The 72,089-nt window shown below is 42.7% G+C and overlaps 4 protein-coding genes across 5 annotated transcripts in view; all 4 read right to left on the reverse strand.

Moving 5' to 3' along the window:
• twist1a (twist family bHLH transcription factor 1a) overlaps positions 1-602 on the reverse strand; it is a 1,232-nt gene extending 630 nt beyond the window's left edge. Inside the window, exon 1 of the mRNA XM_015955871.3 lies at positions 1-602. This exon is cut by the window's left edge and continues 187 nt beyond it. Within this exon, the coding sequence (XP_015811357.3) occupies positions 1-398 (398 nt within the window). The 5' untranslated portion in view covers positions 399-602.
• Positions 603-1,818: 1,216 nt separating this feature from the next.
• Positions 1,819-2,619, reverse strand: LOC107383659 (protein Fer3). The gene has a single exon (XM_015956417.3). The coding sequence runs from the start codon at positions 2,514-2,516 to the stop codon at positions 2,061-2,063; it is 456 nt and encodes a 151-aa protein (XP_015811903.1). The 5' UTR covers positions 2,517-2,619; the 3' UTR covers positions 1,819-2,060.
• Positions 2,620-20,830: 18,211 nt separating this feature from the next.
• Positions 20,831-29,781, reverse strand: polr1f (RNA polymerase I subunit F). The gene is made up of 4 exons (XM_015955873.3): positions 29,453-29,781; positions 29,038-29,179; positions 28,758-28,966; positions 20,831-21,842 (listed from the first exon to the last, which is right to left on the reverse strand). The coding sequence occupies exons 1-4, from the start codon at positions 29,734-29,736 to the stop codon at positions 21,269-21,271; spliced, it is 1,209 nt and encodes a 402-aa protein (XP_015811359.3). The 5' UTR covers positions 29,737-29,781; the 3' UTR covers positions 20,831-21,268.
• A 4,711-nt stretch (positions 29,782-34,492) lies between these two features.
• Positions 34,493-45,029, reverse strand: LOC107383325 (transmembrane protein 196). 2 transcript variants are annotated; one of them, XM_015955874.3, is made up of 5 exons: positions 44,721-45,029; positions 42,171-42,227; positions 38,062-38,197; positions 34,875-34,993; positions 34,493-34,793 (listed from the first exon to the last, which is right to left on the reverse strand). In XM_015955874.3, the coding sequence occupies exons 1-5, from the start codon at positions 44,883-44,885 to the stop codon at positions 34,722-34,724; spliced, it is 549 nt and encodes a 182-aa protein (XP_015811360.1). In that variant the 5' UTR covers positions 44,886-45,029; the 3' UTR covers positions 34,493-34,721. The 2 variants fall into 2 exon arrangements, with proteins under 2 accessions (XP_015811360.1, XP_054600786.1); XM_054744811.2 differs by having other exon boundaries at positions 44,717-44,775.
• Between the last annotated feature and the right edge of the window lie 27,060 nt (positions 45,030-72,089).

The raw sequence follows: 72,089 nt of genomic DNA on the forward strand, positions 1-72,089 counted from the left end.
GCCGCCAGCTTCAGCGTCTGAATCTTGCTGAGCTTGTCAGACGGAAGGGTGGGGATGATTTTGCGTAGCGACGTGAACGCTTCGTTCAGGGACTGCGTCCGCTGCCGCTCACGGATGTTAGCCATGACGCGTTGCGTCTGCAGGTCTTCGAAGGAGAGAGCGGGACTGCTGCTGGCCTCGCTGCCTCCGCTTCCGGCGCTGCCTCCTCCTCCTCCGTTGGAGCTCTTTCTGCATTTCTTCTTGCCTGGACTGGGGCTTTCCAAATCCCCCTCCTCCTCGTCGTCCGTGCTCCTCCGCGCTGCCCTCTTTTTCCTCGCGCCTCTCCGTGGCAGCTGACGGTCGCTCTCCTCGTCACTGTTCCCAGCGCTGTCCATCGGGGTGGAGTCGTTTTGCCTCATTGTCTTTAGAAAAATCCGTCTTTCTTTGCAGTGACCAAAATCCACACAGGTGGTCACAACATCAACAGACAGGCAGTGAGGAGTGCGGCCTGCTCTGGGTGAGGGGATGGATTGGGAAATCTGTTGCGCATCAGAGAGGGAGAGGTGTCTGCCAGGCAGGGAGGACCCGAACTCTTATAGTAGGGCGCGCGCAGGAGGATTTTGGGAAGGATTCTGTGATTGGGTGAGGAGGGGTGTAACATAACACTACAAGAGAAGGAGACTCGGGAAAACTTTTGAAAACATGCAAGTTCGAGTGGATGCGGCTGGGCTGGTGTTATTAAAGCATGTAGTCTTGTGCAAAAGTGGGGTCTTTTCCGTCTTCCCATGAATTCTGGCTCAAAATTTCGTAATGTGACTTTTGGAACGCAAACCAAGCAAATGAACGTTGTTTTCCATGTTCCTTTCTTCTGCTTTATAGCTCTCAAGTTAATTAAAAAGTTTCATGCTGGTTCATAAACATCAATTTGGCTTTGCCTGTTTATGTGTTTTGTGAAGGGAGTCATCACTTGTCAAGTCTGATTTCATCGTGTATTTACTGAAAGGAACCCAACTGCAACCAAAGTTTGCAGGTTTGAGAGCTTAAAGTGGGATTTGTTAAAAACATCTGACCTACGGAAACCCACGAGGTTCTCCCTGCAGGAGGTTTAAACAGGCCCATGTGTTTATTTTCCCGTCAGTTGAGGTATGCACTTAAATGTGTGTGACTCCCCGCAGGGATCTCGGCTCCGCGGCTCAGGTTTAAAGGACGATCCATGCCATCCCACGGAGCTGCGAGGGCGGATCCGCGCGCACAGCGGGCACAGAGCGAGGGCTCGCCCAGGGCGCACAGACGCACTAAGCAAATGCTGGATAAAGGTGGTCTGAGAGGAGAGAAATAAAACAAATATAACCGTAAAGGTTTGTGTGTCATAAATTTATAATGCACCTTCGGACAACGCTTAAAGGTGTTTGTGGTGTGCACGTGCTGTATTTACTTTACATGAACCAGAACTTCTTCTCAAGCTTAAACCCTGTAAGCAATCAACCAGGATACGTATCGAATTTCTTCTTTAATTTACACCTCAGTGCCAAAGATGAAGTCGCAGATTCACACTGAGATATTTGAATTAGCGATGCAAATCCGCGCCATGCATTAGCTGTTATCGTTATTTAAGCTTTTCTTTTCCCTTTTTTCCCACTTTTAGCTAAACTAAAGCATCAAAGATTTTAAAGCCTTGCCGGCTGCACGTCTGCAGCAGGCCAGGTGAGACAGGTGGACACGTGTAGCTGTCCAAGGTGCTGAAGCAACCTGAGCGCGCATCCAGTTTGGACTGAATTCATAAATATGAAGAAGCAAGTCTCTGTAGTTGCTTTACAAAAACTGATAGGAGCACAATAGTGAATTCTGCCTAAATGTTTCTTTTATTTTAGTAAACATTTGACATAATAAATGAGATATTTTTAGTATTGTTAAGTTGTTCGCTGTTTCATTAATAATAACAACGAAATTGTTGATGTCAATAGGAAAATGAACCAAAAATAAAGAGAACCGCCACACCCACATTACCGTTTGGCTATTCCCTTTCTTATCATTTGAATTTTACAGCAGATATGCAGATGAAATATTTCCCCTGAAGCATGTCAGGTGTTCTCCAGCAGGTCCTTCATGAAGGAGATGTAGATTATGGCCAGGCGCAGCGTCTCGATCCGGGACAGCCGCTTCTCATAAGCGAATGTGGGAACTTTCCTCCTGAGTTCATCAAACGCCTCGTTCAGACTGAACATCCGCTTCCTCTCACGCACGTTGGCCGCCTGTCGCTGAACGCCGGTTATGATCCTCCTCCGTTTGGATTTGGTGTGGCTCCCACGGCTGTGTAACCTCGGCGAGGCCATCATCAGGCTATCAGCGCGCGCTCTATCCGCCAGCTCTCTGCTCCAGGATGTGTCCTTTATGCGCGTCTGTGAGTTTGGACAAGATGGAGCATTTTCCACCTGCTCCTTTGGTCCTGCTGCATACTTTGGAGGAAACTCAATCAGGTTAATCTCACCAGCAACGTGTATTAACATGGAGTCCTGCAGGTGGTTTGGCACAGCCATGGTCGGTTTTCATCTGAAAATGCGCAGAGAGGTCACTTTTATAGCTCTGCTCAGCCAGGAATTCCTCCAGATCCGGTCAGCCGCCACAGGGAGAGATCCTCTTTGGCTCAGGCCCAAGCGGCTCTCTTGCTGTTGTAATAAGTCACCAACAGTACCGCACAGCGCGACACCATTCAAGCTTCAAATCAAACCTGTTCCTCCGTCATTGGTCAGGTGCTGGACTTAGAGTCTCAAAAGGGCCGGGAACGAGCCGGAGCCTCCGGCCTATTGATGCGCTGTCCTCTAGGAGGACCTAATGAGCTCCAGAGGAGCCGAGGCTCTTGACAGAAGGTCACAGTCTTGTTTGCGTTCTCCCATTCGGCCTCAGAGGCTAAATAATGACACTTTTAACACTTAAAGTGGCCGAGAGAAGACTAAACAGAACATTCTCCAACAGTCACCACAAGCTTTTCTGTTGCAAATCAAAGCAAATATCTCTCCATTACCATGGTGATGTGGACAATGTCCACACTGCAGAGGCTGCTGAGAAAGCTGGTGGTCATTACATTACAGCGTTAGGTTTAATAATGGTGTACAGGTCGTTTTGGACAGGGGATATTGTTATTGTTGAAGTCGGTTATAATTATAGAAGTTTATAATAAGATAATATTCTAATGTTCAATTTTTAGGTCTAGTTCAAAAATACATCTAATAACTTAAAAAAACTCCTCATGAATTACCACCAAAAATGTTTTTCATTTCTAATTTTTAGGAGGCAGAGAAAGTTAAAGTTTAAGTTTTGTATCCACGTCCATAAATAAACCGTAATTACACAAACACAGCTGAAAATATTCGTTTTAATAACCACAACGATCAAAATGTTTTTCAGAAAAACGACAGTATAATTAATAATAATAACAATCATAATAATAACTACATGACTTGCATTGGTTGCAGAAATGCTGTTTGTATGCTGATTGCTGAAAACACTGCGAACTGAATTGCAGCTGAAAATCTGCTAAATTGTCTAAATCAGTAGAATTTATTAAAAAAAAAGGAAAATAATTGTGACAAAATAGTAAAAGAAAATGGTGTGTGTACATGTGCACGTGCAGAGGGGTGATCCTAAACAGCAGAAAGCACAATCTTCTGAACTTAGATTAAAAACTGGACAGTTTAAATTGCTTATATTTTAGCAGAAATACGTTTTAATGACTAGTTAGTAAAATTGTGCATCTGCCTTTTAAGTAATTCTCTGTAGAAAAAAAATCAATGCACCTGTTTCAGGAACTAGAAAATTGCCACATCAGAAGAGAACTTCACACGACAGGACTTGGCCATGTATTTCCTGATATTTGAACATCTTGCCACTGATTGGCTAGCAGCAACGCAATCTGACAGACTTCTTGGATGATCTGTTTGTGCAGTTTGCATTGCAATGATGATGTTTTGTCTCCACAAATACCCCAAGCCTGAAAGTGTTATGGAGTTGCTAATGCTAATGGTTAGCTTCTACTAGTCGAGACAGTCTCTGCTGTTTCCTGGACGCTAAACCAACAACAGCCTTCCCCGTGTGCCAAGATTGGTGAGTCCATAAATGTTAAGTAATAAGTTAACATTCATGGGCTCATCTTGGCTCACAAGAGGAAGGTTGTTATTGTTTTTATGTCCGGGCAAAAGCAGAGAAATTCTCAACTATAAGAAGCTAACTGTTAGCATAGCAACTCCACCACACAGCAGAACTCCTTCAGGCTTGTGTTATTTGTGGAGATGAAACCCAAAAAAATTCCCATTAGTCATCACAAGCTGGTGAAGTGCATCCCTGCATTTGACCCATCCTCAAGGGAAGTGGTGAGCTGCAGCAGTGGCTGTGCTCGGGAACTATTTGTTGGTTTAATCCCCCAATCCAACCCCTTAAAGCTGAAGGTCAAGTGGAGACACACTGGGTCCTTTTTGTTAAGTTCTTTGGAATGACCCAACCAGGATTTGAACCCCGATCTCCCAGAGAGCAGACACTCATACCACTAGGCCATTGAGAAGTTATGTTGCAGAGCAAACAGAGTCAGTGGGAGAGTCGTGTTGCTGTTAGCCAATCAGAGGAGAGATGTCAGAGTGTCAGGAAATAACACTCCAAATCCCGTCGTCTCAAGCTCAGCTGTGCTGTGGCTCACTTCTGGGTCCTGAACGAGGATCACCAGAGCTTTTTTTCCCCACAAAGATCAACTCACAAGGCATTCATTTATACTAGACCACTGTAGATGTATTGAGAAAAAAGAGTGAACTGGGTCTTAAAACATTTCACAGTGTCTTGTTTGGAGACTCACAGTTATATTCAGGCATCTAAGCCTTGTTAGACTGAGGGCTCAGATTTTTGTCTTTTTATCTTAACAGGAATGTACCTGTGAGTTCAGCAGAGAAGAATGACCGGTGATTTTCTGCACAACTGTATGGCAGCACACCAGCATAAAACAGGGATAAGCTACGTTGTCGTAAACAGCTCTGATCCAGATAAGACCCACTGGGCTGTCCAGCAGATTTACAAACATCTCCTGAGTCTGATGTCAGTTGTGAGGGAAGAGTGCCTCCTTTAAATACTCCACGATCAGAGTGTCTTCTCCATCTTTATCTCTGTCTCACTTTCGTTTATCCTGGCAGGCAGAAGGAGGTGACAGCACATTCCTCTGGTTGTCATGGAGATGCTGAGAAAGCACAGCTGGGCGGTAGAATATGAGGTAATCTCACCCTGGGACTGCTTAGTAAATATTGCTCTTAAGTAAAAAGTAGAAACCCCCAAAAGGCTCACAAACACGAGTTTCACACACACATACACACTAACACACATGCGCGCGCACACACGCACGCACACACACACACACACGCACACACACACATGCACACACGCACACACACACACACATACACACACACACACACACACACACATACACACTAACACACACACACACACACACACACACAAACATACACACACAAACGTACGCACACACACGCACGCACGCACACACACACACACACACACACACACACACACACACACACACACACACACACGCACGCACACACACACACCCACACACACACACACACACACACACACACACACACACACACACACACACACACACACACACACACACACACACACACACACACACACACACACACACACACACACCACTCATTTCCTCCTCTGGACTACCTTATAGGTTAAAACAAATGATGGATTCTCATGTGACTGAAGTGTTTAAGCAGGTAAACAGTAGAGTGTTAAACAGCCGATGTGAACATGAATCACTTGTCTGAGGATTTAATCTGAATTTGAGCAAACTTTTGTTTAGAATAGAATATACTTTATTGATCCCACAGTGGGGAAATACACTTGTTACAGCAGCACCAACACTTAAGGGAATACTTTTAAGATAAATAATAATAAAGGTACATGCATTTATACACATTGGCAGTAGTCTAGTGTTGTAACCTTTGATCACCAAAAACCACGAATAAAAAAGAAAAAACTCAGGTTCCAACACTATGCAGCATACTGCAGAGACACAGACATGCAGTGTAAGTCTGGTATTGCACGAGTGTTGAACACATAATGAATATTGCATTGGTGTTATTGTGTACCAGGAAATTGCCAATAACACTTAAACTGAGGAGTTATACACTCTTACTGCAGCGGGGATGAAAGATCTGCCAAAATAAGATTCTGAAAGCTTGTATCTATTTGAGTCTGCTGTAAAGGTGCTAATGCAGCTCAACATGCAGGTTATTAAATATCATATTGTGCATAACCCTTTGGGCCAGCAGCTGTTGTATATTTAGACCCCAGACATAGGTACTGGACGTAGTGCCGTCCAGTTCTCCCTTTATGCATCAATTCCCCAAAATGCCATTTTGACAGTGCCACACATCTCGTCACACCCAGACAATCCAAAAATGGGAAAAGAGGTAAAGCTGTGGGTGGGAGCAGATGAACCAATGTAGCTACTAGCATGAAACCTGCATGTTAACCCCTGAAGTTAAGAGACGAAGCTTCGGGGCGGCCGACCCACGCGGCCGCCCGGCCTCCATGCGAGGCTGTTGTTGTGCTGGTTGCTTGTGGAGCTCTAATGTGCACTTTGTGATTGTATGTCTTTGTTGTGTGCTACATAAATACCAGTTACTTACTACTTACTGATATGGACAGTTGAAATACAAGCAGAGCCTCAGATCGCTGGGATCGGAGTCACGCTCCCTAGTCGCTTACCTGAGGTCATGCTCTGCCACATTCAGAGATCAGTGGGAGATTAGCTACACGCTAACCCAAAGCTAACAGAGGTTTTCGGGCATTTTTAGTGATAAAGACGCAGTTGAACGACTTCAAAGTGAAGCAACATCAACTCAAAGAGCTGTGGTTTTTCTGTAATCTTCCTCTGAGAGCTCCAAAGACAACCAGCACAACTACAGCCTTGCATGGAAGCCAGGTGGCGGCGCGTCTCCGCCCGCTTGGAAGACGGCAGCGTGTGGCTGCTTGTGTGTAGCAGTTATTCCCGGCCGAGAGACAAGAGAGGCCGGGTAACTGCCTCGCTGGGCTGCCTCCACAAGGATAAAGTGGCAGATTGATGGGCCATTCCCATCTGTACCGGGTCTGCCCGGGCCGGGTAGCGTAGGTTGTTTACATATATGGGTGGCCTGGTATTTTTCCGGGCCAACCAAGACTCATTCTCAGCCCTCCTCTCGAGGGGGTCTGCTTCAGGCCGACCAGGGCCAACACACCCACTGCTGACAGCAAATTCACACCTTCCATTAGAGCAAGCCTCTGATTGGTGGGTAGAATCAGCCCACATGGGCTTAAGACAAGGATGTGTGGAATCAACCGGGCCAGGCTGGGGCCGACTGGGGCTACCCGGCCCGGGCGGACCCGGTACAGATGGGAATGGCCCATTACAGATCTCTGATCGCAGGGCCGGTGCTGTTAAAGGGAGAGGCACGTTACCGTAACTCTGCAAACCTCCATTCTGCAATGGTGACCTCAAAGATCTTTAACCACGGTGGACCAGCAAAGCCCCAAAGCCCCAGCTTACCTAGCTTGAGTTTTGGCATCCAGCCAGCCCCACTAACATGTCATATTTCAACCCATATTGACCAAGCAGAGTCATGTTAAATGCATAGCATTTCCCCCCATTCAACCAGTGAAATAAAGCTGACTTCTTGGATGATCTGTTAGTGCAGTCAACACCACAGCTTGCCCTTTTTGTCCAAATAAATCCTTTATTAAGATCCAAACAATAACATACAGAGGACACAACTAAGTTCAGAGAGTCGAAATGGCCGAACATGTATTAACGTGAAGCCCAGTCTGAGGCTCCCTGGAGCTAGCTGCTAGCGCTAGCTCTGATGCGCATGCTACCTGTCAATCTAATCTAATTATTCATAATTTCAAGCATTAAATTCCACATAAATGGAAAAGTTACAAATAACTTCACCCCCTCAGTCGTCATTAATTTAAACTAGATCTAATAAACCTAAAATGTTGTTTTGCACCAGGCTGTAAACATATTTATTCCTGTTGTTAAATTAGCATTTTTAACATGGGATTCAATGAGGTGTCAGCCCCTAGTGGATGAGAGTGGAACTGCAACTTTTGGCCACTTCTGTGTTGGGAACATTTTTAGATTTGTTAGGGCGCTCCCTTGCTTTAGACACTTCCACTCACGTCATAAATGATGTTGGTGTACCTTTTCATGGAATTATGATATTTCACCCAACCAAATATCAGATATCAAGGCAGCCACAGTTCGTGCCTTGGCGCTGTCCAACCAATCAGTGTTGGTCTGTGAGGTGCCAAATATTAGCAGGTCTGCAAAACTGGAAAACTGGCTTCTTGTAGCTTGGGCTCTTCCTGCGTTTGCAGCCCAATCTCTAAAAATAATAATGGTAGGTTTATGAAACTCTCACATCACAAGGTCGACTAGTTCTGCTGTTAGCCTCAAGGGCAACCTGCTGGCTCTATTATCAACCGCAAGTTGCTTTGGACAAAAGTGTCTGCTAAATACATAAACATAAACAAATAATGTAAATGTGTTAATGTAATAGGTAAATGTGTGTTGTATACAGTAAACTGAATGAAAGCTGCCATATTTGAACATGCGCCCTGAACAAGTAAAATAAATTATGTGAATTTATAGGTAAAATCTATAGTGTTTTATATAATATGCATAATATTGGTAAAAGTAATAAAAATAATTATAATAATTAATATAATTAGCAGTTTTAAACTAAGAATTCAATGAAAAACGGAGGGTGCTATTCAGCGTTGCGATCAGTAATGATGATGAAGAGGAAGAAGATATGAGTCTGATCCTACAACATTATAAAATATTGTAATATCCTACATTTGATGAGAAATGTTTTCTACTGCTCGGTAACTTTCAAAATGTATTCTACAGGAATCAGTTTTTATGAATTATGTACTAAATTGTAAAATAAGTGTAATTTACTCTGTAATATTCTACAGTGATAAAGTGTTTTAAACTGTGCTGGAGTTTTCTAAAGTGTCTTTATTCTAAATTAATGTTTATTTCCCTTTCTGTTTTTTATTTTGGGATTTCTTTTACCAGGAAATGACCAGCCTCCATATTCTATCACTTTGTTTTCTCAGATTTTCTGCATGAAAATAAACATATTTGAAAATTGTAAAAGCAGAAAAAAGGTCGGTTATATACCACAATAATACCCTGGGGTGAAATTTTAAGTTTTAAACTGTTTCAACGAGTGCCCTATAAAAGGATAAATCATGAAATGCCATAGAATATCAGTAAATCCATGAATAGCACCGACATGTGGAAACGACACATTCTTGGACTTGAGGAAATGACATATTTTTAACTTTTATTAACAGAAGTCATTGCTGAAGAGCTGTTCTCACTGTGTAAATCTTCCTCTCTGCACGCCTCCTCCTCTGCCTCTGCTGTCGGAGCTGAGCCCACTGCTTCTGCAGTAAATCACACTCATCTTTGGTTCTGCTTCTCTCTCTTTTCTCTTTAACGCAACTCTTTCTGTCAACTACACATTTTATTGCCTTTTTTGAGCACATCTATCCTTGCTACTGCTTCTATATTTTGCTCAAATCACAAAAGTGAAACTACTTAGCTTCTTCTTTGGGCTGAAATAAGAACGCTGACTCTAACCCAACTTCTCTGACGCCAATTTCGATCTAAACTTTCAGGATGGAGGGAGTCAGAGGGAGTTAAGAAGATATGTTTAACTCCTGACCTATCAGGCTCTCCTTCATTGTGTCACTCCTTTAGCTCCCCCCACCCTGAAGCTGACTCACAGCTCACTTGTCGCAGACTTTGCTGCGTCGCCCCCTCTGATTGGTTCAACTCCTTCCACTGGTTATGAGGTGTTTACACAGCTGGTGGGCAATGTGAATGATAGGGTCCATGAGACAGGCAAACTCCAATACCACATCACACACACACACACACACACACACACACACACACACACACACACACACACACACACACACACACACACACACACACACACACACACACACACACACATTGGTTTTTAGGATATAATATATTTTAAACATTATATTTATAACTCAGATTTCTCAGACAAAAACGGCTTGTTTTTATAATTATAATAAAAAAAAGCTGACAATTTTTTGTTCTTTGTTTAAACAGAAAAGCAGTTCAGCAGTTTCTCCAAAGGGGCTTAAGAACTAACAAGCTGTAAGACACAGAAGCAAAATCATCCAGGACTGCAATCAGAGCCAAACTACAACACTCTAATTTCCTTTACACCTTCTCTTCACCCTCTCCTTGTTGCTCTCTTAGGGGGGCATTGGGCTGCCAGGTTAAGCCTAGTCTGGCTCGGTTGTGGTTAAGACATAACTTGTTACCACCTCTGCTACCTGGTCTCTATACCTGGCCTCGCTCTTTGACTCTCAATGTGGACGGACCAACGCCATTTAGGGACCTCTGAGTGACATGCGGTAGCCCAACAAATATAACATGGAACAAAAAACAAATTTTATGTATTTTAAGAATATCACCCTCGGAACACTATCCTGTACAATACTATAGCAACAATGGAAGAATAAAATGGCCATACTAGATCAATGTGGATCACAACTCTTGAAACAGTGTGGTAGTCAATAAAGAGAAAAGAGCTGCAGATGACGTGCGTCGGCCCGTGCATTGCCTTTGGCTCCCCATTTCAACTGCTCAGTCGTTGGATGAGGCAGGGGGGTCATCGAGATAGCTAATTCACACCTAAAAATATGAATGGGGGGGGGGGGGGGGGGGGCAACCCTTTAGGGGAAGAGAGAGAGGAAACACACCCTTAACCTTAAAGTGAAAGAGGGAAAACCCCTAACCCTACAGAGAAAAAGAGAGAGTGGAAACACACCCTTAATTCTAACCCTAACCCAAGCCCCCATTATTCAGGTCTGAAAGTGAAGCCAACATGGAAGCAACAAAAATTGCAGTTCCACCCTCATCCACTAGGGGCTGGTGTCAGAAGCAAGCAAATCCTCATTGACTCCCATGTTAAAATTACCAATTTCACAGCAGAAATAAACATGTTTACAGCCTGGTACCAAAACATGTTTTTGGTTTAAATGATCTAGTTTACACTCATGACAACTCTGAGGGGGTGAATTTTTTTGTCACTCTTCTGTTTAAGTGTATTAAATGCCTAAAATTCTGAATAATTAATGAGCATCAGACCCATGTGACCGCAGAGCTAGCTCTGGGGAAAGGCCTCTCCGCAATTTTTAGCCTCTCAATTTAGACCATTAGTTGTAGCGTTTGTGCATTCTTTTTGGATATTTTTTGTGCAATTGTTGGACAAAATGACTTTCTATGGCATTAATTGCACTAATAGTGCGTCCAAGGAATCTCCACATAATTTTTTTTGGTAAGTAAAATTATATTTATGTATTTTAGGTCACTGTCGCTCTTGCACTAGCTGAGCTGATTTTAACATGTACTGTTTAACCATGAAATAGAAATTTAATAGGGTAAAACCCAGTGGATTTAACATAATGCTGCACTTTTGAAAATGGGTTGAAATATAACATGTTGGTGGAGCTGGGTTACGACTATCGGTATGGTCTCATCCCACTCAGCGGCAGCGCGGCGCCTGTCTGCTGCGCGGGCTTGCAGAGCTCTCGGATGGAAACCAATGTTTTTCCACCCGGTTCTCCCCAGCAGCATCTCTGCACATCTCTGATCGCAGGGGCGTCTGTCTGGTGCGCGGCTGCTGGCTTGTGGAGTTCTTGGGAGACCTCTGTGTTTTATCTGGTTTTACCCAGCGGTCAGCCCAGCGTATCTCTGACTCAGAAGCTCTGGTGTTGTGCACAGTTACCTTCGGTTGTAGCTACGTAGCTACCTTCGTTAGCTTAGCTCACACCTCCGCGTTAGCTTTGGGTTAGCTTGTAGCTACATCGCTTCAGTTCGAGGAGTGTCGTCATTTGATCCCAGCCTTACAGCCCCACCCTCAGCTCCACCTCTTTTCCCTTTTGTGAAATTGTCTGGTCTTGATGGAACCTGTGACACCGTCAAAATGGCGGTGGTGGCCATCTGCCACTATGGCTTAAACACTTATTATTGGAGCCTATATACACGAATTGTCCAGTATATATGTCAATGCCCTAACCCTACAGGGAGAGAGAGGGAATCCTAACCCTAAAGGGAGAGAGAGAGGGAATCCTAACCCTAAAGGGAGAGAGAGAGAGAGGAGACACACCCTTAACTGTAACCCTAACCCTAAAGTGAAAGAGGGAAAACCCTAACGGTTAGGGTTCTTTTGTTCATCTTCCTCATCATAATGGCAAATTAGATGACAACAGGTGCTCACATCGGTTTGTGCTGCTGAACATGTCTGAACAGCTGGACCACATTGTTGTGTGTCGGGGAGGAAAAATAAAAACTACAGCAGCCTTGAGCTTGTCGCTGCTTGCTGAAGTTATATCAGCTCTGTCTGGAAGTTAGTTGGAAAACTTTCTCTTTCAGTTGTGAACACATTACTGAGTGGTTAAAATCTCTGTTTCTGGCCTTCAACGTTGGAAAATAGCTGAGTAAACTCGGTGTTGAGTGAGAGGAGTGTTTAGTTTGTCCGAAACAGCAGAGCTGCAGACACCGGCAGTGGACGCTGGAGAAAACACAAAGGAGGGGGCGCTTTGGCTCTGCTAATGTCGCAAAGCATCATGGGAGTTGTAGACTTTGTGGTAAAATTGGCCAGTGGGTCAGTTTGAATATATTTTTGATATTTATCTCGCAGGCCACATAAAAATGCTCCACGGGCCTTGTGTCTGACACATGTGTCCTAAAGGGAGAGAGAGAGGAATCAACCCTAACCCCTTCACTAACGGCTCAAGAACAGAATCTGGGGCCTCATTTATCAAGTTTGCTTACGCACAAAACGGGGTCAGAAAACTGCGTAAGCAACTTTCCACGCAAACTTTGGGATTTATGAAAAAAAAACTGCGGGAAAATGTGCGCAACTTTAAGTTGACTAAGGACCTTGCTTACGCACATTTTGGACATGGAGAGCACCTGCGATAAAATTATGAAATACTGCAGCATTATCACTTGTACTGCTTCGTTTTCACACAGAACAACACCCCCCACACTCACGCGTGCGCGCGCACACACACACACACACACACACACACACACACACACACACACAGCCTGAAGCGCAAAATACGGAATGCAGAATATCAGCAGGGGAACAGATTGAGACAGAATGTCATGCGTCTGTGACAGTGTGTGTGTCCTGTCACTGTGACTCGATTGATCATCCGCCCTGGCTACTTGTACAGGGGAGATCTCCGTTTGGCTGACTGGTTAGCGCGCGTGACTTTCACCCGGGAGTCTGGGGATTGATTGGACCATTTTTTTTATATCCGCCACAGATCTCTCTGAGGAATTCACAACATTGACAGCTTCAGCAACGCTGTGCCACTCCGTGGATTTTCTCTTATTTGTTTTGAAAAAGCACTTCCTTTCATTTCTCCACCTCACCCACAAGTACCTCAATTTCTGCTTCTGTGAAATGGCGCTTTCTTGATCTGCCTTGATCTACGGTCGCCATGTCATTGGCAGAGCGCTGCAACAGCCGGCTTATGTATATGCATGAGATCCACAAGGCACTTTGCATTGACTATTTATGGCAGTAATGGGCGTGGTGAGGGTGGGATGTCACTAAAATGCAGATGAGAAACATTCTCGTTAGTCTCTGATTTATGAAGCAGAGATTGCGTGCAGCTGTGCGTGCTCCGTGTTTGATAGATCACAAACCTACTTGGCGTAAGTACTTTTTTTTTGCTGAACTTAAGTACGGTTTTAGTACGGATTCTACGCAATGTTTGATAAATGAGACCCCTGGTGATTAAGGAAAAAAAGCATTCATAATACAAGAAACTAAATTTGTTCTGTTCATGTTTTATATGTATTTACATGTATTATAAAGTAAAATAGTAAATAAGCTTCCATTGAATCATAATGGGGAGTTCCTTCATCTTCATGGGAAAGACATTCTGAGTGATTTTCCTGATGTCAGCTAAACCTCATCGACCACCCTGACTTCCCTTCATCTCTCTCAGTACCCTCAGCTCTGCTCCACATAAAGTCATCATAAAATATAATAATAAAATATTTAAGTTGTGTCCTGGGTTTTGTTCTGTGAAGCTATGAGACTAAATGTGAGATCACTTTTTCCAGTTCCAGAAGCCTTTTTTCTCTCTTCCCTCTGTGTATTTATTTTTCTGTGGTTTTGGGAAGTTGTAGCAGCAATTTTATTGACATCCTGTGTGTGTTCTTCTTCTTACCCTCTTGCTGGTCCCCGCCTCTGCTTTTTCTCCTGATTTATACACAAAAAGCACCAGGAATAATTAATAAACTTTTTTTACATTATTTCTTTTGCTGAACAATAAATAAGCTCTTGTAGCAGTTAGGTATGCTCCTCTGGTCTAGCTTTTTCAATATTAGCCTTGTCTTTGATGCTGCTAAGATAAAATAATGAAGATTAAAACAACAACTTTTCATGTTTTATCTTTTGTCTGTAAGGCTTCCTCGTTGTTTAAGACGTAGGAGTTACGGTCTAGATGGCTATGAGCCTCCTGTCACCCTCCTGACTATACACAACCCTATTACTCTCACTGGGCTGGGCACTGTGTACGTCCACACACACACACACACACACACACACACACACACACACACACACACTCGCACGCACGCGCGCACACACACACACGCACGCACACACACAACACATGCACACACACACACGCACGCACGCACACACACACAAGCATGCATGCACACACACACACGCACGTGCATGCACGCACACACACAGAAAGGAAGATATACACATCTTGCTAATAAAATAATCTGATTACTTATTTTACAAATACTTTATCATATGAATACAGACGGCTACAACAGGAGAAAATCTAAAACGCTATAAAATCATAACTGAAAAGAAAATTTGTGCTCTGAGGTTGAGTGGAGTCCTTGTGAGTTGTCAGTGTATTACCTGCTGTACAGCAGACCCAGTTTAAAGGACTGGGGGGTGAACATCTAACTGGGAATCAAACAAATGGGACTCAGGGTAGAACAAACAAACAAAATGAGCTCAGCTCACTGGCCTAGTGGTAGTGTGTCTGCCCTGAGACTGGGAGATCGACCATTGGAAGAAAAAAAAAAAGGGGGCGCAACACCTACCTGCTTGACACTCATCATTAAGGGGTTGGATTGGGGGGTTAAACCACCAAAGGGTTCCCGAGGGCAGCTGTGTCTGCAGCTCACCGCTCCCGCCGGGGATGGGTCAAATGTGGAGAACAAATTTCACACACATCAGTGTACGTGACATCTGATGGAACTTTGACTTCAATGAAACATTCCAAGAAAGCCCATGACTTATAACTTAGAGCTTGTAGTTAATATACGTATTAATACAACGATTAAATTAGCAGAAAATTCAAGATGTTGATAAAGATCAAAACCATGACTGGTGAAACTTTCCAAGCAGATGCTTTGATGTGGATTTCAAAGTAACAATATGTATTTCCCCTTGGCGATGTTGGCCATTAGGGTCAAAACTCCCTGCGAGCACAACCTCCAGCAACAAGACAAGCACCTCACACTCCTTTTATCACCGACAATGAGTGAGGAGGTAAATGTGTAAAACAACGTTTATGAATGGTAAGTTTTATAACCGTTTGTTACAAACTAATAAATGCATTTTATCCTCATGGGCTCCCATAGAAGGAAACATGGTGTCTACTCTGACGTCGCCCAGAGAATTAAACCCACCCCCATATATATTAGACTCAAGTTTTACTTATATATGTTATGAAGTTTTTCAGGAACTGGACATCCTTTGATTCATTTTCAACATTTCGATGGATATTTCCAGAGATTAACAATAAAAACTAGACATTGTCTTTAAAAGACGGTTCTGTTGGTTTTGCAGAACATGTTTCTACCGTCAGCCGTTCTACCATCCTGTTGCATGTTCGTACTTGTTTTTCTCTAACATTTAGCTGTAATTGGTCACTTGATGCCTTAAAACACCACTATTGTGTGCAAAAATTTAAAAGGAGTTAATGCTATTAGCTTGAGTTTTCGTCTACCCCAGGTAAGACACTTATTACGTATGCGTACCATACCCCATTTAAAACCTGAACTGTCCCTTTAAAAAGTGTTTTCATTGAAATGTATAAGATTTGTAACAAAGTTGAAGTACGGCTAAACGTATTTACTTAAATTAAACATGACTACCCCTAACCGTAAGCTTTAATCCTAACCCACTTCATTTCATTAAGTTGTTTTTAATAGACATCCAATTTTGACCTCTTTAAGCATTGCTAACAAGTTCCATAACATCCTACACACAGTCGATAGCTGGTTGTCATCACCTGACCTGCACACACCCATAAAGAAGTCAGAGGATCAAACCTCAAGGTGATTATTTATTGACAGCAACACAATCTGCTCATCTCATTTAAAAACACTGACTAATCAGGTCAGAGAGGTATTACCGGATGAATGAGAAGGAAACACACTGAACACACCCCTCTGAGTAAAGTATGTCAGTAAAGAAGACCTTTATCTGCCATCGTCATGGTTACAGGGGACTCAGATGTGGGAACTTAGGAGACCAATGATGGGAATCCACCTCAGCAACCAAATTCAGCGTTTACACTCAAGGTTAAAGCGAGTGTGCTTTGGGACATGTTGGTTCCTTGGGAACAATTCTGATCCTTCATCCTTGAGTCCGTCTACTCGAGTCAGCGTGAAAATCACAAACTCAAAGCAGAAGTGCAGAAAGGCTCTCAGAAATGCCTCTGAGAGATTTCATAGATGTCCGCTGGGCTGTGAGGGATGAACTTCGATCCATGAGGGGATTTAACCATGGTTGTGCGTCTCTGACTGGTGGAACACCTCAGGTTTTATGACCTGCTGCCATTTGGGGCTTCGGGACCGAGCAGAGTGACGGCCACAAAACTAATTAGGCTTGACCATCGGGGGTGGGGGGTAAGGAAGGAGGGGATTTGTGGATTGTGAATGGGTCTGCACAAGTGAATGAGTTAGTGGAGCGGTTGATGTGTGCCATGGGCCGCTGGACGTGTGAGTTCTGAACTTGGAGGATTGCGTCAGGTTTGCTCTCCATTAAAGACTCCACACACACTTTCATGTTGGGGCCGCAGAGCCTGGAAACTCTGACACAGCCAATACCCCCCCCCCCCCCCCCCACACACACACACACACACACACACAGACACACACACTGCTCCTAGACTCAGACTCAACCAAACACTCCTTTATCGTCTTATTCCTCTGACCCTCCCTCTCCTCCTCTTCATCAGAGGATCATGAAGATGAATGGTTGTGCGTAGATATGAGGGTCCAGTTGTGGGAGGGTGGGGGTGGCGTATTTGGTGTCAGAAGTGGAATGTGTGTGAACTGCAGACCGCTTCCTATAAATCAGGCAGACAAGTGGGAGGAGGAGGCAAAGAAGAGGAGAGGGAAAGCAGGGCAGCAAGGGAGTGATAGGAAGTATGACAAGATGAATGGGAGATGAGTGAGGGAGGAGATACAGGTGCAAGAGAGGCGCTGTTGAGGGTTACGATTGGCCAAGTGAGAGTAATGACACATGGGGGACGTCACCAATGTTCAAACGGTAGAAAACTGTCTCTTAAATCCTAGAAAAACAACCTTTGATTGTTTGAGGTAGGGCTGGGAGATACCGCCTAAAATCAGTGTCATGATACGTTGAGGATTTCACCTTGACAACGAAAGATGGACGATAACTACATGAACGCGCAGAAACAAAAGTTTGGGCTGCCACATGTTTTACGTATGTTTTATGTTTTCAAGTGACTCAAGGTGGTACAGCATTTTAAGGGACACGAATGTCACCCACCTGCACATATTTTCATTTTTTAATTAATGAACATATACAACCAACAATGCGGCATTATACTGTAATTAACAATAATTGTAATATAATTTACAATAGAAATTACCATCATATTTCTGCTTGACTAACAGAATGAGCATGATAGATTTTTGTCAAATGTGTTGCTGTGCCTTATAGAAAAAACACCTTATGGTACCATAACCTGAGCCTTAGTTATCAGTTTATGTATATAAATGCCAAATCACGACCAGGGACGTCTCAATGTACTTCACGAAGTAAACATTCTAATACAGGTCAGTTCATTAAGCCAATCAGTAAAGTTTCCTATATAAGGAACCCAGCAGGTTGCATCAAGTCACTGACTAGTGTCAGAGTCTTTACAGCAATCCTCATACTAAGCAAGCATGTAGCGACAACAGGTAAACTAGTAGTAGCACATTCCATGTTAAAGAAAGTAGAATGTTATCAGGAGAGGGAGCATGTTAAGTGGTTAGCGGCAGTGTGCTAGCCGATGGCCCCCACCTTGGGGGCACCACAGCTAAGCACATGGATGTAGCAGACAACCACTTGTCTTGAAGCGTGTTTCCAATTAGAACAGTCCATATGCTCATCTATTGGCTCTGCTACTTGCTAACATGTGATTGTCCGTTCTTGACACCTGTGTACTTGACAGTTCTGCATACCTGACATTGCCTACAAGAGCCTCTAGGCGGTAGTTTTATCCATATTGTTGTATACTTACTGTAAAGAGCTCCCCAGTCCTCATGTTGGTTGTGTGAAATAACCGGGGCACAGATTATGAACTCAGCTGAAAAGTACATGAAGTACCAGAGAATATGGGCTGATATAAATGATCGCAAACAAATTACTTTGTTTTGGTGGAGCGATTTTGAGAATATAAGAGCGGCCGTGCGCAGGACGCAGCTGGAGTAATTGAGCCATTACCTCTCTGCTCATAGAATGCCAGCAAAGCTGAGTCCATAAATGACGTAATATATGTTTATTTATTTGGCAGACGCTTTTATCCAAAGCGACTTACAATTTATAACCTATAGGGCGTGTTGTGATCTGTGGGAGAAACCGGAGTACCTGGAGGAAATCCACGCATGCATGGGGAGAACACGCAACTCCACGCAGAAAGGCCGCAGCCAAGCAGAGTTTCGAACCTGCAACCTTCGTGCTGCGAGGCAACAGTGCTAACCACTGCGCCACCATGCAGCCTTTATATGTGGATACTGGATCTTTTTTCAGGCTTCCCCAAATTTGAATTTTTAGGAAACCCACATCTTGATTATGGGTTTAAAAATGCATTGTAGTTACCGCGTTACTGACAATTTTACCAAGTAAATATTACCATTTTCTTTGCCTGTAATGCCTTACATTACCACATTACAGCAAAAATGCATTACAGTAATTAATGACTTTTGTACCGCGTTACTCCCAACACTAACTCTGGATAGACTAGCCTTTTAGATGCAGGCATGTTGAAGGCAGAGCAAGGGAGAGCCATCTTTACCGACTACCTCCCTCTACTCCCCCACTTCTCCAGATGGGCTAACATCAGATTTTAACCATAGGCCCTATCAAATAAAAATGTTTTAAGCCTAGTCTTAAAAGTAGACAAGGTGTCTGCCTCACAGACTAAAGCTGGGAGTTGGTTCCACAGGGGAGGAGCCTGATCGCTAAAAGATCTGCCCCTCATCCTATTTTTAGATATTCTAGGAACCACCAGTAAGCCTGCAGTCTGAGAGCGACGTGCTCTCTTAGGGACCACTGATGTATGATTGAGCTTGAATATTAATTAGTTATGGTAAATGGCCTTTATTTGTGTAGCACCTTTGATGGTTCTGCAACTCCCCAAGGTGCTTCACAAAACAATCAGTCATCCACCCATTCACACCCAGCTGCCCTGGTGGTGTGGCGCACCGACAGAAGCGAGCCTGCCAAGCACAACCGACACCAGTCCCCCCGACCACCACCAGCAGTCAGGGTGGGTTAAGTGTCTTTCCCAAGGACTCAACAGCAGAATTCTCCTTAGTGTGTTGACTATTCTTCTGAAAGCCACTGGTGTTCCTCTGCTGATTGCTTTATTAAGTGTCAGAACAACTAATGACATGTTTATTTTTCTTGTTAATAATCCAGTTCTCTGTTGATTAACGGAGTCTAGATATTCATAACAACCTCTACTGAGTGCAGATCACTGCCTTTTCCTATTTAAAACGAATCAAGAGCTTCAGATCAGTTTTATTCATGTAAAACACTAAAGTTTTTACCATCTCATATTTATTACCTGTAACATGTATATTTATTTATTCTCATATTGAAAATAAAACCCCCCAAAAACATCCATTCCAGCTTTAATTTCTGTTTCTGCTAGAGGTCTCCTTTGGTATATTCTTGATGTGAATACACATACGAATAGCAATGTTTATTTTATAATCGAATTTCTGTTGAAAATAATTCAAATGTCTCAACAGAAAGCACAGATAGGTGGTAAAAAGCTCCTGACGGTGATATCTGAAGATAAGCAGTTAATTGAAGCTTCTTATCTTTCCTTTTTAAGGCAGCTTCAGATAATCTCCAACTCTTAGCACCCAACAGCTAATTAGACTTCCCACTGAAAGGCTGGAGGACGTGTGTGTGTGTGATAGGGTAAAGAAAACACACAGGTCCTTAGTGCTGTCGCTCGGCACCTCATCACTCAACACTCACAGATTAGCACTGAACAGTTTTGGAGGGTAAAAATTCTCCACACAAATCCAACTGGTGAAAGTTTCAGGCCGTACACCTCCAGCTTCAGCCCTCACCCCTAATAAAACTCCTCAGACACACCCGAGTTTAATTATAAAAGCACTCGCTAGAAAAACAAACACCCGTGGTCTGGGAATTGAATATTTATTTCACATTTCTGTGGTTTTTGGTTAAAACAGGGAGTGAGTACTCACTAAAGGTTCACCTAAAGTTTAATAAAAGGAATCTGAGCTGATTTTTCTGGGCCGTGTGGCTTTTGTCCTCCAAAACATTAGAAATATGCAGCAGCAGGGCACAGTTTTGTCTCCTAAAGAGAATAAAGACTCTGTCGGTCCAGTCAGACGGTCTGGTCTGTGTAATGATGATGCTGACGGTTTTATCTGAGGTGGTTTTGCGCCACCATCAGGCAGCCAGCTGGAATCACACCACACCTGAATCAGCTCAGAAAACATTCAATCTTCTTTTGTGACCGTTAAGGCACACGGGGATTTCCCTCCGGAGCTGTCTGCAGGCCCGGTCTGCTACTCGACAACAACACTGAGCCGTCTTTGTTCTGCTTCTTAGGCTCAATCTTTCCTTCTCTTCTTAGATTTTACTGGTGTTTGATCTTCGCTGTCATGCTTCCTTTTCTTACCCGTCTTCTCATCTCTACTGAAGTTCTCCACATGACGGATCTCCATCTCCTCCTCCTCTTCTTTAAAATGCTTCTCCTTTTTCTTCTTCTTCTTCTCGCCAGCGCTCGTCTCGTCCCTTGTTCCGTTCAGCTCTGGTGTTGCGTTACAGTCCAGCTGGCTGGGAGGAATTCCTATTTCTCTCTCTGTCGTCTCCTCTTCTTCTTTAAGATGCTTCTCTTTTTTCTTTTTCTTCTTTTTCTTACCACCGTTTTTCTCATCTGTTGTTATGTTCAGCTCTGGTGCAGTGTTGCTGTCCAACAGCTGACTGTCAGGAATTCCTATTTCTCCTTCTGTCTCCTCCTCTTTGATTTCATCTTTCTTCTTCTTCTTCTTCTTCTTTTTCCTGGGCGTGTCATCAGAGGACCCTTGGGTCGGCTCGGTGGAAGGTTCTGCATCCTGTGGTTCTGGCTTGTCCGTGGGAACTCTGGACTCTGAACTCTCACTAATAGCTAGCAGCTCCTGGACTCTGAAACACACAAAAACACAAGACTGAACAGATGGGTCAAAGGTTAGAGTCACAGAAATCTTTTCTACTGTGTCCTGTTGTAACGGCATCATTTTCTGCTACTAAACAAAACACATTAAATTTGTTTTGCTACAATTTTAAAATGTCACAGAGCAGCGAAGCATTTAGAGATCAACAGTTTTAACATAATAGAGATTTTGAAGGGGTCTGCCACCTGGGGCATGGCCCTGTAGGGTGTGAATGGCTCCCCCAAGGGGTGGCCAGAGGTGGCCATAACCACCCTTAGAAAATTCCTGTCTCTAAGGGCGAGCCCAGCCACTCTTCGGAGAAAACTCATTTCGGCCGCTTGTATCCGTGATCTCGTTCTTTCGGTCACTACCCAAAGCTCGTGACCATAGGTGAGGGTAGGAACGTAGACCGACTGGTAAATCGAGAGCTTCGCCTTCTGACTCAGCTCTCTCTTCACCACGACAGACCGGTACAACGCCCGCATCACTGCAGCTGCAGCACCAATCCACCTATCCATCTCACGCTCCAGTTTTCCCTCACTTGTGAACAAAACCCCGAGATACTTAAACTCCTCCACTTGGGGCAGGACCTCATACCTGACCCGAAGAAGGCATTCTACCCTTTTCCAAATCAAGACCATGGTCTCAGATTTAGAGGAGCCGATTCTCATCCCAGCTGCTTCACACTCGGCTGCGAACCGCTCCAGCGAATGCTGAAGATCACTTTCTGATGAAGACAACAGGACCACATCATCTGCAAAAAGCAGAGACCTGATCCTCAGGCCACCAAAACGGATGCCCCCAACACCTTGGCTGAGCCTAGAAATCCTGTCCATAAAGGTTATGAACAGAATCGGTGACAAAGGGCAGCCTTGGCGGAGTCCAACTCTCACTGGGAACGAGCCCGACTCACTGCCGGCAATGCGGACCAAGCTCTGACACCGGTCATACAGGGACCTAACAGCCCGTATCATCGAGCTGCGGCCTAAGGTATCCTGGTGCCAAGAGCACATATGGACACCTTTATGTCTGAGCATGGTGTTCATTATGGACAATCCATGACTGGCACAGAAGTCCAATAACAAAACACCACTCGAATTCAGATCGGGGGGCCATTCCTCCCAACCACACCTCTCCAGGTCTCACTGTCGTTGCCCACGTGAGCGTTAAAGTCCCCCAGCACAACGAGGGAGTCACTGGAAGGAGCGCTTTCCAGCACCCCCTCCAAGGTCTCCAAAAAGGGTGGTTAATCTGAACTGTAGTTTGGTGCATAAGCACAGACCACAGTCAGAACCCGTCCCCCCACACGTAGGCTGAGGGAGGCTACCCTCTCATTCACTGGGGTAAACCCCAACGTTAAGGCACCAAGATGGGGGGCAACTAGTATGCCCACCCCTGCTCGGCACCTCTCAGTGGGAGCTACTCCAGAGTGGTAGAAAGTCCAACCCCTCGCAAGGAAACTGGTTCCAGAGCAAGAGCCGTGCGTTGAGGTGAGTCCGACTATATCTAGTCAGAACCTCTCAACCTCACACACCAACTCAGGCTCCTTCCCCACCAGAGGTGACATTCCATGTGCCAAGAGCCAGCTTCTGTAGCCGAGGATCAGACCGCCAAGGTCCCCGCCCTCGACTACCACCCGTCACACACTGCACCCGACCCATTTGGCCCCTCCCACGAGTGGTGAGCCCATGGGAAGGGTGACGCACGTTTCATCTTCGGGCTGTGTCCAGCTGGGCTCCATGGGTGAAAGCCCATGGCAGGCGCTCGCCAACGTGCCCCACCTCCAGGCCTGGCTCCAGAGGGGGGCCCCGGTGACCCACATCCGGGCAAGGGAACACGGTTTAAATAAAGGTTAAAAGTAATGTATTTTTCTGAAATGTTAGTGAAATGTAAGTTAAATGTTTTGGATACATTTTTAAAAATAAAAACAAATAAAGGAACAATGCAACACATCGCCACAGGCTAAACTCTCCCAGAGTCACCACATGGACCAACTTGGTATGCCACTCCAAATATTTCTTTGGCTCCATCTGGCTACCCCATCAACATTTTCTGGAGGCACGCCTGTAGGGTGCAACTGAATGGTGTGACGTCACACTGCAGCGCCATTATGAATGAGATCACACAGAACAAAAACACATGAGTTTGTTTGTGGCCTTGTGTATTTAACAGTCTTAACACACTGGACTGGAGCTCGTTTATAATGAGTGTCTATGAAGCGAGTTATGGGTTTGCCCGTCTTGGACACACTGGGAGAGCCGTAGGTCATAGCAAAAATCAGTCACACTGAATGAAAAAGACAAAACAACCTGTGTTTTGATACATAATTCATGCCTGTACTCCAGAAAACGTGGGAGTTGCAACCACTTGTTTGAAATTTTTCATCTTTAACCATGTTCTTCTCACACTCTGAGGTCATGTGACCTGGAGGGATGAGAAGGAAAAACATCAAATTATAAACGCTAAATAAATGTTCCTACAGCCAAACCTTTCAGAGTACATTCATACATTTTTCTTCATTTGCAGGGATTTATGTCAGCTTTTAGCCGGCGTAACTCTTATTTAGCTACGACCTATAGCTCTCTCAGGACTCGGCCTAAAATGGCACAGAGCAGACCAAGCATTCTTATTTCCAGTATAACTGCTCGAAAGATCTAAAAATTTACTGAAAACCTAAACTCAGATTTTACAAAAACCGTACAAGATATCCAAAAGCTGTTTCAATTCGAGCCTCGCGTCTCGTGATTCTTTTACACTTTGACTGACGTTTCTAAGCCAAAGCGTTTTCATAAGCTTTCAAACAAACACAAGTTGATTAGGGATTCTCCGTTGTTTTCCAGCAAGTTTTTTTCACGTAGATTTTTACTAATCATGTCCACATGGTAATAGGGTTGCAACAGTTATTGATTTTGGTGGTACAATCTAGGGCTGCTCAATTAATGAATTTTAATCCCAATTACGATCTGAGTTTTGAACGATTATAAAAACTAAACAAGCCGATTATTTGCTCCTCCCGCTTGCGCTGCCCTGAGTTGCAAATGAAGCGCTCCTCCCACAGTGTTGCCAACTTAGCGACTTTGACACAATTTCGAACAGCTTTTCAGACCCCCTTCTTGACTTTTTAAATCTTAAAAGCACCTAGCGAACACCTCAGAATCATCTCTGGTAACCCTTAGCTACTTTCTGGATAACTGTCATTGACATTTCCTGCAGGTTAGCTAAACACCCCGCCTGCGCTCCGGACCGTTCTTCAGGACATTAGGAAAGGGAATGATGTAGTGATGTGTCAGTCGCTAAAGAAAAGGCTCTCAGAGCCGGCTCCCTGTTGGAGTAACCAGAGTGAGTGACACACACACACATACCTGCGGGCTCCTGAGCCGATAAAAATGGCTAAATGTGCCCGTGCGGCACGCTAAACACACGTGCAGCTTGCCCCTGATTGCTGTGAGACCGGGTTGGGGGGTGGGGGGTGCAGCTTTGGTTGGGACAATTATTACGTTAACTGATGGACCTGTAAATAAATAGTTTATAAATAAGGTAGAAATAAGTTTCCTCACGCTGATAACTAATAAATCTCTCTGAGGACACGGTGCTAGTGCACTCTCCTACAGCACCTTGACACGACTAAATACATATTATGCAACATTTTGTGAACATCAATTTATTTGCATTTATTTGTTATAAATGCCACTGCATAATTCTTGCTGTCAGTATTTGCAAGATATTGGTATTTGGGTCTGTACTGGTTAGACTTAAATGAGTTAAACCAAGGTCTATAGCCCTTGGGTCATAGACTATGAGCTATAGGTATATTGGTCTTTTTATACTGGGAATCAGGAGTTATTTTAGTGATCATCTTGTTTCTTATTTATTTTTGTCCTGATTGTGCCCTGAGCAATTTTATGACAGAATAAAAACAAATAAAATCAACATAAATTGAAAAATCGTCCTAAATAATCGAGATCTCAATTTCAGTCACCATAATCGTGATTATTATTTTTGCCATAATCGAGCAGCCCTTGTACAATTATAGTCTGAGAAATAATCGCAGTTTCACGATTACGATTATTTTACATAATTGCTTTCACATCTGTATTAACACGTATAACTCACACACACATTCTATAATGTATCGATAAAAGGCATGATTACATTCTATAAAGGTTTTGAATCCCTGAAAGATCTGTTGTTTCTTTTCAGAGATTTGTCTTAGAAAAATTCACTCTGATGTTTTACCTCCACAGATAAAAGAAGGAAAGAAAACAATCATTTATATAGCGCCTCACAAGATAAAAATGACATAAGCCTGGAGGAGTTCTGCTGCGTGGTGGATTTTCTAATAGGGTTGCAACTAACGACTATTTTAACAGTCGACTAGCCACAGACTACTGAAACGATTAGTCGACTAATCGGATAATTATTACACTTTTCTTAAATTTAGCACGAGACTCGCTGATCTTTGACCGCGGTGGACCAGCAAAGCCTGATATCCTCGGCTTACCTAGTTATAATTTCAATACAAAGCAGGTCGGAGGTGCCTTCATGTTTAAATTGCTCTACCTCGTTTTTCTTGCTAAAAACGCCCAGAAATCTCTGTTAGCTTTGGGTTAGCATGTAGCTAATGACCTGCTGATCTCTGACCGTGGAGAATGAGCTGATCTAAAAGGCCAGGGCTCCTGATCGCAGCGGTTTGGCTCTGCTTGTAGTTTAAAAGTCCCAGTCCATATTAGATCTCCAAAGCCGACCAGCACGACTACAGCCTCACACACAAGTCGGTCGGCTGTGAGAGTGGGCTACCCCACGGTCCCCGGAGCCCTTCTTAACTTCTTGGGTTAGCTAGTAGCCATATTGGTCACAATCCCTGTTGGGAACCTCCCATTTTTGGCTTCAACCTGCTCCCTGGTGGAGCAACAGGTGGGCTATGTTCATATTTTTATATGACGATGATTTCTGTCCATTTAAAATAACAAATAAAAACGTGAAGTTACATTTGGATGGCTGACTTCGTGTATCCTACCATTATTGATAATTTAATGTTCATGAATAATCTGTTTAATTGGTGAGGTCATTAGCAGACATATGAAGAAGTTTTACTTTTTAAAACTCCTAACCCCATTTCACATGTGGGACTATCGGATTCTGTTTCCTTAACAAGAGCAAGACAAAAAGACAAAAGCCTGGGAACTGATGTAACTTCAGTTTTCTGTTTTAAATGTAAATGAAAACAATAACGTGACTTTGACACTGAACCCAGGTGGAAACAGGAACTGATAACATATAAGAAACTAGGGCTGGGCGATATACCGATATTTTTAAAATATCGGTATAATTTTTAAACAAGATATAAGATGACTTTATACCTTTATAACTGGTCAAACTGCTATGCTAGTGACATGTTGCTCCGTCTCTAAGGGGTTATTACATGTATTCTCTCAAGTTTGCTCAATCTGAGAGCCTCTGGGTAAATGTGCTGGTCTAAACTTAGCATGTGGCGTTCTGGTTTTTAATTATTTGGGGACGTTCAACGCCAACGGAGTTCTGTTTTCCGTCCTGCTTGTGTGGAGAGACGAGTCAAACCCCTCCCTCCCCTGTGTAATGAGGAAACATCTACGGAAAGCCGGAGTGGGCAAATTACTTCAAACATATAGTAAGGGTTTGAATAGTAAACTATAGGGTTAACGTTTTATTTTGAAGGCGAGCTCAACGGGTGAGAAATGTTGCTCCGGGTTTTCCGCTGTGGTTTGTTATGCTAATAAATACTCCCGTTACGAGCAATTCTGTTGAAAAAGTTAAGAGTTTGTAAGGCGTGGGTTACGGCGACAGTAGCTCAAATATATTACTCATAAAAGAGCAACCAGAGACTCTGAGTCATTACAGTATAATCGCTGATATGAGTCAACACTGATAGATTCCAGCCATGTTTGCCCTGATAACTAATAACTCTATGGTGCATGACCCATGTGACCTTCAGTAGATGCAATTGCATCATCTACCTGAATCCTCTTGCAAAGGCTTACGTCTCGGCCTGGCCGCTCCGGTCATCACAGGATCGTCGGCTAGCAGTGCCTACACCACGCTCAGGACAATCCAGGCTCTTCTCATGCATCGTTCCACAAATGTGGAATGACCTTCCAAGCACTACCAGAACAGCGGCTTCTTTTTCAATTTTCAAGAAACTCCTGAAGACCCTGCTCTTCAGAGAGCATCTTCTTAACTAGCACCTTTCCTGCACCCGTCCCTCCCTCTAACGTCCACTCCTTTGTTCCCTCCTCTCCATGACTGATGTCAATGTTGTTGTTGTTATTGTTGTTGTTAGCCTCAAGGGCTACATGCCGATTATCACTTGTAAGTCGCTTTGGACAAAAGCGTCTGCTAAATACATAAACATCATCATAAATTTAGCCTAACATGATAGATTTTTGTTATGGACAAGAAATAAACGATATGGGCCACCTCTAGATGAAATCTAAATCATTTTACATTACTAATAAATATATAATAAAAAAGTCCCTGTGGGACATTTGATACACCTCTAGCTCTCAACTGTGTACGTGTGTGAGTGTGTGTGTGTGTGTGTGTGTGTGTGTGTGTGTGTGTGTGTGTGTGTGAGTGTGTGTGTTAGCAGACAGTTGTACCAGTGTTTCTAAAGCTCAGACTGGTTGAGAATAGGCACTAAGGTTAAAGTTGGACAAGAATCAATACATTTTTATGCATTTAATCTACTGATGTATGTTTATAATTTCTCAAGACAGCTTGAAGTGAGTTAACTTGGAAATACTTTACAGGAGGAAAAATATTGAGATATACATCGTATATCGGAATTCAGCTAAAAGATAGAGGAATAAGTTTGGGTCCATATCGCCCAGCCCTAAAACAAACCATCAACTCAGCATCAGCACCTACTCACCTGGTCCGGCCCAGCTGTCCCCTGATCAGCAGAACTCCTGCAGCATCAGCATCGAGCGCGGTCACCTTAAACTCCAGCTCTGTCCCGACTTTAGGACCAGCGTCCCTCCAGGTCTCTATGGACACCAGAGTTGGCCTGGGAATGCTGGCATTGAAACAACTGTGCACGAGGCAGCCAACATGGCTCACTCCCAGTTTATTCACTTTACCCTGTAGAAAACAAACCAACGACAGCAATTGGTGCTACTGAGATGACTTCTGATTAATTCTGTCCATCTTACCAGGAGTTTCTGTCCCCTTTTGGGCTGAAATACAATGAAGCTGGCTTCTATGTCCATGTGGATGTAGCCGCTGTCATTGTAGATGTCCCCATTTCTTCCCAAAATCCTAATGTTGTCATAGGCTAACAGCACTCCATTCAAACTGGAAGACACAAAACCAACAGCTTTAACTGGAACGGGAATACCAGCAGTTTTCCAAGCATACTATGACACAATCCTGACTCCATCTTTGACTTGAGCTCAAATAAACCTCCTGATGTTGAAGATATGTTACGCTGCTGATTCCAGTTGTTTAAAAAAAGATCAAATAGTTCATTTAAAACACAAAGAATACACCTTTAGCTGTCAGCTGACTGCCATAAAATGCAAGCACAGTGATTAAATCAGGCAATCCCGCCTGTGCTCGTCTTTCTACCTCTGGGAAAACTTCAGCAGCTCTCCGTCCAGCTCCTCCTGGATGCCAGTCTTCTTCTTGTTCAAGTACTGCGGCGCCAGAGCGACGTGTCTCCGGTGGGAGTTCAGCACCAGACACGAGTACGGCACCGGCAGGAGCTCCGACGCGGCCGCGAAGGAGGGGACCACGCAGCCCGCATCTCTGTCCGGAGCAGAGGACGGCTTCACCGGGGCGCCAGCAGCGCTCATATTGTTGGACAAGTCCACATGTTTTGGATCCTCCACAGCATGCTCGAAGTTCGCCATGCTGCCAGAGGACCGGAAGACAAACAACCGAGACTGTCGTGTTGAAGTTAGCGACTAAACCTTTATGCTGCCCCCTGCTGGCTCGGAGGTTCACTGGAGCAGCGCTCTTTGGGAGACCGTGAGCTAATAAGTACAAAAGATGTATTATATAGAAGATATTCAATTTTGTGATGATAAATGCAATAATAAGTTTCTAAGATCTTCATTAAGGAATCTTTTTGATCCAAACTTACTTAGACGTAATTACATATTAAAAGATTTCCAAAGGGAAGAAATTGAAAAAATAAGAAGTGATATCACCTTCCCTATCGCTCCTAAAGGGAAAGAAGTCCAATTTTAATTTTTGACCAAAATTTACCCAACCAATAGACTCCTTGGGGATAGATTCAATATAGAAGCTGGTAATTGTGTATTTTGTGAAACAGAAGAGGAGGACTTAGGCCATCTATTTTTTGTGCAATTTTATACAAATATTTTGGTTAGATTTTCATGCCTGGCTTTGTTCTAGTGGGATTCAAATTGCCCCATTTACCTTAAATATGATAATGTTTGGAGTGTTTTTGAAAGAAAAGAAAGTTAGTTATGGTGTTAATGTGTTATTAATTTTGTGTAAACAATTTATACATAAATGTCGATTTTTTAAGACCAAACCAACACTAGCCTATTGGAAAAACAACTTAAAAGTATTAGTTAAATCTTTGAATTTAGTTAAAAAGAAAAAGGCTGGTTTGTTATTTCCTTTGTAGAAGATTTTGAGTTAGTAAGTTAATAACCTGTTAATTATGTGACCCCATCTTTAGATTTTCCTTTTTTTCCATATACATGAAAATGTTGAATATGCATGTAATGATTATCTTTTGAATATATAATGTAAGGTGCATTTTGTTTGTATGTTATCTTCTCTAATAAATAAATAAATAAAGTACAAAAGATGTATTTACGCTGGTGCTCTCCACGTGTTAACAGTGCTATACTTACAGTGTTGCCATGTGTTGGATTCACAAGCTGATCTCTCTGTATTTCATCAATAATGTAAAAGAAAGTAAAACTAAAATAGTGACATTCCTGTTTTGAAACCCAGACTCAACAAAACATATTTTGTTTTTAACTAATCAGATGATGAGATATAAATCTGCTTTATGTGAATGATTGACATATTTTAAATGGATCAGTACATAACAGCTAAGTCAGTCCCTGTCCCTGAGCCCTGCCCAGAGCCTAAGCAGCAATGCCATTTTTTCATAGTGTTCAGCTATTTTGTCATAAATGAACAAATACTTCCAAAAACTACAGAATGTTCTGATTTCAGGTGAGGCATTGTAGCTGACCCACCTGTGAGAGAAAAACTGTAAGGCTTGTCTTCGGCACTCAGACATCAGTTCTGATTGTTTTTCAGCCGGACAGGACACGGCGAAGAACTGTCTCAGAGATCAACGTTTAATCTCCGGACTAAAGTTAAAAAACTATTTAGTCTAACTTTAATTAGAGTCCACAGCAGGTTTAGCACCTTTCAGTTTGGCAGGTTTACATGGTTCAGTGAGGAGTTTTAAATCAAAGTAACTCATCTTTATGTTTAGTTTGTTTAGAGGGTAACAGCATTATTAGAGCTAAATAATAACATAAGCATTATCACTGATCTGATGCACTAAACCCATGCACTCTCATTATATAAGCTTTAGATCATGCACAGATACATCTGGAAAGGGCATTGATTCTGCATCCTCTTCACATTAAAACCATTAGGGTGACCTGGGGTGTCAGCTAGTGTAACACACACACACACACACACACACACACACACACACACACACACACACACACACACACACACACACACACACACACACACACACACACAGTTCTAATGTTACTCTTTTCTGACAGCGCAGCACCACAGGAGGTGCCATGATCAGCTTTCCTCCCTGTATCCCTGATGGGGTCGACTGCAGATCCTGATGCTCTCAGGGGTGCTGTGGCCCCCCTCTCCTGTCCGTTGTCATGGTGATAACCAGTGAAGTGGTTTCCTGAACAGCAAGAGTGCCTAGCAGTTTCTGCTGTGATGGGAAACAGCTAACACACACACACACACACACACACACACACACACACACACACACACACACACACACACACACACACACACACACACACACACACACACACACACACACACACACACTTTCACATGCTGATGGTTGATGTGGACTGTCAGGAGGTGTTGGCAGGTGAAGGGTCTGTTCAAGAACACAATGACAGAGACAGAAAATCAGAGTTCAAACCAGAAACCCACCGGTTACAGGACAAGCCTCCACCTCCTGAGCCACTGTCACCCTGTGCATCTCCTCACCTTGTCTCCAAAGCTGAGGCTAACTACCGTTGAGAGGTAAATGTAGTGCTTTAAGCTTAATATATTACCTTTACTCATGACCAATAAGCTGTGATACTCTACGTAAATATAGAATATCAACCTGCTTGGTCTTTGAGTGTTTAATCAGCAGATTCTAGGATTCTTTGCTTGTTCGGGGATCAAACACACTTCGTCTTACTTCAAGGAGAGGGTCAAGTTTATAAAAAGTAAGCAATTTATTTTCTAAACAATTAAAAACATGACAACTAGGAAACACTTAGGTGATGAATACATCCGAGTGGATGGAATGTGAGGCGTGATGAAGTATGAATGTGATGTTATCAGAACCTTCATATCTGGAGAAGCGAGTTCTGAGTGGAAGTGAATTTGGTTTGCTCTAAACTAATTGATGGTTTCCAAAACCACATCAGACACAATCTTGTGAGTCCACGTACCCGTTCTGGAGACCCCCGATTGGATCCGAGATATCAGGGAGTCTTGTGACCCCAGTGCCTCGAGGTTAGTAGGATAATCGAGAGGCGACCAAGTCAGTCCTGAGATGTCTCCGGGTTGCACAGTTGTTTGCGTCTTAGGAATAACTCTTAAGGAATTGGAGCTGTCTCACCTTGGTTCTGAAGGAACCGGTTGCGGCGTCAGCTGTAGATGCGATGGTTAGCGTTTCCCTCCGATGGCCAGTCGAAGTTATGCTCACAACTTGAATGCTTGAACGCTGAATTGGAAAGCTGGAGTGCTGAATCACTCAGCAACTGATTCAGTTTTTAATATTCTCATATTATGATTTGTGTGGCCAATCGGAGTTGGACATGTTAAGAGGAGTTTACCACCAAACCTCAGACATCATCTGATTTGTAGGTAAGAAAATACCGATGTGTCTGCAATTACATTAACCTTGGGTCATGAGGAGCTATGCAGTGTAGAGAATGATTCACTTGTTAAATCCAACATTCCTGATCGTCATATATAAACCTTTCAATGTAATAATATATTCATTTCACAGATTAATCAAAACACTTCATTGAGAATTCATATAACATTTGTTCATCAACCAAATTATTATGTAATGATTATTGAACTTATGAGTTGTAAAAGTTCTTCTGTCTTGTGCTGTGAATAAAAACCAGTCTTAGATAAGAGTGAGCCTGGAAGGACATTGAAGCAACAGCCTCTTCTGTAGATTAAAGCTCCAGTTGCAGACTTATGTCTCCAAATGACTGATACTGAAGAGCTGACCTGTAGATTGAAAAACAGACCATTTCCGGAGGTTGCGCTACCCCACTACTCTGGAGGAAGCTCATCACATGTCCTAGATCAGGTTTTATTTTGGCATTTATGAGTGTTGAAAAGTTGATAGACCAGTAAATCTGGAGCACCAGCTCAGCTCCATCTTTACCCTGATAAGTCTACTCTGCACTCTTATGACTCTTCTCAAAGACCCAATCTGTTTGGTCCATCTCTGGCTCTTTCCTACTGTTACTTGTCAAGAAGACACTGAAACCTTCCAGTTTGAGGCAGAGACTCACTTCCCAACACACAACCTGTTGCTAGTCGGGAATCAGGGCTTCAGATCTCTCAGGACACTTGGCTGTAACCCAACACAGTGCTGATGGCTCCAACAAAGCATGGAGGAGATCCTGAGGTTCTAAAACCAGTCCCCATCCTCGCCTATACTATGTTTTGACATCCTGTCCACAAATAAAACAAAAAGGATCAGGGACAATAGGCAGCTTCGGTGGAATCCTGCCCAAAGTCAGCGGGAATGTTGTTTCCAACATCCTAGAATAACTGAGGCTGAGGAGTTTGATCCATCAATAGTGGGAACATACCCATGGCCCACATTTTTGAAAATAAATAAATAAATAAAGCATCCGAGGATCAACCCGGTTACTGCCACCAGAAAGCTCTGCATGCTTAAATGACTCAACTCCTCCAAAATCCTCAGACTCTGCCAACTCAGCAGAAAAAAACATAACTATCGGATTTGGGAGGATTCCTTTAACTGCCCAACAACATTCCCAGGCTGGGTCAGCAGTTCTCCGCCCAAACCACCAAAATAAATCTCTCCAATTAAGTTTGAAAATGTCACAGACAGAAAAACAAAAGCCTGTCAGATTAGCGACACTTTATTTAAATGACCTTTATAAGAAGCATTATAAAAATACTTTATAGATATACAAGCATTGCTACAGTACATCACACCACTAAATGTTCATATCAAAGCATTTCATTATCAGACGGTTCGTATGATTTACTTCTGACCATCTCGGTCGCCATTCCATGAACTAGACAGAGAAGCTGGATAAGGACGAGGAGATAGCGTTAGCTGCATGCCTAGGCTGGGCTCATCACTCTGAGGACTCTGGCCCAGTGAAAGCCATGCCTTCAGGCGGCTTTGTCACTCAAACAGTTCAACATCCCTGCTTTGGTTTGAGGTGTAGAGTAGGTCTCTGAATCCATGTTTGCATAATACTGAAATTCAGAAGAATAAAAGCTCTCCTAGTTCTTCCTCCAGTGGAAGGAAAACAACCATTCTGTGGGCTCCCTTCAGTCAGGATCCAGGTTTTGGGATATGTGTGAGCTACTAGCTCAGAATCTTTCTGTTTCTGTGAGCAGGATATTGTCACGGTGATGCTGTGGTGTTTCCATTGTAAGAGACCTGAGGAATGCCGTTACTGGAGTTGTCCAGGATCTCCTGGAAAAGACACACAAGATGAACTTAACATCATACTTCATGTTTGTCAGAGATAAAGCTTCTGAAATCCTTTCCCCCTACTTTTTCAGCCATCTCATGTGAATGATGCAGTGAGTGCTCTCTCTCCATGAACATCCGCTGCTGCTCGGAGCTTGCCAGTCGACAGGTGAGCCACGTGGATAAGGTACAGGAAGAGATCCCTGGAGTAAACAGGAATTCTTACACAGAAACCTACAGTTCACCGAGGATAGATCCTACTGTCATGTACCCGGGCAGAGGTGGGTGACACCATCTCCACTCTAACCATGATTGAGCTGATTTCCCACAGGTGAGGAGTGGAGGGGGCGGCAGCTGCAGGAGATCCCAGTCAGGAACGCGGGTTTAAAAGGAGGATGGAGACACCTCACTACGCCGGATGATTGCACCAGTTTAGGTAGCCCCAGCTCTTCGTACTCGTTCTTGTTTACTCACTTTGTCTCGTTATTGGATACTTGGATTTTGAACTCGGACTGTTTTTGGATTATCCCTTACGCCTGGTGTTTGTTTCCCTCCCTTCAGGATCCTCACTCCACCTGCTTCCCGCTCGCTGTTTTTGTACTCTGGATTCATACACCACATCCCATCCTCCTCTGTTGTTCCTGTTGGCCCCCCTCTGAGACCTCACCCATCCCGGATCGCTCACCCTCTGCCCAGCGCTCACCTCGGCTCCCCCGCCTCCCTCATTCATCTCGAGAGCTACTTGGACTCGAGCTGCACCGCTCACACCCACATGACTTCCCTGTGCTATTTTTGTTCCCGTTTTATAATAAAGAACTTTACTATTACTCAATTTGCCCGACGAGTATTGATTCTGCATGTTTTGGGTTAGACACCACGAGTCATGACACCTACATCTTTTTGCAAACCACATTTCCTCTCAATGTAGAGGAGCAGCGGGCCTACTTCGAGCCTTCCTTGTATCCATCCATCCGTCTTCTGAACCCGCTTTGTCCACGCGGGGTCGTGGGGGTGGGGGTTGGGGGGGGGGGGGGGGGGGGGCTGGTGCCTATCTCCAGCAGTCAATGGGCAATCAGGCAGGGTACACCCTGGACAGAGAGTCAGTCCATCGCAGGGCAGCACAGAGACACACAGGACAAACAATCACACACACACACACACACACACACACACACACACACACACACACACACACACACACACACACACACACACACACACACACACACACACACACACACACACACACACACACACACACACACACACACACACACACCTAAGGACAATTTAGACAGACCAATCAGCCTAACAGTCATGTTTTTGGACTGTGGGAGGAAGCTGGAGTACTCGGAGAGAACCCACGCATGCACAGGGAGAACATGCAAACTCCATGCAAGATCCCAGGCCGGGAATCGAACCCAAGACCTTCTTGCTGCAAGGCAACAGCTCTAACCACTGCACCACTGTGCAGCCCCTGCTTGTATCCATCATATCATTCTGTCAGTCACCACCCAAAGCTCATGACCATAGATGAGGAGGGCAAATGGCCTGTGTTTGGCATAGCACCTTCTGTAATCCTGGAACCCCCCAAGGTGCTTTACAACACAATCAGTCATTCACTCATTCACACACACATTCACATGCTGGTGGTGATGAGCTACAGCTGCCCTGGGGCGCTGAGTCAGAGGCGAGGCTGCTATACACAGGTGTCACCATTCCCTCCGACCACCGCCAGCAGGCGAGGGAGGTTAAGTGTCTTGCCCAAGGACACAATGACAGCGACAGACTGAGAGGGGCTTGAACCACCTCAGGCAGCTGGCGAAAATAAAGCAAACTCTTTCACGGCAGCACTTCGAGACAGTGATCCACGCCTTTGTTACCACTCGGCTGGATTACTGTAACGCACTCTATATTGGGGTCAGTGCATCTCATATGAGTCATCCACAGAGGGTGCAAAATGCCGCAGCCCGTCTTTTAACCGGCACTCCAAAGTTTGAGCACATTTCCCCTGTTTTAGCTTCCCTTCACTGGCTGCCCATTTCTTTTAGGATTCATTTTAAAATTCTTTTGTTTGCTTTTAAATGTCTCCATGGCCTTGCACCTTCTTATCTCTCTGTCCTGTTACAGCCTTACACACCCTCCCGCTCTCTCAGGTCAGCTGATCAGCTGCTCCTGAATGTACCCAGGACTGGGCGTAAACTTAGAGGAGATCGCGCCTTTGCTGTAGCAGCTCCTAAACTGTGGAATGAGCTTCCTTTAGAGATAAGACAGGCCAGTTCCTTACCTCTTAGGTGTGTTCTTGCTGTGTCGTGGTTCTAATTCCATGCTTTCGTTCTTTTTAAACACAGAAACAGTTTTGTTTACCTGTTTTGTAGCTACAGTTTCGCCGACGGGATCAGTTCCTTACCTGTTTTTAAGTCACTCTTGAAAACACACCTCTTTACTCTTGCTTTTGACACCATGTGAGATGTCAGTTACTATTTTATTTTTTTAGTTTTGACTTATTTTAGCTGTTTTTGTGTGTTTCAATGCTGTTTTTATCTAGTTTTTATTCTTATTATTGGGCTGTTTTAATTTGATGTCTCCTGTGTTTTATTTATTTCTCTTAGCTGCTTTCTGTTTATTCTATTGTTTTAATGTATTTTCTGTACAGCACTTTGTTCCTGTGCTGGGTGTTTTAAAGTGCTTTATAAATAAATGAACTGAACTGAACCTTCCGATTGCAGGGTGAGCACCTAACTCCTGTGCCACCGTCACCCCGAGGGTAGGAACATAGATTGACAGGTAAATCGAGAGCTTCGTCTTTTGGCTCAGCTCTCTCTACACCACGACTGACCGGTAAAACACCCACGTCGTTATAAAAATCCTGTCCTTTTCCGACCCACGACCATGATCTCAGATTTAGAGGAACTGATTCTCATCCAGCTTCTTCACATTCAGCAAGAACCACCCCAGCGAAAGCTGGAGATCACGTTCCGATGAAGCCAACAGGACCACATCATCTGCAAAGAGCAGACACCTGATCCTTAGGCAACCCCAACCGATCTCCTCAACTCCTTTGCTGTGCCTAGAAATCCTGCTGCATTATCCAAGTGATTACAAATGAGTCACTTTGCAATCGGAGCAAGTTTGAAATGTGGAAGTGTGGGATTTTTACTCATACCCAGAAACACACTGAGAGATGGCTTCAATAAGACATTTCAGTTGTGTCTCATTGCATCACAAAAGACTGTTTTCACACAGTTTGGTTTGGTTTTAGACCACTTACCCAGGCAAGCTAGAGTCATAGCAGCCAGGTGGATGGTCTGCATCGGGTTCGGCCGTTTGCTCAGCGCCCGAACAAACTGAAAGTTCAGAATCCCAGCAATCAGCCCGCAGATGCAGCAAGCTGAGAAAAGGATCATCTGAAACACACAGACATTTACAACATAATGCCCAGCCTAATGAAAATAGATGGACTCATATCACAGTAAACAAACCGCCCAAATGTGATGAGACAGGGGCTGTGAAATCCATCGTTTAGCTGTTTTTGGACAGCTACTACCACAGTGATGTGTATCAATCCCAACAAATCTCATCCTATATTAGACAATCAGATTCCCCTTCAAGCGGGCAAGATCGTTCAGAAAAATTGAACTGCCTGTGAACACAGCTGCATCGCTTGCTGCATTTGATATCCCTGATTTTTGCTAGTGAGATTTCACTTCAATGAACCAATCAAAAGCTACTGATGACCTCATGTTGAACTTTAGTGATCAACAAGAGAACCCGAAATTTTACCTGAGAATTAAAGAAATCCAAAAGAACCAAAGAGTTCCATTAGAATAGAATAGAACAGACTTTATTGATCTTCATTTGCTGGAGCAGCACAAAAACTTAGAGAAAAGGAAGAAGAAAAATAATAACAAGATTACAGGTAAACACACAAAGCCAGTAAGCTACTATTGTAACCTTCAACCACTAAAAACAAAACTTTTGTTTCCAGAACTATGCAGCATAAAGGACACAGACACACTAATGAACATCTGGAATTGCATGAGTATTGAGCACATACTGAATATTGCATCAGTGGCATGTCCAGATCTTTTGAAATGGTGTGGCCCAGGTGAGGCGCTACTTTGTGCATATGTGGCACCAGTGGTTGTGCTTTTTTGTTTTACCTCAAGCCTTTTGTGGACAATGAAAAGCCTATTTAAAGGGAATTCAGTGTGGTGACACCTGGGGTGACCAATCAGATTCCAAGGTTGGCATGTGCTACCCCAGGCCACTCCCCTGAACTCGCCCCTGTATTGCATTGATGTTATTGTGTAACGAGAGAATGCCAGTACCAGTTAAAGTGAGGAGTTACACACTTACTGCAGAGGCCAGAGGGCATGAATGACCCGTTTTACATCTGGGATGTCTCAGTCTGCTAATGAAGGAGCTGTCCATGGCCTCCACAGTGGGATGCAGTTGGTGGGAGGGGTTTTTCATTTTCACCACCATCCTCCCATCACCCATTTCCTCAATTCAGGAGGTGCAGGTGGCTTTGATCCTTCTAAAGCTGTTTTCCAGGAATGCTACTCAGAGCAACTCGCACTGATGCAGCTCGGCCCGACCACTGTTTCCAAGGGCACAGTTTGGTGTTTTCCCTCTACTTTCTCCCCCTTTTTTAGTCCCTGCTCCTTTCAGGTACCTGGGAGCGCTGAATCGGGCTGCCATCGAGATTCTGGCCGCTGAACGGCTAGGGGGCGGAGTCACTGGTTTCTCCTGAGTTTGTTGCCTTGTGTTTCACTGCCTGCAGTCACTTCCTGGTAAATCTGAGCCAAATGTCCAGCAACACCACCATTTTTCAGCTGAGTTGTGTTTCTGTGGAGCAAACAGGTTGCCTTACACCGTTTACTGATCACCTCATGCAATTTTGTCACGAGTAAAGCTTTGTGCAGAAAACAAGATGTGGACAAGCTAAAAACAGTTCTTTGGTGACTAAAACATGACGACACATACGGGAGTTTTTGTTGACGAGACAAAAATGATGCTCAAAAGGCACATTTCTGCCTGCCTCACAAAAACTAAAAGTAACGCTGCTGCTGCTGCAGCTTGGATGCATTCTGCCCAGCAGACCTGCTCGGTGCTTCCCTTCTGTGGGAACACACATTGCTAACAACAGCCACTCACTGAGGAAGTAAATGATAACAACTGCGGGCGATGAGGTGACTTTTGAATATTTTCATAATATTTACATGTTTCCTGTCCTTTCTGAAAAGTTATGAGTTGGGGCAGATAAATTAATGAAATGACTCGTTTAGTGTATTTAAGATCTGAAATAAGTCAGGAAATATAAAAAAAAAATGTTGATTAATTAATTATTAAATCACTTTAGGGAGAACATTCATTGTAGATTACACAGAATATGACTGTAAACCTGTAGATTTAAAGAAATAATTTGATGAGACCAAACTGAGAATAATTTTGTTAAAAGGAGTAAAAGTCTCGTCTCCTGCGTTAGACATTGGAGTTGCATCTTCCTGTAAACATGGGCAGAACAGAAGTCAGGCGATGGAATAGTTTTGACTAACTTCTGAAACAACAAGGTTAGAAGCTGGGTGTTTTCTGGGTTGGAGACCAGACAGTTAAGATGTGGCAGACCGTCTGCTTACCTACGACGTTGCTGTGGACAGATGACTTTGTTAGATATTTCCGTTACAGTTGACTAAAACTGTCTAAGACTAAAATGCTTTTTTGTTATAAAAGCCATTTTTAAAAGGAATGCCATCAATATGCCACAACACTGTGACCATGTGACTAAGATGCCTGTCAAAAACAACACTGACTCTGTTGATTTCTATTGCATGTTTGTCTGCACTGCAGGTAGTCTCTCAGTATGGATGCCGTTAGTGCCTCCAACCACACAGAAAAGGAGCAGCTCGGGTTTCAGTTGTAAAATGGAGAAGTGTGGAAATGGGCAGGCAGGGGTACAGGGCGAAACCCACCTAATGCAATCACCAGCCCACAGGCAGAAAGAGGCAGCGGGAAATGGTGGAAGATGAGTAGAGGAAGATGGAGCGACAGAGAAGGAGAGGGAGAGAGAGCTCTGAAATCATAAAGGATACTGGAGAGAAAGTAGGAGATGAGCAAGGGGAAAGACAAAAGCATAGGACAGAAAAGCAGAGACAGAGAGGTGTCTCTGTTACAGCAGATTGGACTGACATTGATCCATCATTAGTTCCCAGCCTGCAGGAGACACAGAGTCAGGAAGAGAAACACAAGCAGCCGGAGACACAAAGCTCAAAAGAGTGACAGAAAGTGAAGTGAGGTGACGGCTTTTCTCCTGTGATTTCCTAAAAACTCTGTTTCAGAACACACACACACACACACACACACACACACACACACACACACACACACACACACACACACACACACACACACACACACACACACACACACACACACACACACACACAGTCATATGTTTACAGTGTCTTCAAGGCTTTATGTGTGTTGTAAATATTCCTAAATGAAGCAAACAGGGTTAGGAATTCAAACTCGGGTTTGGGCACAAACGTGATTTTTGAGAAATGGGAACATTAGAAAAAGTAAAAATTCGAACTTTCAGATAAACATAGTAGCGTTTAAAACTTACAATGAGAAATATTCATGAAGAACAGAAATTTCCAAACATTCAAAGAATAATTTACATTATTTTGTTATATGGAGTCCCACTGAGATGTTTGTTTAGCCCCCAGTTTATGCAGTAAACTTGTTTTTCTTTCAAAACCCTAAATGCGTCATTTTAGTGAACAAATCAAAGATTTCCTTCTAGAAATGTAACTGTTGCCTAAAAATAACGTAAACGTTACTTTTAGTATGATTTTCATTTTTTTTGTTTGAACACAAAAGTTTAATTAAACGTTATTTCTAATTTAAAAACCTGTATATTTGTTTTAGGGCATTTGGTGCGAGGTTAAATATGACATGTTCTAGTATCACTTCAACAGGATTCATAAAATCACACGGAAAGCTGTTTGTGCTTCAGATCTGTTCACTTTAACCCGGTCATTACTTTAGGATTTTAGTGAACTCTACAGAGACATGATAATCCCTGCTGATGCTGGATTATCTGAGGAATTTCCAAGGAACATCTGAAGCTCAAAAAGAAACTGAACCGGGAGACAGAAGGCCTCATGATCTGATGTTACTTGTTTCTTTCATATGAAACAAACCAGATTCTCTCTGCTGCACATTTACTAACTCCCAAAGTTCATATCAAGGTAAAGTTATATATTTTGCTTGAACAGGAAAGTGATTTTGCTGCTAGGCTCTCAAACAGACATTAAAAGAAGGAGAAAAATAAACTTTTTAAAGGAAAAGAATAAAGATTCAGGTTATACTCACAATAAGACCTGTCCTCTTCCGAGCACACAAGACTCCACACACCCCACAGAGCAGAAACTGGAAAGGAGAAAAAACATCAGGGTTACAGTAATTAAAAGCCACAAAGCTTCCAGAGAGTTTATGTTTGAGATAATTAATGATCAGGAAACTCTGATAGTCTTATTTCCTTAATGCAGCCATGATAACAGGAGGGAGGAACCCGTTTCTCACGTCTTTTGTCCTTCTAAAAATAGCATGGTGGCACGGAGCCACGTTGTCCTGGTGGGAGTCATGCTGACTGAACTGGAGCAGCTGTGTGTGTTCTGCAGACTTCTGGATGGGACACAATACGTGTGTTCTTCTGTTCCAGCTTTGAGCCTGTTGTGCTTTTACAAGAATTTAATGAAAACATAATTTCAGGATCTTATTGGTATGGTTGTATGAAGCTTAAATCCCGTTGCCTCACAGTGAGAAGGTTGTGGGTTTAACCCTGGCTGTGGGGATTGTGTGTTAGCATGTGTTCCTGGTGCTCCAGTTTCCTCCCACAGATAAAACTGTACATGTTAGGTTCATCTGTAAGTGGCTTTAGAGAAAAGACAAACGTGGACTTTTTTATAAATATATACACCTTTTTAAATTAAAATGTCCCAGAATTTCATTCTGATCTGTCAATAATTGATAATTTTATTAGTTCATGTGGCAGTATTTAGCACTGTTTTTCTCATCTCATTCCTGTAGTATTGTCTTTACAGAGGGAGGGAGGATACAAGTAAAGATGCAACAAGAGTCCTGTTGTTAAATAAAATAAAATAAAATAAAAATAAAATAATACAATAAAATAAAATTTAAATCTTATTTGATTTAATTTGCACAAAATTCTGTTTTTGGGTGAAACAAAGTGAAAGAAATTGTGTTTTGGGGGATGTTCTCTCATATGAAACAAATTATGTTGTTTTTTTTTATTATTGTTTTTCTTTAAAGCGCAAGTCACCCCCTGCTGTTGCCTGGCAGACCAAGAGGGCGGAGCCGCTAACAAATACACACACACACAGGTTCACAACAGCATTGTGACATCATAATGTACCAGCTAACATCATACCTCTTAGCGAATAGGGGTGGCAGTTTTAAATTCAAATGTAGTGCAGAGTTTTTACCTGACGATGGCGCAACACTGACAGTTTTAGGCAGAATATTTAAAATTTAATTAAGATGCACTAAATTGTCAAATTATTGAATACACATGCCTACAGCATGATTAGACACTCGTTTATATATTTCATTAGCAAAAAAGGTTGATTTGGGGGTGACTTGTTCTTTAAATAAAATAGATTTTTAAAGCAAGTTCTGTCTAAAGGGAGGAGTCAGCGTTCAATAAGTTTACACTTCTGCACACACCTTTTCAAACACAACATAGAATTGTCTCATTTAGACATGCTAATAAAGTAAAAAAAACTCTTCTGAAAGTTTTGTTCTCCCAGTTTGTAAAACACATAAAAGATGTTGGTTCTCAAATATCTGAACATTGCTCATTAGATAAGCACTTGTTTTCACAAAGAGCTCTGTGTCTACCAACAAACCCTTCATCATCTTGAAAAGACTCATTCAAAATATCAAGTCAAATAAATGTCATCATTTTAGTTAAAAAAATCCTAAAACATTGAACTAGATCAAGTTTTTTGGCTAAGAATAAAATGAATTATTTGAGACATTTATGAATATTTAATGAGAGGACATCAAACTTGCCTCAAAGACAAGCATAGATGCTGACTCAGCAGATGTTTCAACAACAAACCTTGCTGTAACAAACATCTGCTTTATTGTCTTCAGTTTTCTTTCTGATTTCAACTTGAGCAGATGCTCAGGTTCAAAACTAACTCTGGCTAATATCAGTGGAGGTTATTAATAACAGCTGCAGACAGATGTTGAGCCACCATTCAGATTTCCAGTGAAATCAAGTTTCTCTTTAATGGGAGGAGGCAGCAGACTAAAGGGATGATTGGGCAAAAGAGCTTCGACGAGGAGCAACTTGATGAGCTGTTGTTATTAATAATAATAATAATAATAATAATAATAATAATAATAATAATAATAATAATAATAATAATAATTAAAACAATATTTGGGTCTAGGTGTGGGTGACTGCCTCTTTGATATTTTACTTTTCCTCACTTGGGTGTCTAATTTGTAAAAAAAAATAACTTCTGGGTTAATTTATGCAAAACAAGTTTGTCATAATAAAAAAATTTAAAGCTTAACTTTAATGAAACAAAACAAGATTTAGAAAAGTTAATTTTCTGAGAAAAACATCTGCGTAGTTTCTCAGTTATTTTATCAGCATGCGTTAAAGCTTTAACACGAAGCGTCAGTTACAGACTTACTTTCCCCTCCTGAAGCGGAAAATAAAAGCACATTAGTCATTAGAAAACATTTAAATATCCTAAAATAGGATTTTTTTCTTCGTTTTTATTTTCTCTAAATCAAACAAAGTTGAACACCCCACTTTTCTAAAACCAGGAAGATTTTCACACAGCCTTCCAGAAGAGGTAAACAAACGTGAGGACAGTCACCTACACAGAGTCCGCTCCACACCGGAGAAGCGTCGCCCTGCTGGGGCTGGTGCTCCCCACGGACCCAGATGATGCACACCGCTCCCAGGGCGATGCTCGCCACACCCAGGCCCACTTCCACCAGGGAGAGCAGGAGCAGGCTCCACAGGATCTTGCGGCTGGAGCACATGATCCTGCCCCGAGCATCGCTCCAGCTCCGGCGCGAGGACGCAAGGGGAGAGGGGATCCCGCTTGTTGGTGGTCCGAGGGCGGCGCGGCTCCGCTGCTCGGTTCCCGGTAGGAAAAGATGAGTTTATAGATCCACGTAGAGGAGCAAGTCACAGAGGAGGACAAACTGTGAGCTGAAAACAAGAAGATGCGGGTTGTTGGACGCTCGTTCAAAGTTCCTACGCTCTGTGACGCGTTGCGCTGTCCAATGTACTTAAGCTCCAGCGCACACACGCACGCGTGCGTACACACACGATCCAGGGCCGTAGCTATGATTTCAGGCGGTTTAGTGTCAGACGTCATAAAAGGATGTGAAATTAATTATTCTCTCCCAGCAACTGAAATGTCTACTGATCTGTGGGGAAACAAGAACCCTGTCAGGAATCTTTTATTCTGTGTGTGATATTACAACCAATTTCTCTTCACGCTATAACGAGTCAGTGATAAAGGGCAGCCTTAGCGGAGTCCAACTCTCACTGGAAAAAAGCTTGACTTACTGCTGGCAATGCGGCCCAAACTCTGACACCGGTCATACAGTGACCTAACAGCCCAACCTCTGGGCAGATCTCATCCACCCCTAGGCCTTTGCCACTGAGGAGCTTTGTGACAACCTCATTGACCTCTGCCCCAGAGATTGGACAGCCCAACCCAAAGTCCCTGGACTCTGCTTCCTCACTTGAAGATGTGCCGATACGATTGAGAGGGTCATCAAAGTACTCAACCCACTGATCCACAATGTCCCAAGAAGAGGTGAGCAGCACACGTCCCTCTCCAGGTCTCACTATTGTTGCCCACATGAGCGTTAAAGTTCCCCAGCAGAACGAGGGTGTCACCAGAAGGAGCACTCTCCAGCATCCCCTTCATGGACTCTAAAAAAGGGGGGTAGTCTGAACTGTAGTTTGGTGCATAAGCACAAACCACAGTCAGGGCCCATCCCCCCACACGTATGGAGGGAGGCTACCCTCTCGCTCCTCCTGTGGCAAGGCTCCGGGGGTGGATGAGATCCGCCCAGAGTTCCTTAAGGCTCTGGTTGTCATAGGGCTGTGTTGACTGACGCAGCTGTGCAATGTCACGTGGACATTGGGGGCAATTCCACTGAACTGGAAGAGTGGGGTGTTGGTCCCCCTATTTAAAAAGGGGGACCACAGAGTGTGTTCCAATACAGGGCGATCACACTCCTGAGCTTCACTGGTAAACCAGGCCCTCTGATATGGGCTGTTAAGTCCCCGTATGACCGGTGTCAGACCTTGGTCTACATTGCCGGCAGTAAGTCGGACTCATTCACATTAAGAGTTGGTCTTGTCCAAGGCTGCCCATTGTCACCGATTTTGGTTATAACTTTGTGGGGACAGTGGGGTACTGACCTCAAATTGGGACATAGTGCATCAGTGTTTGGAGTACTTACAAGACCTCCTCAATCCCACCAGTAAGGAAGCAGATTCTATGGACTTTGGGCCAGGTTCTCCACTCTCTGATGCTGTGGTCACTGTGGTATCATAAAGCTCCTCAGTGGCAAGGCCCCAGAGGTGGATAAGATCTACTTGGATTTTCTTAAGGCAGTTCTGCTGGGTTGGTAGACCATGATGGTATTCCACCTGTTTAAGAAGAGGGACAACAGAGTGTGTTCTAACTACAGAGGGATCACACTCCTGAGCCTCCCTAGTAAAGTGTTTTCAGGGGTTCTGGAGAGGAGGGCCCATCGCATTTTCAAACCTCAGATCCAGGAGGAACAGTGTGGCTTTTGTCCTAGCCGTGGAACACTGGACTAGCTCTATACTCTTGGGGGGATCCTGGAGGGTGGGTGGGAGTTCGCCCAACTAATTTACATGCATTTTGTGGATTTGGAGAAGGCGTTTGACAGTGTCCCTCGAGGGGCCATGTGGGGTGGAGGCGTGGGAGGGTTCTGGTGTATGGGGCACCAGGCCCCTTTTTTCAGGCTGTTAGGTCCCTGTAAGACTGGTGTCAGAGCTTGGTCCGCTTTAAGTTGGGCTAGTTCCAGGCGAGAGTTGGTCTCCACCAAGGCTGCCCTTTGTGACTGATTGTGTTCATAACTTTATGGGGACAGTGTGGATTTCTAGGCAGCCTGTCACGTCGAGTGTAGGTGGTTGGACCCAAGATGTAGAAATCCCCAGAACGACTCAAGGAAGGAGAGATTTAAAGAAAATAAATCCTCTATTAAAGGAGGATGTGCCGAAATCCAAAGCACAAATAAACTCAAAAACAAACAAAAGCTCACACACGAGCACAGACTCTGGAAAACTCGAGAGGGCATTGAGCAACGCAGACACATACGACAATGACCCAACAAACACTGGAGGACAAGACAGGCTTTTAACACAGAGGGAAGCAATCAGGGGAACAGGTGACAGGTGTAATCAATTAACTAAATGGGAAGGAAAAACCAAGCAGAGGGGAAGATAACAACCTATAAAACACTAAATAACAAAACCTAGAAACTAAGGGCAAAGATAAACAACTAATGACAAGAGGAGTAAGGGAGACTAATTAACAAGTGGGGAAGGACACAATCACTAAGGGAACTAATAAAATGAAAAGCTGAACCTATAGAAAATAAAACTACAGAGGGATGACCAGGGGAGACCTGAGAAGCTGGGAAACACCAGAAGACACATGAGGAGAATGCAGAGGACAAACAGGAGGGGGCTGGGGACCAAGGGGACACAGAAGATGACACAGCCAAGGTGTTGATGAGATCCATTTTGGTGGTCTAAGGATCAGGTCTCTGCTTTTTGCAGATGATGTGGTCAGACAGTGATCTCCAGCTTTTACTGGAGTGGTTTGTCTCCAGATATTAAGCGACTGGGATGAGAATCAGCTCCTCTAAATCCGAGACATGGTAGAATGCCTTCTCCAGGTCAGGGATGAGGTCCTTCCCCAAGCAGAGGAGTTTAAGTACATTGGGGTCTTGTTCACGAGTGAGGGAAAGACGGAGCACAAGATCGATAGACGGATTGGTGCTGAGTCTGCAGTGATGCAGGTGGTGAAGAGAGAGCTGAGCCAGAATGCAAAGCTTTCAATTTACCAATTAATCAAGGTTCCAACCCACATCTACGGTCACGAGATTTGGGTAGTGACTGAAAGAACAAGATCGTGGATACAAGCTCCATTATTTGGGAGGGGCTTGGAGCAGACTCACTGTTCCTCCACTGCTAGAGGAGCCAGTTGAGTTGGCTCAGGCATCTGGTTAACACGCTTCCTGAATGCCTCCCTTGTGAGGTTTTCTGGGCATGTCCAACTGGTTGAAGACCTAAAGGATAACCCAGGACATGCTGGAGGGACTAGGTCTCTGCTAGCCAGGGAATGCCTTGGAATTTTCCCGGAGGAGCTGGCCCAAGTGTGGAGAGGGATGTCAGGGCCTCTGTGCTTAGGCTAGCGCTCCCATGACCCAACCCCGAATGAGTGAACGATAATGGATGGATGGACGAATGAAGTACATTCATTATTAATAGCAAACTAATGGTCTATTGAAGATGAAATAAAACTCCTGCGACCATTATCATCACAAAGAGACAGATGTAGATATCAAATAAAAAAGCTGTTTAGCTTCACATGATTTTCTTTGGTTTTCTGGTCAAAATCAGCCTTTAAACACCCAAAAGACCCCACAAACTCCATTTGTTATATTTCAAGTTGTTTCTTTGAGTAATTGTCAACGTTTTTGAGGTTTTTCCCAGTTCTTGTATATTTACATGTTGAATCTAAGAGTTAGCTGAGACAGGTAACATTTCATTGTCTCATTTAGCAGACCTGCTTTTAACTCATGAACCCAACAGGCCTCGCATGAATTGTGGAAGAAGTCTTCTGGAGTTTATACCTTGAATCCACAGAGAGTCATGCTGTTATGCTAATCCTGAGATCAGCCGAGAGTGCAAATTGTAACTTTTCCTGTTTCGTCAGGCTTTTAGATCAACTAGTTTTATTTTATGTTACATTTTACTTCATTGTGATTTTAGCCTCGACTTTTATTTAAATCACAAATAAAACATTTTACCGTTTATGTTATCAAATGTATCTGCATTTATGTTAATTGTAATGCAACAATAGTACATTTAGCTTTATTTTCTATGTTAGAATCCAAGTTGGAGCCACGTGGTGGAGCAGGGGGCTCTGTTGTGACACAGCAAGATGCAAGTTCAACTCTGACTAAGGTGTTGCGTGTTTCTCCTCATGTCTTCATCTTGTTCTTCCCACAGACATGGATGTGGGTAACTTTTTCGTGACCCATAGTGACAAAATGATAAGCTTCTAAGTGAGATAATTACTCATTTATCGGTTTAAAAAATACAGATTAGAAGAGAAACAAGAACACACAAAAAACTCATTTTCTCTCAGTTAATTTATTTGTAATTTTTTCTTTCTTCGTGTCCTGTCTGGCTGTGAAGCAAACAGAATTAATGTCTGAATGCTGGTGACAAGCCTTACAGATTTACTCTCAGGTGGAGCATCAAAGCATCTGCTTTTAATGTCACGCCTGATACTTAAAACTTTATTGCTATTGTTTTTTGAATGCTTTTTAATTCCGACCAGACACGGAGACAGAGGTGAGAGAGAAAGGAAGAGACAAAAATGGGGGGGGGGGGGGGGTGTCCACAAAAACCAACAGTTAATGATGAACAAGAGTCTGCTTCTAGAGCTGCAGAAAAGGGATACACAACAATACAACAGGAGCAAGCCATCACTGCGTTAACCTGATGAGGAAATATAAAATCAACATTGTTTTACTGAACAATCACGATAATAAATCACAGTGCATTTAGTGCCAACCACAGCCTTAAGACATGTGTTAAACGTGCCCAAGTCCATACTTATGGGAGCACCATGTGAGCACCTGTGTGTGTACACGCGCTTGTTTATGTAAGGTTTCTCTATAGGAGCGTCCAATAGAGAGTGTGAGGGACCACAGATCTGCCCCCCAAAGATGGAGGGAGCTCCAAGTCCCAGAGATCCAGGATTTGTTTTAACTAATCCATATTAAGCCTAATTTATTAACACAATTAGTTAATGTTTAAAAATGTATTGCTGTGTAAAACAGATGTAACTGGAAAAATTAGAACATGGTTTGGGTGCAAATGTCAATCAGACTGAGATACCATCTAAAGGCTCCAGGAACCCTTTGCAGGAGTTATGGATTCATTAGCTGATCAGAGTTTAACACTTTGTGTCGAGAATATTTAACCTTTTAATGATATTCTAATAATCTGAGATTTTGAATGTCGGGTTTTCATCAGCTGTAAAACATAATCCTCACAATAATAAAGGCTGAAACATCTGAATTTACATTTAATGAGTCTATCTCATGTATTAGTTTCACTTTTTAAGTTGAACTATTGACAAAAATTAACTTTTGCACTATATTCTAAGTGTTCCTGTTTCACCTGTAATTCCAGATGCTTACAGTTCTGACATAAAAACTTTCCTCTAACCCCAGAACACAACTTAAATAATAATATTTACCAATTGGTGGTACTTTTAATCCCTCTTTATGGATTTTCAGTCATCCCTATCGGGCATGACTTATGTTAGATTTTTGGAAATGCCTCTTCGGAGACAGGTGACAGAAAATAGCAGTTTTCTAATGCCTAATTAAACAGGATTGGGTAGTGACAGGCGGTATTTATGATTTAAAGAACTCCAGGACAGTATGGCAGCACGCAGCATCAATGTTGGAATGGACTGTGCAGTGGTGCAAACTTGGCAGATGTGTCAGATAGAACTAGCATCCCTCCTCCAGCTGTCTCTGTCTTCACTGTGCTCAGTCAGCAGCAGCAGCAGCCACGGGCCTTTGACTGCATCAGAAGGTTGTGGACTGAGTGTCAAAACAACCCAGACATGCTGTCATCACATATACATCTATATATATAAATATAATGTTCAAATTATAAAATGCACTTGTAATCTGAATGTGTGCTCTTTACATCAGGAGTTACTAAGAGTTATGTTTAGTTCTGAGACGTTTTATTGCTTTTAGTCACAGTTTAGACTTTTTTCCAGTAGAACAAAAGATTTTGAGTAAGATCATCTTTATTGGCCTTTTAGTAAAACTTAAAGAAAGTAGATGTTGTGCTTGTCAGCTTGTTTTTAAAGGGGATCTAGGCCGTTTTGGCTTGCTTTTATCAACCCCTAGTGTCTGTTTGTAGATCCAAAAGCAAAATGTATCTGTGCGTTCGTCTTTTTAACACCTTCTAACAGCTGAAATATCTCCCAGCCTTCATTAGTGTCTACAGGAGTGATTCATCACTAAAATAAAAAAATCTGCTGTGTTCATGATCTAAAACATGCAGGAAACGTGCTGAAACCAGACTGCAGCGCCAGGTATGTCAGCTCCATTTTTCTAAGTCCCAACTGCCCAGCCCAGAAACTCTGCAGTTGCAAGTGGAATATTCTGACCACAGGGGGTCTTTCATTGACCTTATAAAGGGTAATTTTAGCACATACTGGCTCAAAAAATGATTTAAAAATATGAAAAAGTTGCTAAGTATCCCCTTAAATCTTTGAACACACCACCAAAGCAAAGTGAGGCCTTCCACTTGATGAAGAAATGCAAATCACCAGTGTTAAACTAAGACAACACAATGATTAACAATGATGACGTTATTGCATAAACTCGAAGTTATCTAAAACAAATCTCACAAGAATATGAATGATTGGTTATTACTTTGAGTTTTTGTTTCCACCCATGTAAAAGAAAAAACTGTTTGCTTTATAATGTTTTAATTTTTACTTTAGAAGAGAATAGAAAGTCTAGTTTCCTGTGTTCTCATTTGACTGAGTATGCCACACTAAAACTAAAGATTACCCAAACTAATCTAAGGGTTAACCTAACTAAACAAAGGGAAGGCAACTTTATTTATAGAGCTCATTTCAAACACAGAGGCAATTCAATGTGCTTTACAATCATCAGGGCACATAAACACATAAAAACACTAATTAAAATACACATAGGTAGAATTACAGTTTAGAGCTAAAGGAGAAGACAAAGTCACAGTGCAGATTACAGGGGTAATCTAAGTAATCTAAAGTTTAATCAAACTAATTTAAGTGTTAACCTAACTAAATGAAGAGTTAATTGAACTAATGTAAAGTTTAATCAATCTAATCTAAAGGGTAATCTACTCCGGAGTTAGCAAGGCTGCTCTGGCTCGGCACCAGGTTGAACAACATGCTGCTGCCAGATTCCTGACTGGCACAAGGAAACCTGAACATATTAAACCAATTCTGGCCCACCTGCTCTGGCTTCCAGTATCTTTCCGTGTCATTTTTAAGATACTTGTCTTTGTTTGTAAATCTCTGCAGGGTCATGCCCCTACCTATCTTTGATCTACTTGTCTGTTACACACCACCACGAGCACTTAGGTCTTCGCAGCAAGACCTGCTAGTCGTCCCATTCGTGAGATGCTCTACTAGAGCAAGTGGAGCTTTTTCCGTTGTGGCCCCCTAAGCTGTGGAATGATCTTCCACTCGTGGTCAGAAAATCACCTTCACTAGTGATTTTTAAGAGTCGGTTGAAGACTCACTTTTATACAGTGGCGTTCCCTCAGTAGGTGAGTTAGATCTAGCTTTTTGATATTTCTAATTAATTTCATAAATGATTATCTGGTTATATTTTAACTTTATTATCTGGTTTTTATCAACATCTTTGATTTGATCTCTTGTTTTATTTATGGCTATTGTAGCGATAACTATAGATTTATATCTATATTTCAAATGTGGTGTAGATTTAGCTTGTTTATGATCTTATATTAGTTAATTGGGGCACCACCCAGTTTTGTCTGTGTGAACCGGGACTCTGGATTTAATATTTTTATCTTCGCAATGTAATCAGTCTCAAAGTTAACGCCACATTTTAATCTGAAAGCTGAATTCTTGTCAGAATGCGCCGGCTATTCTCGAAGTCAAAACAAAACAAACGGAGTTGCTTCTACGGTTTTTTACTGTAGCTTTTAAGAGCGACGCTTGCTAGGCCAAGATGGAAAAGCCAAGCAGAGATTTGCTTAGGGTGTCTTTGGTTCTTATTCTGCCCCCATGAGGTTTGCAGTGTGGCTTAAATAACCTTCTGGGTCACACCCACATGTATTTCACTCCTTAACCACTTGATGGCACTTCAGGTCTTAAGCTTGACTGTAGCACTTATAGCATGGTTTTGAACTGGTGAAACACAATGTCAGAAGTTTAACATGAAAGAAAACACAAAGATAACTGTTTAGGTCTGTGGCTGATGAGATTTTAACTTAGAGCCCCTTGATTTCTATTTTAAGGGTAAACAACCTTATGAACAGAAACATACCAGGGTTTTGATAAAAGCGAGATCTTGGAATCTTTCAGAATGACCTTTGAGAAGAAGAAGTTTTTACGAGCCTTGGGGAAGAGCTAAGTCTTGGCAGTCTGACATGGACCAGACCAAGTCCTGATAATGTCCGTCTTTTCGATTGCTTAAGGAGGTAAACAAAGAAGTCACTTGGTAAAATTTACACTCCTGTGAAAAGATGTAGGAGTTAGCCAGATGTTCGAAAATGATCCGTTGGAATTTATATGATTGTAGGTTAGTTTCCCATAGATAAACTCTGCTCATTTTCTTTTATGTTTGTTGCTGTCTATGATAGTTTTTGTTATGATCCTCGTCATGTTGGGCTGCAGTCCTTTGACCCACAACATGCAGAATCACACAACAGGCAGAAGGTAAGTAAAAATGATTTATTTTAGTTCGGTGGAGATGCAGATGTAGATCGGGATTCGGGAGGTTCTGACGAAGTTCTGAAGTAGAAAACCAGAGTGAGTAGTTGCAAGTCAACGGGCACAAAGCGTAATGCGAGTTGTCTCACGGTTTCCTGGTTGTTGGGGAGAGTTTGAGAGGAGGGCAAGTCAAGGCTGGCTGAGTTGGTCAGGTGAGAGGCAGACGAATTGGCTGGGAGCTGAGCACCGGAGTCCAGGGTGTCCTGATGGCAGGTGAGGGTTGGAGAGCAGGCGGTCAGGGGCGAGCGACGGGCTGGTGAGCAGGATAGATCCGGTGAGTCTATTGCTTAATGATGGAAGTTGGCCGATGAACGGGAGGTACCTGAGGAGGTCGGAGGTAAACAGGGCAGATTAAAACGAGAGAAGTGAGGTAAACAGGAGATAAAACAAGCTGGAGACAGGCAAAGGTTCTGGCGAGAATACTACCCAATACTGAGTAATCATCCGGCACTGATGAGTTGTCCCGACACTCCTTAAATCCCCTGACCACTGATGAGAAGATCAACAGCAGCTGCTCTCCGGACACACCCACCTGCACACAGAAAGACTCAGCACAAAACAGGTGTCAACTCAGCACAGACCATGACAATCCTGTTGGTTCACACGATGATCCACCTGCCTTTTTTATAGCTGAATGTTTTATGCTAGTTTTATTATATTTTATTCTACTTATTCTATTTCTGAAATTTATTATTCATGTTATATGTGGCACATTAGTACCGAAACAAGTTCCTAGTTTGTGAACTGCTTGTTCATTGACAATGGCAATAAACCTTTTCTGATTTCTGATTCTGATCCACCTTACTAGTTGTGGTTGTTTTGAATGTGGGGTTTTCATAAGCTGTGAGCCATAATCATCACAATTATAACAAATAAAGACTTGAAGTATCTGGATTTGCATTTAATGAGCCTATCTCATTTTAGTTTCACATTTTAAGTAGAGTTACTGACATAAATATGCTGTTGCACCATATTCTAATTTGCCTAGTTCCCAATGTAGTTTGGTTCCTTAGACAGCAGTTTGGCTCTCCAGTTGCTCCTGTGGGAGGAAAGTCTTAACACAGCAATATTTATTACATATTTTATCTTGTTTACATTTTTATTAATAGGAAATGACTTAAAAAGTTTAAATTTCCACTCTAGGAAAGCTTGGTGGAGAGTTAGACCTGAGTGGATGATTATTTTGGAGTAACGCAAGACTAAAGGGACTAAAACAGGAGAACAGCTGGATGGAAACTAAAGACCTGTGCCCAGAAGAAGTGAGACAAGAAAAGTAAAGAAAGAGAAGCCATAGATAAAGGAAAGGCCAATCAATACATTTGTGCTCTGTGTAAAAAATAAATGTTCTTTAGTCAATTTTCCCTGCAGGTCTTAGAAAGGTGAGAAACCGAAAGTATTAAGTTAAGATTCAATCAGGTCAGAGTCGTAATAAGATGCTTCAACGTGAGATCAAACATAGAAGTGTTGGAAAAGTCCAAAACTGTTTTTAGAATCAAATGTATATTTTATAAATCTTATAAGAAGGAAGTTAAACAGAAAAGTAATCTGCAGAGGTGTGGACTTGAGTCACATGACTTGGACTCGAGTCATTATTTTAATAACTTCTAACTTGACTTGATAAAATCTATAAAGACTTACGACTTGACTCGGACTTGAATGCCAATAACTTGTGAATTGAATCGACTTGCATCTTTTGACTTGATGATGACTTGAGCATATTTGATATTTTAGCATAAAAGTGGCGCAACATGGACAAAAATCATAAATCATTCTTCGTTCTGGGTTTGATCTTGTTCTGCTAAATGCAGCAGCACTTTGTTTAGAATCAGTTTCAGTTTCACTTTCTGCTTGTTTGAGCAAATAAATGAAGCTTTAAGAAGCTTTATTTCTGGAATTTATTTGTTATCATTGTCATTAAATTTAAGTTGGACAGATGACTTGATTATGACTTGAAAATTCAAAGTTAAGGACTTGGACTTGACTTGGACATCATTGACTTTGGACTCGACTTGGACTTGACTCGAGACTTGACTGAAAAGACTTGTGACTTGTGACTTGCAATGTAGTGACTTGGTCACACCTCTGGTAATCTGGACGTTTGCAGTAAACTAAAAACAGATGATGCATAAAAGGACACTTCAGGTGTGTCCATAGGGATCATTCATATCATGTTTTCACATTTAAGTCTTTTTCTGTCTGGATTTATTGGGAGGAAAAAATGCAGAGACAAGTTTTTGGGGAAACAAAGTATTTCTGTGCATAAGAGTCTTAAAATGCGTTACAGGTGACAGCTGACAGGAGCTGGCTTTAGAAACATATCTGGCTCTGGTTGACTCCTGTAACAAAAACAGTCACTCGTAAATGTCAAAACTCTCCCAGAAGTCTCTCCTACTCTAGTGCCTTTCTGAAGAGAGTGGCTTTTAAAACTGACCTGTCAGCTGATTCATGATAAATGTTCCTGAAACAAATGATGGTGTTATTTCATTTGAAATTAATTAGAAGCTGTTGTTCAAATTATTTTATTTTTTAACATTTATTTGAATTTAATTTTGTGTATTTTCTTTAATAATTTCTCTTTGTTTTATAAAACTACATATTTTTTTGTTCTATAACAGAAAATTAAAACACAAGCCCAAACTGAAGTGAACAGAGCTGATTATTATTAAAACACGCTCCATAGGCCATCCCTGATAATCACGTCTACATCTGGATCCTGCTGTCCTCTCTCCTCCCACCTGAATCTGTGCAACACGCTCACCTCTGTCAGCTCCTGACAGGACGATCAGCCAATCAGGTTGTGTCATTCAAAGATCACATGGATGACTTGCTTAATGATGGCCTTTATGGTGGGAAGGGTTAAAGTGCCAACTTGTTTGTATGAAAAGGTGACACCCGCTCTCTGTAACATGACCAATTAGTGTGAGTGCATGCCTGTTAGCAAATGTGTGGGTGGACTTAGTTCCTCTCACCCTCCATTCTGAGAATGATGTGACACACGCTTTTAATCACGTGTCACATTTGTCACCCAGCAGGAGCTATAGTCACTTCCTGGTGCAAGCAAAGCACTTTCTTTCCATGAGCGTGCACGTGTATGTGTGTGTGTGTGTGTGTGTGTGTAGGTGTGTGTGTGTGCGTGCATGTACATGTGCGTGTTTTACCTGCAGGAGGTGTTCTGTTGTAAGAGCCAGGAAGCTGGTGGAAGTGTGCCCTTGAACTCAGGACAAAAACAACCTTCTCATCAAAATGTGACACGTGTGGGCACCGGCTTCTCTCCTGGGGGCCAAGAGCAACACATCTGAGTCAAAGAAAGACGAGAGGAAGCATCCAATGTCCTTCTCTTGTAAACATGGAATCGCTGGTCTCCATCAAGTGGTTCAAGAGGATCACAGTGGAATTTATGAACCACCTTTATTCCTAGAGTTACTCTCACCCCTGTTAATGTAAGTTCAAATTTAAAGGGGGTGTATTTACGAAGTACTACACTACTATAGTTGGTGTACTTATAGTAGGATGACAATTCTGAGAAATGCAACAAAAAGTGAACATGGAGTAAAGGATTAAGGTTCAAATAAGAAGTGAAACAAATTTTCATTACATGCAGAGTTACGCTTACAAGTGACACTCTAAAAATTAGAATATGGTGCAAAAGTCCATTAATTTCAGTAATTCAACTTAAAGCTGCATTCCTTAATTTGGAAAACAAATTAGCTTTAAACTTTTTTTTCATGCCTCTTAACAACGTGCTAACGTAGCATAGCTATAAACAAATTCTGGAGATTTAAAAAAAAACGAAAAACATTAATAAAGTGGTTCTCTCGAATTTGTCTAAAAACCTCAACCAGTCTTTGATTCCGGACCGAACCAACCCATTTGTCTGTTTCGCCGAACCGCAACATTTCTGTACATCCCTGTGACCTACATTTTTGTGCGCTGACTCACTTTTCAGCAAAACACACAACCGGAAGTGAGACGCATACCCAAATTGGACATGAAATGTCCCGAAGGTCAGAGAAGAAGATACAGCCGAGCGAAAAAAAAAAAAAAGCCGGCAGTTACTAACAATCCCAAAAAGAAAAACCGCATTTCAACTAGCAGAAAACAAAAGCGTTTGGACTAACTAGGATAAACATTGGCATCACAGCTCAACAATATGCGGCAGTGACATGGCCTGAAAATCGCTACTATGCTAAGGTTTGTATTTTTCTTTTGGACGAATTATTTTAGCTTCGTATCACAACGTCTTACCAACATAAAGGCTTTGTTTTATTGTTTGGTTAGAAAGATTGAACTGGATTGTTTCTTTGTTTCATACTTGTGCATGCCTTTGTTAGCACTAATAGCATGCTATGCTAATGCTACATAAACAGATATGAAAGTGAAACATGACGTTATTAAAAAATACCGGTGACAAAGGGATCAGGATCAACTTAGTCATTCATTTAATTTCCCTGTTAATATCTTCTCTTTTTTTGTGTTCAGTAACAGACATGCAGCACCTGCGCTCCACTCCTTCATAGCATGAATAAAAAATGATGACTGATCTGTGAGTGTAAATTTACATCTAACACACGTTTTATCTGTGGCAATTTTGAGTTTGGGAAAAAATAGTGAACTATTGCATTTTTAGGAGTAAACAGCTCAGCTTTGTGCGACTTTTTTTCGTAGAGTGTAGCTTTGGGTGTTGACAGAAATTAGGCTTCTATTATTTAGAATTTATCTAAAAATAATTTCTTCTAATTTAACAGTTGAGCTATTCCATGCATGCTCATCCCCACGGCACAAAATGGTTTAAACATTTTATCAGATCATTTTAAAAGGAATATCTTGAAAAGCTACATGGGTGTTCCATTTGCCACAAACCACTGAACTCTTCTTATTATGTCACATGGTAGCGTGTAAAGGTTCTTGTTATATGTGACATTTCAGTTAAAAAGCCCAACTTGGAGCCTAATGATGCAGCTGGACTTCACTGATCAATATTTCTGTCATCTCCGTCCATGGAGCTCATCCCAGCAGACATCACACCTCAGAATGGTCTCCGAGCCTCCCATTACACTTTAATAACATTGAACCCAGATATTGTTCTGAAAAGGTGTCCAGTTATGAAAATATAATGTATAACAAAACAACAGTTTTAACACCTCATTTTCCAAAACCAGAAAACACATAAGAACTGGATCCTGTCTGGTGGTGTTCATGGATCAAACCCCCTCCAAGTCATGGAGAGTATGGCTCTGTCATGTAATGTTGTTTTACCAGTGTTAGAATACAATGCTTCTGCCACAATATCATGGGCTCTATTTTGTTCAGCGTAAGGTTACATGTGATGTGAGTTCCGCGTTATTCAATAAAGGCAGGGCCTCCTCTTTTGCTGAGCTGAGCGGGCATTGGGGCAGTGTGGCTTCCAGAGAGCGCCAAGTATGACTCCTGTGGTTTTGTATAGCTAACGGATACCACAAGATCAGCATGACCGATACCCAGACCAGAGATGGTGGTTTGACTCCCGTGATAGGTAGGCAACCTGGAGCTGCGATGTCAACAGGGTATGGGCCCAGACAAGTCCCGGGTACGGTGGTACATGGAAGAGGATTACCGCCGCGGTTTGACAGGGAGGAAGCCCGCTATCATATCTGGGAGGCAAGGTTTTTTAGCATATATGAAAACCATCAGCCTCAAGGAGGTTATCCTGGGAAGAGAGCTAGCAATGGGAGCTAACGACGCACAAGAAGCCGCAGAATTCTGTAGGAAAAATGAACTGGCATATGCAGAACTGTGTGGTTGCCTGGATGACAAAACGCTAACTTTAATCCTCTATGAGGCACCGGATGATGGCAAGAAGAGCCTAGAAATATTGAGGTGCCATTTCGAGTCAGAAGAAAAACCGTGAATCGTCGGATTGTACACAGAGCTAACCAATGTGCAAATGGCTAACAGCGAAGAGCTACCAGACAACCTAGCACATGTGGAAAAGATAGTGGCTGCTCTAAACAGAGCTAAAGAGACTCTGAGTGATGCACTCCTGGTAGCGATGGTACCTAAAGGACTCACGGATGAATATGACCCATTTCCTGTGCATGTTACGCAGACCAGGGAGATGCTAACTTTCGCAGAGTTCAAAGCTAGGCTAAGACGTTTCCAGTGCACTCTCCGATACAGAGGCAAACCCCGCTCAGATGAAGTGATGACAGCGAGTTACAAGATATCCAAACCGAAGTTCAAAGAGGAAAATAGGTACTTTAATGGAGAGTGCTTTATATGCGAGAAGACGGGACATAAAGCCAGAGACTGCAGAGACAAAGACAAGAAGCTACGGCGAAAAGTGGTCGGCGCGCACACCAGCAACAAGGTGGTCACCGTCATGGACACTGGACAGGTCATTCACAACACCAAAGACAAACGAAAGCCCGCGAAGGAAGAGGAGGAGTATGTGCTACAGCTGAGCGAGTGGAAGCCCCACGGAGCGGAGCAGCAAAGCCTACTGGTAGACAGCGGAGCATCGGCCCACATTATAACCGAAGAGGGGGCCTTCATCAGATTCGATGAGACGTTTCGGCCCGAGAACCACGTCATGCAGCTGGCAGACAGGACCCGGATCACCGGCAGCGTCAAGAGGAAGGGAGATGCGCAGATCCAGCTGACTGACTGCAACGGAAGAGTGGTGAGTGTCAAACTCACAGACGCCCTGCTGATTCCTGGATACCCACAGAACATTCTATCTGTGAATGCAGCGACTTCGAATGGAGCGAGATTCAACGTTGAGAATAAGAACAACAAAATGATCCTTCCTCATGGTACCACGTGTACAAAAGATTGACTGTATTATTTAGATACTGTTATTGAGAAGGATGTAAACATTGAAAATTCATGTAATGTAGCCTGTGATTTGAAAACTTGGCATGAAGTAATGGGACATTGCAATTTTGGAGATCTAGTAAAGCTAGAATCTGTTGTAAACGGTATGAAAATCAAAGACAAAACATGCAAACCCAACCAATGCGATGTGTGTCTTGAGGGCAAATTTTCTCAGAGCAGAAATAGACAGTGTTGCAAGAGCTAAAGAGCCATTAGAGTTGATCCACACAGACCTGGGTGGCCCTATTGTCCCAGAGTCATCCGAAGGGTACAAAAATATGCCATGACTTTCATAGATGATTTTTTTAGTGGTTTGTACATGTATTTCCTTAGGAATAAAAACAAAGCTGTTGAAGCAACAAGGCAGTTTTTAGCAGATTCAGCAGCCTACGGTAAAGTAAAGTGTCTGAGATCAGACAATGAGTGCGTTTACATGCAGCCAGTAACCCTTTTAAAACCCGAATATTCACAATAACCCGGTTCCGCAGGTCCATGTAAACACCGCCAAAAACCCGGATATGCTCATAACCGGGTTTTTAAAAACCCGGTTACTATACCTGGGGTAACCCTTTTCTAACCCGAATGTTTGGTCGTGTAAACGCATATCGGGATATCCCCATCAAAGCGTGTGTTCTGCGCATGCTCTGTTCGCAAGGAATCTTGGTCTTTTGAGTAGCGAGACGTCTTGTATGCGCCAGAACACCGGAAGTAAACAACAAGTTGGGAGCAACATGGCGAGTCACAGCACAGCACCACACTTTTGGAGTGACAAGGAAACTAAAGCGCAATCAAACGCGGTCGCTATCTCTTCCGAACTGGGAAACATGTTGTTGTTTTCACGGATACCGGAACAAGAAGAACCGGAAATGACGCATATTGCGTCTGGACGTAGTCCACACATCCTGACTCTACCCCAACGTCCGCATTTAAATCGGGTTATGCAAGTTAGGGGTAACTCTTTCTATTTATGCTTGTAAACGGGTTATTCTGATCAACTCAGAAACCCGAATACCGACCTTAACCCGATCATAACCCGGATATTGGCTGCATGTAAACATAGTCAATGGGACAGTTTGTTTCAGAGGAGTACCAGGAATTACTGAGAAACAATGCGATCAAACATGAGAGGTCAGCGCCCTACTCCCCGCATCAAAACGGGACGGCGGAAAGAGGCTGGCGTACACTGTTCGACATGGTCAGATTTATGTTGATCGAGACAGGCCTACCCAAAGAGCTGTGGCCACATGCAGCCAGGATTGCTGTTTATATTCAATTAATTTCAATTCAAGTTTATTTATAAAGCGCCAAATCACGACAAGAGTCGTCTCAAGGCACTTCACATAATAAACATTCCAATTCTGGTCAGTTCATTAAGCCAATCAGAAATAATCTTTCCTATATAAGGAACCCAGCAAATTGCATCAAGTCACTGACTAGAGTCAGTGACTTTACAGCAATCCTCATACTAAGCAAGCATAAAGCGACAGTGGAGAGGAAAACTGTCTTATATCAGGAATAGATATTACTGTAAGAGAACAGGGGAAACGCCCTATTTCCTTTTCACTGGAAAGAGACCAGATTTATCCAAAATGAAGAAGTTTGGTTCAGTGTATAGTGTACGAACAAAACAGGAAAAAGCTAGACCCGAAAGGCAAAGAGGGGATTTTTGTTGGTTTTGACCGTCTCTCACCTGCCTACATGATTTATTTTCCAGAGAAAATCAAGGTTCAGAAACACAGACTGGTTCAATTCGTTGCAAAAGACGCAGACCGACATGGACCAACCGGAGGACCACTTTGTAGAGTGGGTAACTATGCCAAGTCAGAATAGTCAGCAACAGAGTGAGCAAACTGTACAAAACTCTGACGAAGACGCAACCAAGGACACTGATGGTAACACACAGACTACACGCACTACTGATAGAATCAGGAAGAAACCTAAGTACTTAGAGGACTTTGAGTGTGCAGTGCAGAATACTGAGTTAACCATAGACTACTGTTACAGGGCTACAGTTGGACTGCCACAGACCTTTAAGGAGGCTATGGCATCAACAACTTCAGAAAAATAGAAAAAGGCTATGAAGAAGGAAGTAGCCTCTCTTAAAGAGAACAACACCTACTCACTTGTACCGTTACCAGAGGATAGACAGACAGTGGGGGGAAGGTGGGTGTACGCTCTTAAAGAGGATAATAAGGGGAATGAAGTGTATAAGGCCAGATACATGGCAAAGGGATACAGTCAAGTAGAAGGACTCGACTATTCAGAGACATTTTCCCTGACAGCTAACCTGACATCACTACGGGTACTAATGCAACTTGCTGCACAACATAATCTTACACTATGGATGGATGTCAAGGCAGCATATTTACATGCACCAGTTGACTGTGAGATATATATGGATCAACCTGAAGGTTTCCAGCTCGATTCAAAGGAGGGGGTGCAACTTGTGTGTAAGTTAAACAAATCTATTTATGGTCTCAAGCAGTCAGGCCGGAATTGGAATATGGTGCTCCATGAATTCCTGATTGAAAATGATTTTGATCAGAGCCAAGCTGACCACTGCATCTATACCATACTGTCTGACAAAGGTCCTTCTGCTAGTGTGGGTAGATGATATAGTTGTAGCTGCCAGGGATGAGGTGTGTTTGAGAGAGATCAAGGAGAGATTGAAAAGTAGGTTTAAAATGAAAGACCTTGGAAACCTCACATAGTTCATTGGGATTGATTTCACCCAAAAGGATGAATTTATAAAAATGAATCAGTCCAGATACATCAGAAACATACTAAAACGGTTCGGCATGGCAGAGTGTAAAGCTAGAGCTACACCCAGTGAGATAAAATGTGACTTGTCACCAGAGGGCGACAAAACTGATAAAAGAAATTACAGAGAAATGTTGGGCAGCCTCATCTATATCATGACCTGTACTAGACCAGACATCAGTTGGATTGTAAGTAAACTGTCCCAGTACATGTCAGATCCCAGAGAAAAACACATGACTGCTTTGAAGCATTTGTACAGATACTTACAGGGGACCATGGACTATAAACTGTGTTACAACCAATGTTCATCAGATTTGGAACTGGTTGGATACTCTGACGCGGACTGGGCAAATGATGTTGAGGACAGGAAGAGCACTACAGGCTATTGTTTCAGCCTCAGTCAAGAAAGTGCCATAATTTCATGGAAAACAAAGAAACAACAAACAGTGGCACTGTCGACATGTGGCCTTAGCAGCTACTGTTCAGGAAGCGCTCCATTTGACTCAACTGTTAAAGGACATTGGCTGGATTTCAAAACATGCAGACAACCAAGGGACTATATGCCTTGCAAAGAACCCTGTGAACCGTCAGAGGAACAAACATGTGGACATTAAATATCACTTCATCAGGTCTAATGTGTTTCAGGGGAAAGTTGTTTTGGTGTATTGTCCAACTGAGAATATGGTTGCAGATGTATTCACAAAGTCTGCTTCTAGAGTCAAGGTTGAAAAGTTCAAGCCCAATATATTTGGAAAATAAGGACTGAAGTAAATGATAGTGGCATCATTGAGTGGGGGTGTTAGAATATGATGCTTCTGCCACAATATCATGGGCTCTATTTTGTTCAGCGTAAGGTTACATGTGATGTGAGTTTTGTGCTATTCAATAAAGGCAGGGCCTCCCCTTTTGCTGAGCTGAGCGGGCATGGGGGCAGTGTGGCTTCCAGAGAGCGCCAAGTATGACTCCTGTGGTTTTGTATAGTTAATGGATAACACAAAATCGGCATGACCCAGACCAGAGATGGTGGTTTGACTCCCGTGATAGGTAGGCAACCTGAAGCTGCGATGGCAACAAGCAGGACCCAAAATGCAGGCAAATCCAGGAGGCTGTCAGGTATGTTGAAAAATCAAAAGTTTATTTAAAGGCCATGATCTAGGAAGGAAGACAAAACATGAGGAGCAAACACACACAAGGAACGGACGATCACTTCTGGGTTGGTAACAAGATGGCGCCTGTGCTTGGTTTAGCCTCGTTCATCGGCCACTTTTCCAAACTTTTCTCTACTACCCTTCTCCTTTCTGCCTTGCTTCTGTCAGCAATCCTTTTCTGTAGTGTCCTCCTACGATTGCCAGACTCTTTTGTCCTTCCTTTTGTCCACAATTGCCCAAGAAGCACAGACAATTTAACTTCCTATTTGTTTATGTGTGCAGCATGCTGGCCCAGAGCCAAATGCTGATTATGACCTGAACGCCCCAAGTTTTTTGAGCTGCCGCCTTATGTAAAAGTTGCTCATCATCTCCAAAAGGTTAGAGACCACAGCTTTAGATGGTCTCTCAGTCTAAGCTGAATCACTGAAATAAACCGACTTTTGCACCATAGTCTGGTTTTTCTGTTTTCACCTGCAAATTTGGCTTTGGCAAAATCTGTGTGAATAAGTGTGAATGATGATGTTGAGCCCTGCAACTGTTTTGGTGTCAGACATATAAAGTTTTCTGTTCTATTCTGCTTGGCCCGGGAGCACATTGCCCTTTCAATTCAATTCAATTCAATTCAAGTTTATTTATATAGCGCCAAATCACGACAAGAGTCGTCTCAAGGCACTTCACATAATAAACATTCCAATTCACAGTTCATTAAGCCAATCAGAAATAATGTTTCCTATATAAGGAACCCAGCAAATTGCATCAAGTCACTGACTAGTGTCAGTGACTATACAGCAATCCTCATACTAAGCAAGCATGCAGCGACAGTGGAGAGGAAAACTCCCTTTTAACAGGAAAAAACCTCCAGAGAATCCTGGCTCAGTATAAGCAGCCATCCTCCACGGCTCACTGGGGATCGAGAAGACAGAGCAGGCAGACACACACACACACACACACACACACACACACACACACACACACACACACACACACACACACACACACACACACACACACACACACACACACACACACACACACACACACACACACACACACACACACACACACACACACACAAAGATAAGTAATGTGTCTATAGTTATATTGTGATGTCTTAGTAAATATTGTATTTGGTGAAAGATAAACTTTATTGTATTTATCCTAGTGGATCTATAATTAAACGGATAAACTAGTATTAGCACATCAAAAGTCAATGAAAACAAAAAGTTATTATCAGGAGAGGGAGAATGTATTAGTGGTTAGCAGCAGTGTGCTAGTCGATGGCCCCCTCCATGAGGCCACCACAGCTGAGCAGAACGTCATTGTAGCTTCTTCTGGGGAGAAAAACACTTACAGAGAAAATAAAGTTAACAGCTGAAATTGCACAAAATAGTACAGTTAAAGAGCAGACTGTAGAAGAAAGCAGTAGAGTGTGAAAAGTGGTCAGTGTGTCCTCCAGCAGTCTAAGCCTATAGCAGCATAACTACGGAGTTAACTCTGGATAACCTATCCTATTTAGATGTAGGCAGGGCAAGGGAGAGCCGTCTTTACCGACTGTACACTCCACCTCCCTGTAATCCCCAACTTGTCCAGATTTAGGCTAACATCAGATTTTAACCATAAGCCCTATCAAATAAAAATGTTTTAAGCCTAGTCTTAAAAGTAGACAAAGTGTCTGCCTCACGGACTAAAGCTGGGAGCTGGTTCCACAGGAGAGGAGCCTGATAACTAAAAGATCTGCCTCCCATCCTAAGTTTAGATATTCTGGGAACCACCAGTAGACCTGCAGTCTGAGAGCGAAGTGCTCAGTTAGGAACGTATGGAACAATCAGATCACTGATGTATGATGGAGCTTGATTATTAAGAGCTTTATATGTGAGAAGAAGGATCTTAAAATCTATTCTGAATTTAACAGGTAGCCAATGTAGGGAAGCTAAGACAGGAGAGATATGATCTCTCTTTTTAATTCTCATCAGAACTCTAGCTGCAGCATTTTGGACAAGCTGAAGACTTTTAACTACATTCTGTGGACTTCCTGAGAGTAATGAATTACAGTAATCCAGTCTTGATGTAATAAATGCATGAACTAGTTTTTCAGCATCACTCCTGGAAAGTATGCTTCTAATCTTAGCAATATTCCGAAGGTGGAAAAAGGAAATCCGACAAACTTGTGAAACCTGGGATTTGAATGACATGTCCTGGTCAAAGATAACACCAAGGTTCCTTGCTTTGTTCTCGGAGATTAATGTAATGCCATTAAGGTCAGGCGATTGGCTAAGCAATTTCCTTTTCTGGATTTCTGGTCCAAAGATGAGAACTTCCGTCTTGTCTTGATTTAAAAGCAAGAAGTTAAGAGTCATCCAATTTTTTATGTCCTCAAGACAAGCCTGTAATCTACCCAACCGATTAGGTTCATCAGGGTTAATGGATAAATATAACTGAGTATCGTCAGCATAACAGTGGAAGTTTATCCCATGCTGTCTAATGATTTTACCTATTGGGAGCATATATATAGTAAAAAGAATTGGCCCAAGCACTGAACCCTGTGGTACTCCGCAAGTAACCCTGGAGTATGAAGAAGATTTGTCATGTACATTTACAAAATGAAATCTGTCAGACGGGTAGCATTTAAACCAGCCTAACGCTGTTCCTTTGATCCCTACAACATGTTCAAGTCTTTCTAAAAGAACATTGTGATCAACTGTTTCAAAGGCAGCACTGAGATCTAACAAGACTAGAACAGACACAAGATTCTTATCTGAGGCCATAAGAATATCATTTGTAACTCTCACTAATGCAGTTTCAGTGCTGTGATACTCTCTAAAACCAGACTGAAATTCCTCAAACAGAGCATTAGTGTTTAAATGCTGACATACTTGGATGGCCACTATTTTCTCCAGGACTTTGGATAAAAATGGAAGTTTAGATATTGGTCTGTAATTCATTGGGTCATCTGGATCCAGAGAAGGCTTCTTAAGTGAAGGTTTGATTACAGCAACCTTAAAATCTTGTGGTACATACCCATTTACTAAGGATAGATTGATTATATCTAGAATGGGGGCAGTAACCAAAGGAAATGCATCTTTAAATAATTTGGTTGGGATTGGATCCAAAATGCAAGTTGAAGGTTTAGATGAAGCTAATATTTTGATAACTCTGAAAGCTCAACTGGATCAAAACGGTTCAAGCACAGATGAGGTTCTAGAGTCACCTCTGAAGCTGCCTCACTCACTGAGGAAGAAGAAATCGCATTAGGGAGGATGCTAAAGATTTTGTTTCTAATAGAATTAATTTTACTTGTAAAAAATCCCATGAAGTCATTGCTGCTGAGGGCTAAGGGAATAGATGGCTCAGAGCTACGATTCTGTGTAAGTTTAGCAACTGTACTGAAAAGAAATTTAGGATTATGCTTATTCTCCTCAATTAATGCTGAAAAATAAGCAGTTCTAGTTTGTTGAAGCCCTTGATGTGGATGAGGTGCTGTGGTCAGACAGAAACCGAAGACAGGATGCGTCTTAGTTTATTTGTTAACTAAACTGTAGTCAGTACAATCTTCTGTTTGTATATGTATCCAGTTCAATTGTTTTGTTGATGACACCCAGCTCTATATTTACAGCAAACCTAATTTCATTCTCTTGCCCTCATCCCTTTCCCGCTGCCTCTCTGACATCAAATCTTGGTTCACCTCAAATTTTCTCAAACTGAACGGCAATAAAACCAAGATCCTCTTAACCCATCTCCACAGGTTAAGAGTCTGGGTGTCATCTTGGACAGTTCACCGTCAATACCATAACTCGGTCAGCCTATTTCCACCTTTAATCCATAAATCGTCTTTGCTCCTCCTTGACCCCTCATGCTGCAGCCATTCTTGTTCATCACATCCTTGTCACTTCCCATCTTGACTACTGCTGTCCACCTCTTTTTGGTCTCCTTAATAAACTCCTTCATAAACAGCAACTGGTCCAGAATTCAGGAGCCCGTATTATTACCAGAACCCCTTCCTTTCTCCTCATCACACCGATTCTCCAGCAGCTCCACTGGCTTCCAGTTAAATTTAGGTCTACCTTCAAGATCCTCCTTCACACCCTCTCCTCCCTATTTAACATACCTCGTTAATAATGCTACCCCATCACTCTAACTCAGATCCTCTTCTTCTCTCCACCTTGTTGCCCCTTCTGCACACCTCACAACCATGGAGGACAGAGCTTTCAGCCGCTCTGCTCCCCGTCTTTGGAACGCACTCCCCCCAGACATCAGAAACATTGATTGCCTCACCCTTTTCAAATCCAGACTCAAGACTCATCTGTTCAAAACTGCTTATGACTTGTCACTGGTTTGATCTGCTTTTATGACTGATTTGTTTTATTCTGGTATTTTACTGTATTTTATCTAGGACCAGGACTTTAACACGTTAATTATGATTAATTAATTAGAAAAAAATGACGCTTAAAAATGTACGCATTTAATCACAGCTTGCATTTCGAGAAAGGCGGAACCTTTGTTAATGCACGATTTCCTCGTAGACCGAATATCACTGACGCACACAACAATGCACAGTGCTAATGGCTACTAAAACGGAATAAAAACAGAAAGAAGTTGCCTTGCTTGGACTGATGCAGGATTTAGGAAACCCGTCCGCCTCTTTTCTTAACTTGGAAAAAAAAACTTCCAGACAACAACGGAGTCCGTGTCGAGGACATTTTCAGAGATCGTCTCTGCTGCGGCTGCCCGGTGGCACCGGAAACTTTACAAAAGTTGCGGTAAGCTATATTTTTAACATTTACGTAACATTTGTGCAGCGCTGAAAGCTTCAGACAGAATAATTCTTTGCCCTAACAGTAGTTTATGAAAGTAGTCAGACAAACGAGAGGCACCTGGCTGCCGCTGGGAGAACGCTCTGTGTTCTCACTACTCTGTAAACAATCACAAGCAACGTGTCAAAGTTGAAAACAGAAGTTTAAGTTAAAACAGAAACACTCTAAAAATGGGATTATGTTTATGTGTTATGTTTATGTTTATGTATTTAGCAGACGCTTTTGTCCAAAGCTTACAAGTGATAATAGGCATTTTGCCCTCGAGGCATACAACAACAGTAACAACAACAACATTGACATCAGTCATGGAGAGGAGGGAACAAGGAGTGGACAGGAGAGAGGGGGGACGGGTGCAGGAAAGGTGCTAGTTAAGAAGATGCTCTCTGAAGAGCAGGGTCTTCAGGAGTTTCTTGAAAATTGAAAAGGAAGCCGCAGTTCTGGTAGTGCTTGGAAGGTCATTCCACATTTGTGGAACGATGCATGAGAAAAGTCTGGATTGTCCTGAGCGTGATGTAGGCACTGCTAGCCGACAATCCTGTGATGACCGGAGCGGCCAGGCCGAGACGTAAGCCTTTGCAAGAGGATTCAGGTAGATGGGAGCCGTACCGTCTCGGACTTTGCATGCTAGAGTTAGCAATTTGAATTTGATGCGTGCTCCTAGCAGTAGCCAGTGGAGCTCAATAAACAGAGGGGTGACGTGTGCTCTTTCAGGCTGATTGAAGACCAGACGCGCCGCTGCGTTCTGGACCATTTGAAGAGGTCTCACAGTACAGGCTGGAAGACCAGTTAGAAGGGCATTGCAGTAATTGAGGCGGGAGATGACAGTAGATTGCACCAGGAGCTGGGTGGCATGTTGTGTTAGGTATGGTCTGATCTTTCGTATGTTATACAGCGCAAAATGGCATGAACGGGCAACAGAGGCAACATGATCTTTAAAGGCCAGGTGTTCATCAATCACAACACCCAAATTTCGAACTGCCTTTGAAGGAGCCAGAGGTAGCACGTAATTCTGGATTGAGATATTGTGCTGTATGGATGGTTTTGCTGGGATGACAAGTAGTTCAGTTTTAGAGGGGTTGAGTTGGAGATGGTGGGATTTCATCTATTTTGATATGTCAGAGAGACAGTTTGATATTCGTGCTGAGAAAGTGTGGTCGTCCGGGTGTCGTCTGCATAGCAGTGTTAGGAGAAGCCATGTGATTGAATGATCTCACCCAGTGAGGTGGTGTATATGGCAAAGAGAAGAGCTCCTAGCACAGAGCCCTGCGGGACTCCTGTTTCAAGGTGGTGCACGGTAAAGGACAGTCCAAGCCAAGATACGCTGAATGATCGTCCTGTGAGGTACAATTCAAACCAGGCGTGTGCTTTCTCTGTGATGCCCATGGTGGAGAGTGCAGACAAAGGAAGCCATGGTTGACAGTGTCAAATGCAGCCGATAAGTCGAGCAGGATAAGCACTGAGGATTTCCCAGTCGCTCTAGCTTCTTTTAAGGATTCAGTCACTGCTAACAGAGCAGTTTCATTGGAGTGGCCCTTTTTGAACCCAGATTGGTAAGGATCAAGCAGACAGTTTTGTGAGAGGTATTCTGTGATCTGCTTGAATGCCACCCTTTCAATGATTTTGGACAGAAAAGGGAGGAGAGAGATAGGTCGGTAGTTCTCCACATAATTTGGAGGAAGAGATGTTTTTTTTTAGCAGCGGTTTAACCTGAGCATGCTTGAGAGAGATGTGAAATGTACCGGATGTCAGTGATGCATTGATCACATGTGTGACTGCTGCAGCTACTGTAGGAGCAATAGCTTGGAGCAGCTTAGTTGGAATGGGGTCAAGTGGGCATGTAGTAGGGCGGCTGCACGTGAGAAGCTTGGACACACAGTTCTCAGTGACAGGGGAAAAAGAGGAAAATGAAGCAACAGGGCCTGAGATGGTTGGGCTTGAAGGAGATTGTGGTAGCGAATGTTCAGGAGTGGCCAGTTGAGTAAACTGTTTTCTTATCGCTGCCACTTTGTCAGTGAAGAATGAGGCAAAGGTGTCAGCTGATAGACTGTTGGTAGGAGGTGGAGATGGAGGGTTGATCAGAGTTTTGAATGTTGAAAATAGTTTCTGAGAGTCAGTAGAGCTGATTTAGATTAATTAATTACAAAGCCTTTAATTAATTAGATTAAATTTTTTAATCGAGTCACGGCCCTAGTTTTATCTTGTAAAGTGACCTTGGAAGTTTTGAAATGTGCTTTTAAATCACATTTATTATTATTATTATTATTATTATTATTATTATTATTATTATTATTATTATTATGTAGAACACATATGCAACTTTGTGTTGGTTTGGATGAACACAGTGTACATTGTTTATGTGTGAAAATACAGTAAAATATATTCGGTAACATGTATTTGTGTGTTTTTTTTACAAACATTCTGAGATATTTTCATCCAGTTCGCTTATATATAGGCCTATGTTTGTTTGCAGTACAGTAATTGTATCACTGAACACAGGAGGTCATTATGATGACTGGAGAAGAAATGGTCATTAGGGATGTGTATAGGTGAAATTCTGGGGATCAGATAGGTATCACGATACAGGGGAGATGATACGATATATTCAATTCAATTCAAGTTTATTTATAAAGCACCAAATCACAACAAGAGTCGTCTCAAGGCACTTCACACAGTAAACATTCCAATACAGGTCAGTATATATTGCAAAACATTCAGCCAGACGATATTAGCAATTTTTTTTAACTGAATTTTTTGTAGGACAATTCAATAAACAGTCCAGACTGATATGTGACATGTTTAACATGAGGTAGATGACCCATAATAGAGGGATTTCCTATTCAGTGG

This window comes from Nothobranchius furzeri, chromosome 11, assembly GCF_043380555.1.
Source record: "Nothobranchius furzeri strain GRZ-AD chromosome 11, NfurGRZ-RIMD1, whole genome shotgun sequence".
NCBI lineage: Eukaryota > Metazoa > Chordata > Actinopteri > Cyprinodontiformes > Nothobranchiidae > Nothobranchius > Nothobranchius furzeri.

Bases quoted from the DNA above. Each gene is read 5' to 3' on its own strand.
- LOC107383659 (XM_015956417.3), bottom strand. From the start codon at position 2,516: ATGGCTGTGCCAAACCACCTGCAGGACTCCATGTTAATACACGTTGCT.
- polr1f (XM_015955873.3), bottom strand. From the start codon at position 29,736: ATGGCGAACTTCGAGCATGCTGTGGAGGATCCAAAACATGTGGACTTG. The intron at 29,180-29,452 runs GTAGAAAGACGA...TGTGTCTTCCAG, and splicing joins CTGCTGAAGTTTTCCCAGAG to TTTGAATGGAGTGCTGTTAG. The intron at 21,843-28,757 runs GTGAGTAGGTGC...TGTGTGTTTCAG, and splicing joins GGACAGCTGGGCCGGACCAG to AGTCCAGGAGCTGCTAGCTA.
- LOC107383325 (XM_015955874.3), bottom strand. From the start codon at position 44,885: ATGTGCTCCAGCCGCAAGATCCTGTGGAGCCTGCTCCTGCTCTCCCTG. The intron at 38,198-42,170 runs GTGAGTATAACC...TGTGTGTTTCAG, and splicing joins GGAAGAGGACAGGTCTTATT to ATGATCCTTTTCTCAGCTTG. The intron at 34,794-34,874 runs GTAGGGGGAAAG...TGTCTTTTCCAG, and splicing joins CACATGAGATGGCTGAAAAA to GAGATCCTGGACAACTCCAG.